Here is a 72,089-nt window from a genome sequence, read left to right as displayed (position 1 = left end):
GGAAATTTTGCTAGACTAGTTATAATAGGTATGCTGCTGCTGGATGGGATCCAGGGTTACGTAAGGAGTTGAAAACTGAATTAAAATTAGGATTGAGTTGTAACTGAACTTGGTGGCGTTGGACGTGGTACTGGGGATTGAACCTGAGTTCGTAATGTGGAAGATAGTTTTGACATAGATGAGGTATATTACGTTAATGAGTTCCGTGGCTGTCTACTTTGGGGAGTTCGCTGAGTTTTGTGGTTACAAATTATTCTCCGCTCGCAAAAAACTAGTTTAAGTATCCGCTCACGTATTTGGATATAAAAAATTTCACTGCTAGTGGTATTGTCAACGTGTAATCTGTTTACGACATTTCCCTCGCTCGAATTTCCAGCAATGCTTTTTTACGCGACTGTAAGTACGCTTTTTATGATGCATTTTTATATTCTGCGAACAATATTTCACAAAATAGAGATGCAGAGATATATTGTATAATAAGATTATTTCTATACTTCACCTGTGATTTTGATTCCGTCTATGCGAAGTGTTTCAGTGACAAAATAGTAAGAGCAGAAAATAGGGTACACATAAAATTGGTACTCGCCTGTCTGGAGGTAAGAGTAAAAATGCTATACATCTACAAGCTGCAGATAAAATCAATAAAGTCTAAAATAAGCAAAGTAGAGTGTCAAAGAATGTTCGATTCCACAAGACAGTCGACTCTGATTCGCTTCTAGACGCGGAAGGCAGCCAGCTCAAGACTGAAACGAATGCTTTCCTTGGGTCGCGGTGAATAATTCATGGGGAAGGTCTGCTCGAGAGTAGCCTTCGATAAATGAATCGATGACCTCCATTTTCTGTCGTGCATTATTGCTCGACGAATCATTCGGATGAATTATTAATGGACGCAAATTCCACAATTACGTCGCCTCTAATGAACAACCCGAGAAACATTCTCCAGAGGAGGCTTCTTTGCCGAAGACTACAAGACCCATTCCACAGTAGTAAAAACTCCATCCCTGTTTCTCTGTTTCTTCTCCCTCGGTGGTCTTCGTTAAAGCATTTCCCTCTAGACGACGATGCCGCAAAAGACGCGGAAAATAATGTAACACCAGTCCCTCTCCTACCGTAATCCAAATGGGAAGTTAAAAGGTGGTTGTCCGCGTTTCCCAGCTATCTTGTTACGCAGTCGCGGCCACGTTTGGAAATCCTCTTACGCGGGAAGCAGAGGCGAAAGAAAGAGGCGAATCACTGCGGCGGGGAGGAGAAATGGCACTGCGCGGGAAGGTGGAGCGAAACAGGCGAATGGGAGAAAGAAGGGAGCCTAATAAGAATGCCAATCGCAATAAAGAAGGCTTTGCATTTGATAAGCATCGTAAAAAAACGCTGCGTAAGGTCATTACGTATATACGTATCCGCGAGCTGCAACAGCCTACGCGAACCCTGGAGCCTCTCGAAATGCCTCGTTTCCGCCGTAGATCATCCCGACCACGGTGATCCAGGCTACGATCACAGCAGCTGGGCTGCTTGCTTTGAAAGATGACTTCGGCTCGCCTGTATATCGCTGACTATATGCGTTCGATTATCGGGGCGTGGAGGTGGTGTATCGACCCAATGAGAGAGCGCTGCCGTAAAAACCCAGTGGCGATAAGCTGTCTCTTTAGGAGGGGCTGTTAGGGTCGAGAACGAGGAAGCACGCTGTTGAGTCAACGTTTAATCCACTGGTTTATTGTGCGGATTTAAGTTTGAGAAATTGAGCAAAATGTCGCCGTGATTAGGGTGCTCGAGAGTGGTGGCGATGCGTGAAGGAGGATTCTGGTTCTTCTAGTTCTACGACCAGATACGTCATGGTATCTGTTGTAAATTAATGCTCTGGAGATATATTAAAATGTAAGGCAGAAGTCGTAACGGGACTCTATCGGGTTCCGATATGGGGATCTGTGGGATTAGAATTCTGATGAGCTGAGATGGTTGGTATCATTGTACAGTATTTCCTCGTTCTACACTCGTTACTATGTTTGTTGCAGCTTGGAATCATTTTAAGTGATGGATTCCATTTCTGTTGCCTGTATCTCATACCTCATCGAGCTACGATCGCATGACCTGACTTTAGAACCGTGTCCATATAAACTCAGGACACCTTTTTCATCTCTTTAAAACGAAAAGGTGGGGAGCTTTCACCGAACCATCACCTCCGTTTTCCCAGGCCTATCAGAACATGCAAGGGAACATATTGGTTGTCACCTATCAAAGGGCACAGAGCGCGATCTTTCTTCCTGGCTGTCAAAACGTCCAAGCTATTTGCTAACGATGAAGACTCACCCCAGATTAGCGCACCTTCCCTCTCGCTAGCCCAGGGAACGATTTCATCGGCAAAGTATAAAGTCAATGATACCAAATGGAAGCGTCCCGGGGAAGAGGGTCGAGGCTAGAAAAACAGTCCACTAAAATGATGAAGGATCGGTCGGTGAAGATGTCACGGCGAGCAACAATCGGCCGACGCAAAACTGGAAAACAGACACAATGGAAGAGTCGGAGGACGATTCATTCGCGCAACCATAGTCCAGACAGACAGCTGGACGCCCCGCAGGGATGAAACAGGAAGCCATTGTCGCCCTCGATCCTCGAAACGTGGCAGCCGCGTGCGTTTTTTTTAACCCTCCTCTCTTCTCTTCTCTTTTTTTTTTTTTTTCGCTTTCCCCCGTCCCAACCTCTGTCCATACTTTCCCAGCAGAGACGTGTATATGTGCGTGCGTGCGTTGCGTTTGCACGTCGGTTCCACGTCGCGTGCAAATGTTGCCTTTTGAGCGATGCCGGCGCGCACCGAAAAGTAATTACTCCGCACGCGACCGCGCATAGAATCGTTGCTGATATATGGCCACGCGGCCGGCTGGAATAACATTGTCCCTGAATATATTCAGCGAGGTCTGCCCGCGAAACTGCCACTCCGTACGTCGCTATTAAAACCGGACGCGCGGGGACATTACGCGACGCGTTAACAGCCCGAAACACGGCCAACCCTCTATTCCCCGATTCCGGTAATTAACTGCGGGTGACAGTCCCTGTCGATTGGTCAACTTGGAGTGAAAGAATTTCTGAGCTGTGGCTACCTTGGAACGACCTTGCATGGGGGTTAATTGCATTTTTATAAGAGGAGTAGGTTAAGGGTTGCTTTTTCTGCGTGGGATAGAGATATTTTTTAGCGTCTATATTGAAGTGTTCTTCAGAGAATTTTCAAGTCTTATTACGTTTTGTGATTAAAAAGTGTAGAACTTATAAGAAATAAGAAGTCTTTAAAAAATTATAAAATCTGAAAATTTAGCGATTTGACTGTTTGAAAAATTAGAAATTTAAGAATTTAATGTTTGAACGTTTGAGAGTTGAAAAATTTAAATGCATTCAAATTTTTAAATTCGGATATTTGAAAATTAAAAAATTTGAATATTTGAAAATTTCAAAGTTTGAATGTCTAATATCTATTAATTTAACTTATAATCCTTTCACTATTACGAAACTGTCAGTAAAATATTCAAGTCTAGAAATCCTTATCTAAATTCGAACACGTATAAGGAGATAGCAGTCCTCTAGTCCCCAAATTAAGCCATATCAAGCGAAGCTAGACCCAAGACAAGTTCATCCTATACCTCTAACATATCCAATTCAGAAATCACCAAAGATTGTCTAGCTCCCGACCAACAGAAGCACACTGGTAAACGTTGCTTAACACGAAGGAGGAGACAGGGGACAAGTTCTACAGGCTGGGGTGGCGGCGTTAACGCGAACACGTCCGACGCTTAGCGTTAATTAGCGGCCTAATGAAGGCAGTCGAAATAAAACCGGAGCCATTTCTCGGGAGGTGAGAGAGCGTTAGAACCGGAAACCGGCTGGCTCGAGTGTATTCTCGCCTTTCACGGCCATCGGGCTGAGCCAGAAGGAAGAAGGTCGCGAAGGAAAGAAGGGGACAGTTGTTTCACCGCGTGGACCGATAGCGTGTTCGGGACACTCCTTTTTGCTAATAGCATGCACGCGACCATCCGGACCACACGTGCGCAATAATGGTCGAGGCGTGGGTGTGTGTGTGTCGTCGGAGCCGCAGCTCGACCGAGCGTGGCCAAGGGGTCTGCTACCCAACTTTCTGCCGTTCCATCTGCTCCTTGTTACCCGCGGTTATTAATTAGCTCTGCATGATGCATCCACGTCCGTGCGTTACGCGACACCGCGTCCCTGCAACGCGATATCCATCTACCGTGCTGCACCGAGTCCCAGCGGAAGGCACACGAAGTCCAGGAAGAAACAGCCCTAAGGAAAAGGTGCCTCGCGAGCCACCAAGGCACAATTAACTCTGGATCTCGAGGAGCCTTCCTGTGCCTTCAAGTCGCGGCGCAAATGCTCCCTCGTCGCGTGCCTTTGCGTGCGTCCTCCCGATGCTAGATAAAACGCAAGCCAACTGCCGCTCCGGGGCAGTTCGAGGGTGATTGTTATTAGGCCTGGCGTTCCAGCTTCAAAGGGAATGCTCTCTCGCGTGAGCCTTTATGGAGGCTGTTTGCGGTATGATTGTTGACGTTTGAGGTAGAGATAGACTGTTCGCGGTTTGGTGGAAACGAGAGAGCCTGGGGATGAAACTAGATTTTGGTATATATAGGTACTCTTCTCTATGTTGATTAAGAGGATTTAGAAAGAGGGAGTATAGTAGAAAAAAGGGGATACAGAAGCTGAGATACGATGTGTTGATTCTTCTGACAGTGGGGAGGTTCAAGTCCATTTAAGTTTACAATATATTCTTCTCTAATCCTGTGTGTATCCAAACTTCTTTCTCAAAATTTTGTGTCAAGAAGAACTTTCAGAACGTATAGAAATCTAAGTTCAGCACTATTAAAATGTGTGACTACTTCTCCAGACTCTCAAAAATTGTGAAGCTCAACTGTCGCCATTTTTCGTGTACTTTCTCAGAACCTTTGCCCGTGAAATAAATTCAATGAACGATCTCCTCGTGAGACAGTATGTTCCTACCCTTCAGAGGTATAGTAGACACGTCTGTTTAGTGTTACGATGTGCATCGTCACGAGAGATACCGGCAAAGTTTTCCCTCAGAGAGTTCCCTGTAGGAACTTCCTGTCCCGCGATCCTACGGGCGAAGTTCCTGCGTCCAACTTTCCCGGAATGGCCAAAACCAACAACTTCTTTGGTCGATCATAAACCGCGAAATCTGGAAAGCGTAGGGTGGCGGCCGCGCGGAATGAAATTGCCAAGCGAAACAGCACGAAGATTTTGAAGAAAGTTAGGGGGCTTAACCGTGAATCGATCGTCGTTGTCAAAGCGTTTGCTCGGGGCAGGTTGCCCGCCCGGATGCAGCGACTTTCCAGCCAGTTTCGACGGACTCCAGCCACGTATTCTCGTTCGAATCTCCTGGCGATGCTGGAGGCAGCTAGCTGCGGCGGGGTTGCCTGCAGAAATGTAAATACCGGTCGGCCAATCAGCCTGATTGGTCCCATTCGCTCGAATGCTCGTCATTCAGCAGCGCATATAGCGCGCCGTAAGGCATAGTGCTGTTATATGTTCCTGGATCGGGCCATTGTTCCTCGCGGATACGCGTGCATTCGTATGCGGGTGCATACCCACGTGCGTGTATCTTAATGCTGCGTACTGGGCAAGTACGTGCTGTTTGCAATGTCTATGGACTTGTTGGGGATATCGAACTAAATGAGATAAAAGGCCTAATTGATAATTCTGAGTTAAAGATATGGATTCTGTCTCCTCATTCACTCACACAAAATACTCCAAATGATCCAAGGATGCAGTAAACTCAATTTCGAATTTTTCTCTAGTTACTGCTTGCCTCCACACTTTAACAGCCTTATTCAAATGTAAGAGTCGAAAACTTATCTTGCTTACTACATTCTAGTCAGCAATGCATTAACAAAGCGCAACAGGAATCGATTGCCCCGTCCCGAAGGCTCATTCCGTAGTCAAGCGTTTTCTGCGTGCTCAGGAAGTTCGCAAAGCCGAGTGCGCGGCTACGTCCGTTCAATTTGTACGATCGTTAGACAGTATGGACGGAGGATCGGGTACGTGGAAACGCGCCGACGCGACGATTCCTCGCGCTGATCCCCCGTGACGGGAATCGTTGCGTGCCTGCGGCTCATTGTTATGGCAATGAGCGTTCCCGCCGGTATCTTCCAATTTTAGACGAACCCCAGCAAATTGTCTTCCCTAATCGCGAGCCACGTTTTATTCGCTCCGATTACCTGGAAACGTTATTTACGAAATCGTCCGCGTATCATCGCGATGAACCTTCCAGCGAACCACCTTGCGCGACGCCCGAGCAAAATCGAATTAAAATGAGCTCGAGCCTCGTTTACGAATACGCGAGCCTCGATGGTGGCCTCGGCTAGGAAAAACCGCGAAACGACGGAAGCCAGGCCGCAGTGACGGAGGAAAAAGCGAGGTAAAGGATCGCGGACAGGCGACAGCGTCGCCCGTTCTCGGAGATAACGCATTCTTTCGCGAGCTTGTTTACAAGAAAGTCCAAATCCGGTGGAAATTCGAGGAAGAGGAAAGAAACCGAGAGCTCCACTCGAGAAGATGAAGCGCCGTGTCCCCTTTCCTTAAGTACCCGCTGCTCTTCTCCCTTTCCTTCCTTCTTTCGTTCGCCACCCTGCCATTCAACGACCCCTTCCCTCTGCCAAGAGCTAGAGCGACCGTGTGTGCCGCTGAGAGCTCTCAGTGGGAAAGAGAGCATCGATTACTGGCTGCGCGCCTCTAATCTGGCTTAACTTGTTTACCGGTCCTCGATAAAGGAGCAACGCGATTCGCAGCCGACTCTCGCCACGACCGTCTCAAATCTGACTCGAAATTTATCGTGCCGGTAAATATAACCGAGAGGACCGCGGCGGAGAGTTCCGAAGAAGGTGTGAAGCAAAGGAAATGAGAAACCGCAACGCGAGCGTTGGAGTTCGTAACTCGTGGCACCGTTTTTCGAAGAGAGCCTGTGGAAGGCTCGCTGCTCCAAAGCAGCTGGTGTTTTTACGACTGCGCCGCGGTATCGGTTATAAACCGGCGTTGTCCTAAAACCGTTTGTCCCGCGGCGTTATGACGGTCGTTTCGAAAAATTTCAGAGATATCGGGAATCGTATATTTCCTGTCAGACTATCGGAGTTTTCGTAAGCTCTGGGATTTTATGCACTAGCTGTGCCCGCGCATACTCTTCGAGTTGCGTCAAGTGAATCATATGATCTGATTACCTTCATTATTTACAGTTACAAGTGTTTCAAGAATTTTTGATGCGCTGTTAAATTTCTTTATTAACTTCAATTTTATTTCGACTTGGATTCCAGGTTTTCAAGACTAATCCTGAAAAGAATCAATTCAATTCTGCATTATAACGTCATCACCCTCTCCACAGATCTTTAGAATTATTTTCAATACTCACTCTAAAAGAAGCAAACGTCTGCTCGATCTTCGTCCACCTGCAGCAAAATTCAATTAGTATAAATGAGTATAATCGACACTTGAACGAAATAATACTCGTGTGCCGAAGAGAGGAAGGAACGAGCATTCGCTTATTTCAAACGCACCATAATAGCCATAAATCAAACGTATATCAATTACCAACTAAAGAACTCGGAGCCCAGGAAGTTAGCCCATTCATTCCCCATTTTGAGCGACACAAACAAGCCTCCCGACTTGAAGCCTTATCGATAAGCATCGGCATCTCCAGTAGCACCTGTGCTACTGGTAACGAGTCCGCAATTCGATCGGGGAGGAAACGTAATGGGAACGGCGACATGGGTTAGCCAGATGAAAAAAGGAGGGCGAGCGATTCCCGAAGCTCATTGCGATGCAGATATTCGAACCGTTCCGAGGGAGACGAGGCTCGGCGGGCGCGCGCGTAGAACCGGCTGCACAAGGCGAGACGTTTTTATCGCGGATTTCGAGCGACTCTCCGAGCCCCGACATCGTCCTCCTCGTCCCCGTCGTCGTCGGTAGGTGGGTAGGTAGTCGGTACGTGCGTGCATCCTCAATGAGAGACGTGCGCCCGTTGAATAATGCCAAGAATTCGGGGAAGAAGAAAATAAAGGTTAGGCGATGGTAACGGCAACGCGACGAGAGAACGACCGGCGCAGAAAGGAGTAAGAGGCGAATAATAAAACGAACAAGAGGAAAATGAACGGGCGGATGGAGCACAAGGGAGGAGGATAAGTCACATGGTTACCAAACCAGCCAGCGTCTCAATGAACCCCCTCGAGCAACCTCGTTAAAGCGGATCCGCGACGCGGCGACGATGCTAAAACCGCCCAGCGTCGTCTGTTCGCCGTCGACGTCGTCCTCTTGCTCTGCGGAACCTTGGATAGGGTCACGGTGCTCTGTGACGGAAAATAGTGCATTTGCTTGACGAGTGGATGATCGTGTTCACTGATTTCTCTTCCCTTCTTTGAGGACAGAGGATTTGCTTCTTCACTAAAGTAAACGAGAGGAATGAAATAGAATATTAAAGTAAGAAACATTCTTGTTTCTAGAGGTTATTATTAGATATACTATTAGAGGGATAAGTCAGTTCGGTGGAATAATAAAAATGTATGAGAATTTGGGAGTGTCTGACAATTCGAGAAACGCTAGTATATTCCACTGATAATCATTAGTGAAACCTCTGAAGCGAATGCTCATTTCGCTGAAATAAATCTGCGGGTCCCTGGCGAGGTCACGTTCACGAAAAATGTTAATTACGTGGTGGCGTGCTACGCGTAAGTAAATAAATTCATATCTTCTGGTCGTAACATCGCGTAGCCAAATTCGTTAAAAAACAGCCCTGCAGCGGCCTGTTATTATAAATTTTGTAGAGACGGTGCGCAACGTTCCGCGATACACTCGTCGACGCTAAATCCCGATTACACGACCGGCGTTACTAATTGCACGTATCACATTATAAACTTTAATCGCGTTTAATTACTTATTGCATGTAATTAAGCGTTTATTGCTGTTGTTGCATCTCGCGTCGGCCAGTCGTTCGATGATTCTGGTTCAGTGATGCGCTCAACTCCCTCTCGTCCTCGACGCTGACCCCTCTAATGAAAGTTTGAATCGCAATTTTACCAAATTAAAGCCAGACTAATTGTCAACGTTATTTCGCGGGACCAGGCGGTCGCGATTTTAATTATTCTTGCGCCGCGATACGTTTCCGCCCCCCAATCTAAACATTCATTAGTCAATTCGATTGGGGATCGTTTCCCTTTTTTTTTCATATTTTTTTGCTAAACGTGTATAAGTTTACATACATAAATAGTCATAGTTTAAGAAAAAAAAATCTAAACTAATTCATAACAAAATCAGAAATGTAGATTAAGAAATTAAGTCTACAAAAATGTCCAGCTTACAGGTGTCCTCAATTCTGGCCATTTCCTAACTAGTACTTTAAAATTCACACGCTTCCTGATCGAGGCGCTTTGCAATTCTGATACGCTCGTGTCAGAATTACTCTTCATTTCCGTCATTAAGGGTAATTTCCGTCACGAAGCGATCAGATGCCGCGAACACGTCAACGTGAAACGTGCTTGCAACCTAGAAATAAAGTCACGCGCGAAACCACGCGTTTCGTACGCTTAACGATCGAGCCGAACTCGCGCCACGCGCCTCCTCATTCCTCACCACCCCTTGACTGTTCTTTATGGGGTGGCACGGTGTAATGAGCTCCCGAGCTCCGTCGTCCTTTTCTCATTAAAACGCCAGGGGACGTCTTATTGTACGTCACATTATCGTCATTATCGTCGGGCGCATCGAGAAGCTGCAACTGGATGGCGAATGCAAGACGTAACCTGCCACGATTGCATTAGTAATGATCGCTCCTGGAATGTCGTTCCATCCATTTCCGCGGAACATGGAACAGCGTCGTGGAGAAATTCGACTAGATTAAATCTATTTGATTTTATATTCTCTCTAAATTGATTTCAATTCTATTTCTATTTATACAGATTTTTAACACCTGTGAAACAACTCCCACGCTAATTATAGTTTCTTTTCTTCTCTGTTACAGGTAAGCAGAGATAAGTTTCACGGATCCAGCGGTACGCGAAGCGACCTGGACGCGTGAGTTCACATATCGCAGTTACTAAATCCTGTTAGCATCAGTTCCCAGACGATCCGAGCCGCCTTTCTCCAGCTATTTCGCGAAATAATACCTGAGTCTGCAGCGGGGGGTATGCAGACCGAGATCAAATAAAACGGAGCTTAACGCACTTAGCTGGGCAACAAAGGCTCGAGTGTAATTTCGAAATGAAGCTTGTCCCGTGTTTGTGGCTTTATCTTCTTCCCATTTTCCCCCTTCTTTTTTTCACTGGCGTTTCTCTCCTCGACGTGCACGATTACAGCGTGTTTGATCGCGGAACGAGGACGGATTCTAGTAGAAAACGGCTTGGATCTCTCTCGGCGGCACTCGCCCCCGGAGGGATCCCTCTTTTTCTACGAAGTAAACTGTTTTCTTAGGCACTCGGAGCTCTTCAAAAATTCCTAAATATTTACTCGAGCGAAGGACCCCCAGACGGACGACACTTAAACGGTATTCCACGGGCACGGTACACGAAGATGGGCTTAAGCTTGCTGGAGGACGGATTAGAGCCACTCGTGCACATTCTCTCTTTCTCTCTGTCTCTGCCTCCATCGTTCGTCTTCCCCGCCCTCGCATGGTCCTTTTTTTTCCTCAAACTTCCGCTTCTGCGACTCACGTGCACGCGGTATTTGCACTAAGGGAAGAGAGAATCGTCCTTTGAATCGCGAGTCCCGACTACTTTCCTGATTTTACATCGGGAAACGATAGAGCGCGGCAAATCGTCCGTAAGAATTGGAAACTTTTCGTCCGTGAGCGTCGCGCAAACAGAACGCAGGATGCTCGTACAAATAATTACGCGAAAATGGTGTATCGATTTCTTTGTGAGATTTAAAGAGCAACGATTTTTTGGAAGCATCTTAAGTAATGCAGTTATTGCAATCTGCATGTGTAGAGTACTGCACATAACAGATGCAGTTTATTCTAAGCTTGTATTAAAGTTTCTGGAGCACATTTTTCAAATACTCCTTGTATTTAATTTTCTAAATATTTCTGTTAGTACTTTTCTCTTATCTGATACACGGCCCAGTGCACTGTAAAACATGTCAGAAATGTAAATCAGAGCTAGCAGGCCTTGTCCTCCTTCACGAAACCACTATCGCCAACCCCATTTCACCGAGGTCAAAGTAATTACTATTCCGCGTCCTTTTTCCCGTGGATCACGAAAGTAAAATATATTTCATGCTCCGCCACGTTCCATCGCAACACGAAATTACCCTGTAATCCTAGGATCGCCTTATCATCGTCCCTGAATATCGAACAGCGGTAGCATTGTTGGTATTTCGTGACGGGGGAATTCACGAAAGCTTCTCATTCATCAAGCGAAAATGGAGCAGGCGCTCCCACGCAATTTTTCTGAGACTGCCTACCCTCGGCACATCCAGCTGCTTTTTTTCCTATACTTTAGTTGAAACACCGCCGTTTCACGCTGCCCTTCCGCGAAAGAAGGGATCGACCGATAGTCGAACAACGGCGGTTCTCCTCCCCACACAGGGATTCGACTCCACAGTTTCTGGCGACTTTTTTCAGCCAGTTTCAGGCCTCGAACCGATGCAAAAGCATTCCCTTGTTCGAAGTTCCCGCGTCTCCATCCACTATTCTATCCCATCGGAGCCGCGATTTCCGTCTGAGAGCTTCGAAAACTTTCGGCGGGCGGCGGTTGGAACGCTGGACTGCATTAAACATGAATAAACGATTTATGAGGAGGGAATGGCCGCGGGGGTTTCAGGGGGGGACGAGGAGCCGAGGCATCCTAATAAAACGAGGTCAACCGGATAGCGTACAGGGTTTTTCTCGATCCTCCTTTTAGGATCACGTGCACGCGATCGGGATCTGAACTTGGTCGTTCCTCGATAATTAATCGCCTTCGAGGGGCACACGCACGGACGAGTTCGGGGCTATCTTCTTTGTCATCGCGGCGAGCAATAATTCTTAGATAATCGATAGGTACTTGTCGATCCAGAGGATAGGGTACTTGTTAGGGTGGTGTAAATAACGATTTAAACCCCTGTGGTTGCTTAAATATGTGGAGATGATTGATCACCGTCTAGATTTGGGTGGTACGAATAATTGGTCTCTTTAGGAGAACAGAATTATGGTGGACTCAGTTTTTTATGAAGTGAAATATTTTACTCACCATAAAAGTTGCAGCATGTGGTTTACTGTAGTGTGAAGTATTTTTCAGAGTTGTACGTTAATTACAGCATCACATAAATATAAAAGCAATACAGATAATAGTTGGTGTTTAAAACTTTATGTAAATGGCGTTTCTGAAAATAGATGGGATGCACTTTTTTACGAACTTTTTGCATTAGTTTTAATTGTCCTCCTATTCATCTCTGAAGCTATATCGAATATAATACATATCGTGTCTCATGCATTTATTCGTGGAGAGTCTTAAAAAAAATAAAAACATCGAAGTTTTTATAATTTAAATGAAAGACAAGAATTCACTACAGTAGATCTCATAATTAATTATCGACCTGGATACATATAAATATACACAGAGTTTAAATATATACCACAATGTAAAGGTTATAATAAAAAGAGAGTTAAAAGCTTTAGAATTTCTCATCCAACGATTTTCGCGAATAATACCTCGTTACCCCCTTCCATCAAGATACTCAAGTCGATTCATTCTCGAAACGCAAGTTTTCGATCAGATCCCCGCTCAGTTATCAATGGGAAAACAGATAACGAGCGAATAATTTCTCTTTACGACGTCTCTATCACGAGTCGAGACTTAACGCGGCATCGCTCCGCGAGTTCAGAAAGTTTGCGTTCCAGCGGTTCGCCGCGAGCTAATTTGCGAGCGTCAGCTGCGTATTTCTGCGACTGTTCCGAGTTTCTTGCCGCGATCAGCTCCCAGCGACAGTGGCTACAAGCGAACAGCGTGAAACAATATTTCTCTTTCCCCGTGGTTCTTTTTTACAGCCCCTAAAGCGACGAGTCGCGTTAAAAAAGTGCGCCGACCGAAGGAAACGCATTCCAGGCGTCATCGCGGCGTCCACGTTTATTGTTCCACGCAAAGCTGGTAGTACGCGTCGTGTAATCTAATTATTGCACTCTTGACGCGCGGTAACGGCCGCTCGTAAATCCTAGAATGAAATGAAGACAGGCGAAGGATCGGCCGTCTATGACATGGCCGCGTTTCCCGCGCAGAAGCGAAGGTAGATCGTAACCAGAGGGCCAGGTCATTAATTCCTCTCTTCGAAGATCTTTTATTATGCTGTAACTCTCCGTGGCAAGATAAACGCGAATGCGCGAACTCGACCCACTCCTTTTTGCTCGGTTGATACACGCACGTCCGTCGCGGCGCAGGGAAGAGTCGCCGTTAGGCAACGTTAATTGCATCGCGGATTTAATTACCCTGTGAAAGAGCAATCGAGCCTTCGGAGGCCGTTGATTAATTGAGCACAGAGCGGGAAGCTGTTAATCGATAATTAATTTGCGTCGAAGGCTAAAGCGACTAGCGTCGTACGTCCCCCGAGGAACGGCGAAATAAAACGGCAGCCTAGGCAGGAATATCACTTGGTCGCCGCCTTGTCAGCAATACGCATTGTTCTCGATACCCATTCCCAATGGAGTGTCGAGCTCCATCCAATTCCTGAGGCTGCTCTCCATTTCGTCCGGGCCACTCGCAGCCCCGTCACTGCTGCAGATTCCTCGGCCAATCGAGCTCTCGTTAATGCACCGCCTCTGGAGCGGCCCGCCGCTGAAATCTGCATGGAAATACGGCAAAGGGAAGTGCTTTCGAGAAGGTTCGTTGCTCGTGTCTTGGACGATGGAGGTAATTGCGAAAGGAGAAAAAAGGAATAGATGGAGGAGCAATTAAAATATCCACTGTCTTCTGAATTTATGGTAAAATTCAGGAGCTAGCAGCGAAGTGAATCGGTTTTTAAAGGTTTGAGCTTGATATAATCGGAGTACTGACTTTTCCAGATTTGCAGGACACAGATGTTCCCTTTGTAGGAATCAGAATACAGTGAACAATTACATACGTAAGGAAGTGCAATACCTAGACCTATACAATACCTTGATCCTACCATATAAAAATAGTTCACTTTTAGGGTTAATTTTTATAAATATCTTGAAGAAAACGATTTGCAGACGTTAAAAGTTGAATATTTAAAAATTTGAAAATTTAAGAATTTGAATATTTAAAAAATCGAAAATTTAAAAGCGGAAAGATTTAAATCCCTCCCCTCGAAACCTCAGAACAAATGTCAAGCACCCACTCCACTCAAGGCAGAAACAAAGTCCTCCAAAACGTAGCACTCGTCAGACAGACCACAGCTGACCAATAATTCTTCCCAGCGTTCCCGTCACGATACAAACAACGAGCCACGGATCTGTCGCGTTCCTCTCAGTCGTCTGTCGGTCGACCAGCGACAGCCTAAAATACAATTCGAAGGCGCACAATGGCGAATAAAAAGTGACAGGGCAGCGTGTTACAATAGCCCGCGTGTCGAGCCATCCCCTATCCATGGAAGCTCGGCTGGGCCGTCCCGAGAGCGTTCTCGTAAAAATCTATTACCCCGGCGTTCGAATCTTGTTCGCTGTCAGGGAAGGTATTCCAGGACGATCGAGGGCGGTCAAAGCGCCCGTGGCGTTCCTCTCGTTAGGTCGGCCGCTGCCTCGACGGGGGGTGGCCGTTCATAACTCAGCCGAAATATTCGCCTACATTCTGCGCGTGGAGGCAACTTTATCCGCGCATACCGACTCGCTAACCAGCGACCTCGCGCGCCTACCTCGGCTGGCGAGCTGTGACGTACAATAACGCGGCCGAGCAAGGTTGACCCTGGTAAGCCAGGTGGATGGAGAGGAGGTCGAGGCGGCGAAGGTGGCGCAGGCAGGAGAAGGGTTGGCTGGCGTCGGCCCTCCAGAAGAGGGTCCGCGAGGGAGGCGGTCGGTGTGCAGCAGGGCCATGAATTATGCAGTTCGCCCGGGGGCTAGGGCCTCGCGCGATAGAAGAGGAGAATGGCAAGGGGAGATGGTGGAACGGCGTTATTCGAGGTGGTAACGAGCGCGAGAGGAACGAAGACGGGTGCACACCTATATACGCGGTCCAGAGCCACTTTACCCTTACTCGTACCCTCTGCCTCTCGCTTCGCCGCCACCTGAATTTCTCAGTCACTGCCAGCCGCCTCCTCGACAGTCCCTACGCCGACACTTTAGCCCTGCCGATTGAAATTTTCATACCGACACGTCTGCCGTTCCAGTTTACGTTCCGAACAAGAGAACCGAGCCAGTCCCTGCCTTTCGTCTTGCACCACCTTTCCTCCTCTTCCTTTTCTCTGCTCTTTCAGCCTGTCGGCCAGTATTCGTGCCTTCTATCCTAGCATCCTTTCGTCGGTTTCTCATCGCTTTTATGGGTAGATCGATGATTTCGCGTTTCTCTTCGTTTACTTTTGCGACGGTGCCCGTCCCGTTTCAATGGGAGAGATAACCGTTACGCGTCGATATTCTTTGGAAATGCTTCGATTGCCTACCCTCTCTTTGCTGATTGCACTGCAATGATTCCTGCCAGAGGATACGAACGGGATTGTGATTGATGCTGAGGTAGCTCGAAAGGTTTGATGCAGCGGATGTGTACTTTAGCGGTGAAGTTGGAGATCTGTGGATCTGGAGCTGCTGCCGATGACATTCAGAGTGGAGAAACTCAATAAATGTGGCTTGGAGTTCTTAAGCGTATTCCTACGAATAATTTTGTATTTATTGCTAAACAAGAATGTCCCGTTATTCTTTACCAATACTATTCCTAAACACTTTTGAGAGTCATTCCTTCTTTTCATCAATAAATCACCTTCGCACAAATTACCTCTACAATACGATCAACCAAAAAAGAACTGCAAGTCCGTCTACCAGCTGACTCACAATCAGACACTGAAAAGAATCCACACCTGGAGCGCTGAACGCACTCAACCAAAACAGCTCCCCTAACTCATAATTCCTTATCTCGCAATGTCAAGTACCGAGGAAATCGCTTGGAGCTGGAAGTCGCGAAAAACTCGAATCATCCGAGAATAGTCGATGCTAAATGAACGACTTGGATATCGCGCGGCCACCTCGACCATGGATCTGATTTAGATACCAGCAGGATGTCGTCGTTAAGTCCGCGCGCTCGTCTCCGCCAGCAGCTAAATCACGCTGAGGGTGCGAGGCGCTTTGCCTCCGCGACTACGCGGCCACCGATGGAAGACAAAGTGGCCACCTGAAGCTACGAGACTGACTCGAAATTAATACGAAACCGGCTCCGTTCGCGACGGACGCGGTCACGAGTCCTCTCGCGACTGGAACAAGATGCAGATACCCGCAGGCTCGACCCACAACTCGCTCGTTTTCTCTCGTTCCAAAGGCAGAAGCGTACCGGTTCTCGCGCTGAATAAATGGGAGATGCTCTGCCATCTTGGGCTCCCATCGCTCGCGCGTCCGAAGATAAACATCAGCGCCAAGAGCGTCGTCCACGCTAACAGCACACGGTAGTCAAAGGGAGCCCTCGTAATTAGCCATGCTCGCAGCCGTCCTCTTTTTCTCTCGCGCTGGAAACGCCGATGCACCGCTTGATCGCCGCTATTTGTGAACTGTTCACGGACCGATCAAAGCGTTGTGCCGCACCGTGTTGAGGGAAACCGTGAGATTTTGTTCCACTGAGGTGCCTGAAGCATTCAGTGAGAGGCTAATGCTAAAGACAGTCTTTTCTATCGGTCCTGTACTAAATATATAGCAGTGACCTCTTGAGTTATCGTGGAAGGGATGTTTATTGGGAGACGAAGGGTGAGTAGAGGGGGTTGTGATTAGGCAGTGGTTGTTGAATACTTCAAAGTTGTATCTTGATTAAAGTACTTGCAAGGTAGTCTTTTCATGATTGATTTTTCATTTGACTAAACTATGACTAAGATTGAACTAGGTTTAGCGAGAAGAAGATGATTAGGATCTTCGGATGACTCAATGAGTTAGGCTGATACTGTACGAATTTGCACTTTGACGTGAAAGAAAGAGTGACTTGTTGTTTCATGCGTTTGTTTCATATCTAGCTGCCTTTAAACGCCAAGCTTAGTGATTCAGCAGGTTACGCGGCCAACAATAGAGACAATAAGAAGAGTTACTAATGTACCATTTTAGATGTTAAGATATTGAATAGAAGCAAAGCTACATCCTGTAGAATGGTCCATTGGGAATAGATCACCTCTAGGCGTGAAAGAATCGGCCAGCTATAAATGCATTATCAATCTCAGTAATTGCGTGGAATTGGCAGCCTTTAGGAGTGGCTCCGCGCGCTTCCGACTGCACGCGATTAGTGATACATTTGATGCACTTATGGTAATACATCAATACAGCATGTCTTAGTGCTCTAACCAATTCATTACATACTAGCAATCCTCGTTCATATATATGCTCTGGGCCACATACATCACTAAAATTAATTAATAAAATTCAATAGCTCTGCTGATTCACTTTCAAAAGTTCCATTTGATATAATCAATTTAGTATTTCTAATAACAATTCTCAATAAATCAAATTCAACTTTTCTACTCTCGTCCTACAGCTACATTCCCTCTACTCTTCACGACTGATACATCTCAGCAGGTCGTTAATGATCGCGCGTCAATTCGACGACATTCCCCTCCTCCTTCACATCGTGGCAAAGATCGTCATACGACCGAATGCTGAACAGTACACGAGCTCCTTGTAAATTTTATAGATCCTGTTCCAAGCAACTGGCATACGTCCTGGACGCACGATGTCGCTTCTGATTTCGCGGAAAGGCAGGCCGTAAAACCTGTTTGTATGTCTCTCAGAGGCGACATCCTCCGACGTAGTGGGTACGCGAACGTAGACGAGGGACAGAGCACGTTGCATTTCCGGCAAGATATACTGTAAAGCGTAAGTGACTCGGTTGACCGCCGTCGGTGCTCCGCGGAAATGCTATTTGCGTCCGTAGGAAAATCCGAGCGAGATGCGTCCCGTCCACTTTGTGCTCTCGCTTCGTGCAATCTGAATTTTGACGACGCCGTCAAAGGCGCTCCCTTTAAGAGGCTCGCATTCGAATGCTCCACGGGAATGAAATTAACAAATTGAATCCTGACAAGGGAGGGAACTGGACGAGTGCCTTTTGAACGGGGCCTGGATCAAATTGGTGAGGGGCGATGGGTAAACAAATTGTAGCGCATTAAATTATATTTAGACCGGTACTTTCGTGGAAGATGGAGTTAAATATTAAAATTGCAGTGTTATTGAGTCGCCTTTGGTCCCACGGTGAACGTGATTCTAGTTACACGTCCAAATCTCGTTTCTTCAAATACGATATGCTGACTTTTGATATCCAGACTGCATTAAGGCTACTGTATAACAATTATAAGACTGCAGTAGTTTTAATCAGTGCAACATAGATGCTGTAACAATAATACATATAACGGATCTCGTAATTTTCGTGATATATATTCTTGTTTCAATCCCTTCTTAAATCTCATCTCTCTGAAATAAGGTTTACCTTCAGCTCTTGCAGAAGCCTCAGAAGGCCTCAAAAGGCGTCTATCTTGAAAGCGTTTCATCTTCAATATTCTAAGTGGAATCAAAGTTTCCCAACAGAAAGAAAATTCACGGCAGAACCGTAAGATTCTAGAAACGCCTCTATCGAGAAGCTCTGAATTACTTAAAGGGTTTACTACTCGACTGGATGGCCGAGGGGAAAGAAGAGAGGCTTGGAGGTAGGTGCACACGTGTTTCCACCTTCCCTGGCGTTCAACTATTAAAGCAGTGGCGCGCAGACCCACCCGCGTCGCGAGTTCCCTCTCTCTCTAGTTTCCTAGTTGTCGGCGTCGGTGTCGGCGTCGGCGTCGCCACGAGAGGGTCTACGAAAATAAGTCGCGGCGCGCCCCGGCAATTACGCGAGGACGACTTCGTCGAGTTTTAATTTGCCTGGGCGCTCGAGAGAGCTCGGCCCGTGCAGGAGCAGCAGGCGCGCGCGAGTCCCGTCTTTCCGCGAATTCGCGCGCAAAATTTATGCAGCCACACGATGGAAACGCTCGGTCAAAGAGCGCCACGCGCGACTACTTCTCTTTCCAGCGGCGTCGTAAATCCCTCCAGCTGGAAACCGCGCGATTTCCCGCCGCGCGGGAAACGGGGGAAACGTTGCCGCCCGCCGCGTGTTTTCTCGACCGAATTCGAGGATTCCGTTCCACCAGCCGGGATTAACGATCTGCCAGCCATTAGTCGCGCGAAAATCTTCACTCCTGGATAACGCGCTAAATTCTACGAGTTTTTGAGGATATTTCATTTCGCCGCTGATTTCCTGGGAAATAGGAAAATTTCGTGGCACTCCAGAGCACATTTAATTTATAAAAAATTTGTATTCCTAATTTTGAAGAATTTCTCGAAGATCTAAAAAACAGAATATAGAATTTTTATTCATTTCCTTCTTCTCGGCAATGTGATATGTATATGAGCTATCTACCAGCGTAACTAAATCTTTTTAATTTTCAAGAGGACAGTTTCCATCATATGAACGAGTAAACGAACTGATAACTTGAACGAAGAGAAAAGATAAAGATTACAATGTCATGAATTTTGAAGCATAATTCTCACATCGACAATTTTCACAGAGAAAAAGATATGAATTAATTTGTGTTTCCACAAAGTTCCATCGAAATTACAATTTTCAAGCTGGAAAATATTCTCCGTTATATTTTCGTTAATAATCCCAGCGTTCAACGGGATTTTTCCTCTCCCTCGAAATTATGAAAAAAAGAGAGACGGAAGCTTGCGGCTTCTGATCCGACGTTCCACGATTTATCGATGGAAGCGTGCGTTATATTTTTCACGGGCGAAGCGGGAAGCTAGGGTGAAACCTATTCGAGGGTGGAGGGAAACTAGTTTGGATACAAATTTTTCGCCCGTGCTCGAGAGTTTCTCGACGAGCTCCGGTTAACGATCCAGAAACGTGGGTGGTTTGGGGGATGCAACGGTACGCTCGTTTATATGCCTCTACGCAAGTACTGTACTTTTTCTTCCCCGCCTTGTAGTCTCCATTAGGGGTGGGTGTCCTTTCAAGAAAACCGTGGCTGCTCCGTAAAACGGTGTGCTAACGTTCTCGAGCAGAACTTGTTTAATTTTAATTGCATTCGAATTAGTGAAACTAAATTTGCGCAAGTGCATTCAATCCACTTGGTTGGAAAATCGCGACGAACTGCGTTTCATAATATATTTGTACGAGTATTTAATAGATGATTTTCCATTCTGTATAAGTATACAATATACAGGGTGATCAGTTTATCTGGAAACCTTCCGAGTGTTGGCAGCACTTATTCTAAATGCTGCTACCTGTTAGCATTATAAGTGCTGCTAACACCTATTAGAGGGTTTCCAGTCAAACTGATCACCCTGTAGAAAACATGATAATTCAATAATAAAAACCATAACTTTTGAAATTAGCCATGCTAAAATTGTAGAATGATCAAATTTTGATTTTACTTATTTTCTGAAAGCACTGAAAATACCTAGTTGCAACCAGAACCAAAAATAATCTCCCACTCTCAAGGATAGTCCCAATTAAGTCCTCGAGAAGAACGTCGAACCCGTCAAAGCGGAGTCAGCGGCACGATGAGTTATTTAAAGGAAAGTAAAGGGCTCGTGGCGCGGAAATCGAGCGTCCAGAGTCCGGTACAAGGGCACTTTATGTACCGAGGCCGCGGTAAAAGTCGACGGGCAGGGGTGGTGTTTCAGCGAATGAAAGATGGCCAGTGTGCGTATCGTAGGAGCCTCGGAACAAACGGGCCACTAAATCCACGTGATTTCTTCGTTCCCAGGCCGTATCGCTGGGAGATTTACAGGAGACGTTACGTCGGCGCCAATGCTGGAAATAGCGCGAACCTTCGTGCCCGTTTCGACTAGCAACTATAAACCCACCCCCAGCGGCCTCCGATCGGTCTGGGTATAGATATCCACCGTCGAAATTTATATAGAACAGAACTTGGACTTCGAGGAATTCCCAGAGTCGCGTTATTTTCCCGTTAAATTACGAGACTCAAAGGAGTACCGTAACGTCTTGCAAGAGATGGTGGGAGGTAAAAAGTTTCCACCCAAATTGAACGTTTCTCCCTAATGACTTCCAACTTCGGCCAGCCGTTCGTTAGTCGGCGGAAATATCAGGCACAATCGATATTACGCGGCAGGATCTAACGGTACGTTAACCAGGACGCGTTCTAATCGTTCCACTATCCGTGGCCAATGATTAATCGCCCGCCAGGATGGATTCGAGCAGTCCGAGGAACGAGTACCGCGTCTCCTTCGACACGGTCCGCCGCCTCGAGTCGAGTAACTCGAGCTTGGATGCACCCTATGACCTTAATTACTGTGTCGACTAATCGATCCTCCGCATTGTGATCGTGCTATCCCTCCGACACCGGTACCGACGACGTAACCGCTTCATACTGAATGGTATCTTAATTGCCGGTCGGATAATCCGATTCAGCCACTTAATCGATTATGCGGCTCTATGGAGCTGTCGCAGTCGCATTCACCGAATCTTGATGGGGAATTTCCCATTTGCCGTTTAAGGAGAATGCTGCGCCCCGAACGACCGCTATCGTTCGATCTCTCGAGTTCTCGAAACATCCGACGAGAACGATCGCGTCTCCTCGATCTCTGATAACTTCCTTCGATTCGCTAGCTCGCCTACTATCCTCCTGTCGTTAACGATACTTGACGAACGACTGGGATGCTGGAATTCGTGTCTATTGGGAGTCTGGTGGTGTTTGTGCGATATTCGATGGGAGTCTGATATAGTCACTAGTAATATTCCTCCTCGAGAGTGTGATGAAGTATACGAGCGAGCCGAAGCCTGTCGTGGGTTGTTTTATGGTGACTGCACGGATGAATCGTCTAGGCTGTTTTATTCGTAGGTTTCATATGCTTGCCAGTTTCTGTCGTGTATGCTATAATCATTTAAGTGTTACGGCGTTTATAAGACAGTTGTAGTGCGGACGATTCGCGAATGGAAATAAAATAGGAAAACTGTTTTGATATATAGTGCTGTTAGGAAGAGATGAAGTTTAAGCTGAAGATGCTCTGCTGTAAGTTGAATACTCCTCAGGTTTGTCAGGACAGACACTTCTAAGGATACATACTAGGTAAATAATTTAAGCTGATCCCTGTTCAGTATCACAGAAATCCTTTTACTATCTATAAGACGTCAGTAAATTAATTCTCGCAGTTATCTTAACTGCGAAACACCCCGTATATTCAGGAGCCCCGACAAGAACCGCGTCATCGAGCCAGGATTTTTTTCCCCCGGCGGTTGAATAACGAGCTACGCACGAGGGGGCCCCTAAACTTGCCAGATAAGCATCGCAAAGTAGAAGTCGGTAGTCCAAGGAGCTCCCCGTTAATTAGCCAAAAAGTGAAGGCTCGCCTATGGCCTCTCCAGCTATAGGAGGTTCCCTCCTTGCTTTTTTCCCCGGTACCGCGCCACGACGGCACCACCGTGAATAAAGTACAGCCCTTCTCTTTCCCTTGGTCCCCGCGCGTGTGGGGCCACCCTCCTATGCGCCATCAGCATCCGCTGCACACCAGCTCGCCCCCTCGTTCAAGAGAAGAACAACCGGCCGAAGGTCCCCGCGGCGTTCTCCGCGCCTTTCTCCGCTTCTATCTCTTCTACGCTCGTACTCGCCCCGTCTCTCTTCCTCAGCCGAACTCCCGATCCTAATCTCGATAATGACGCGTAATGGCTGCTGGCGTGAATGTAGCTCTTTGTCCGTGGCTGCTGTGCCGGCCGTATATCTGTCCAGTACGAGAGCCGCGCCATTTCACCCTGGCGAAAAGCGCGGGGAGACCGAAACGACCGCTTCCAGCTTGTTTTTCTACGTTCATCCTAGCCCTCGTTCGTTCACTCACTCCCCATGTCCTCTCCACCAGACGCTTTCCTGGAAACTTACGTTTAATTGCTATGCGACTAACTTGTGTGAACGTTTGCGCTAATTTAGAGTCTTTTTTTGGCTGATTGTGAGCGCCCTGAGAGGGTGACTGAATTGTTGAGAGGAGAGCTAAGGAGGATAGATGGATGAAGACTTCGTTTTAGAGTTAAGAGGGATTTTAAGAGCACTTCGCTTTAGGAGCTTCTAGGTTATTTGATGTAAGTTGGTAATGGTTTCAATGTTGCTTCGATGGAGATTCATTGGTCATTGGTGAATTTATGGTGTGGGACAGGTTTTCAGGATCAACTCGTGCTCTGAACAATTTCCAACTATAGAGCATGTAGCAATTAGACTGTAACGAGAGAATAGGTACATGTTTCATATTGTCAGGATAGGTGCACGTGCAAGATTGATTTAGCGCGGTCATGCTTAAGTAATAAAATTGTATTATGTTTAATTTTCATCAGAAATTGTCTGTGTTTCCGTGATGGAGCATGATAGTTTTGATCAAGATGTTCAAACACCTTAATAATATTTATACTGTATCTAAGAATTCTTTTCCACCATATCTAACTTAAGACTACACAATTAAGGCTCACAAACACAATAAAATTCTTCTATATCATCCTCGCGTCTAACGATTGCCCATCTTTGTTGTTACAGAAGCGGTTATGAGAGTTCGATGACCACTGGCTAGCGGACCATCCATCGCCACACCATGGACTACCTGCAGACGTGCCTCATCTTCTACCTATTGATCCTCTGTTTCTCTGGAGGACGATCTATAGACATATGTGAGTACCCACACTCGACTTCGTGCCGCCGACGCTGTTCAAATATTCACCGATGCTTCTTCAGCCGTCTTTCCGCGACGCGATTCCCAATTAAACGTAATCGACAAGGAGAGACACCGAGACAGGAGAGAAACGAATGAAGACTGGCAACCTGTCGATCGCTAACGGCGAGCTGTCGACTCTCCAAACTTTCGCGAATCACGCGCCGAGAGATAAAGTTCACTTGAACTTGTCATCGTCGGCTGGCGTTAGTCGCTCCTGGCAGAAAATCGATCCCTCGAGCAGAAGGTTCTCGTTGACCCCGCTGGTAGCCGTGCAAGGTGGAAATACGTGTTTACGCAGCCGAGGCCATAATTCTCGCGCCTGTAACAGGGCTCCGTTCGGGTCGGCCGATAAAAACAGAGAGGAATCCCCTCGGTGCCCTTCGTTCTTGCAGCCGCGTTGCCACGCATTAAACCTCGGCCTCGGTTTCTGCTCCGCTTGCTTTCCATCCCATTGACTGCGGATACACCTCGAGTCACCCTCCCCGTGTCAGGTAAACAGGCCGAGAAACTTGCAAAGTATCCGCCAAGAGTTCTGCGGAGAAAGGCTTTCAGGTACTCGTTCGTGAAATCGAGCTCGAACCCGCGTCTGTGAAACGTATTTTGCGGCTCCCTTCGCACGAACTCTGCCCCGCGAGGTCGAACCTTGAAAGATGGATGGTCGGGGGGGGCTTGTTTCATTGCTCCCGTTACGTGCTTCCAGGGTCTATGTACCGCGATATACATAACAGTTTTCGAAAGAAATGGATCCGAGACGGAGGAATGTTTAATGGACTGGGCGGGGAACCTGGAAGCGTTTTTGCTCGAGCGGGCATCGCGGAGGGTGTGAAGTGTTCTTTCGAGACTGGATTGAAATTTATCGGGATGGGTGGGGTAATGCTGATGATTAGTGTGGGATTATAGTGAGCTAGTAAGAATTACTAAGGTGAGTCATGAGTTCTCGCCTAGTTACTGTATGGAGTCATCTTGAAAAAATTCGGAGAATACCATTGTATTTGTAGTAGTGATTCAATGGCTCTTGACTTACAGTGGTGTCTCGGTTTAAGTTCGGTGGTACTCTCACATTTTCTTGAATTATTCTTCTCTCTACTTATCTCTTGCCCTAAAAAAGCAATTTCGAGTTCCTATATGATAAGCAAGCACCCAGCTCGTTCAAAATCGTAAATTTATATCGACCCAATTGAAGTAGCTCCATGGAGACATAATTGTCCCAGTGATCCTACGTCGAGACAAAACTGTATTCAGCAGAGGACCAGAAACTTCTGACCTAAAACCATAACACAAGTAGTACAAAACCATATAATCACTACGAACCTAGAAAACACAAATGCACAAGCGATAAATCAAACCACTCTCAAAGTCTCGAACCCCCTTTCACAAATCGCTCACCCCACACCCAACGTACCGCCAACCTTCCACTTAACAGTATTATTTAACCCACACAGACCCACCCATCAGATGCCCCAGCCCCCAGAATACTCAAAAAAGGGCTGCTGAACCACTGAACACTAGCGAAACCGATGTTCCGCTAATCGGGCACGGTCGAAATTGAATAAGCCAGCAGGTCGTAAATCAGCGATCGAAAACAATAAGTAAGATTGGGTGAAATATAAATAGCTTCGACGAAAGCTAGAACGAGGAGGGTGAGGGCGGGGACAGGGGACGTCGGGGAGAGATATCGGCCCTCCTGCGGTGAGTGAACTTGTGCGTCGAACCGCGTTGGTAAATTCGCGGTCGTGTTAAGCGGGCCAGCCGCCGGTGGAGAGGACAAGGGCCGACTGGAAGGGCTGCGGGGCAGTTAAAGCGCGCATAAATTGCAATGTTAATGTTGCCTGCGATACATAAACATGTTGTACGTCGGTTGGATTGCGGTCTGCCCGCTCTGCACCGGTCTAGCACTCTGCACGCGTAGCGCCAGCTTGCGCACACAGAGGCGCGTGCACGCACTTCGTCGAGAGGGGACTCTCCGGTAGTTCCCGTTTCATGTATCGCTGTCTGGCCGACCGTCGAGTACGTATGCACACAGGTTTCCCCAGTCTCTGGGCCTGCTGCATCGCCACGCGACGACGGGCGCCGCGACACGCCTGGTGCCCGCCTCGCGTGCAAGCCCGAACATGCTCGCCTCGCGAGATTGCTGGGAAAAGGAGCGAACCGCGACGTGGCCCGAATACTCGCTCGGGATTGGTAGTTACTACTGTACGTGAGGAAATTGAAATATTTTCGGTTTCAAATATGGATGGCGTTGCCCGACGAGTTCTTGGGTTCGTCAGAATGCACGTGCTGGAATTTAGTGTTGGAGTGTGATTCTTTGATTTTCGGGAAATTTAATATTCACTTTTAGAGAATTGGAGGGAGTTTAAGTTCGTTTACAGGTGTTTAGAAAGGAGGATTATATAATGGTGGGATGTGTGGATATAAGTTATCAGTGAGAACGTTGGAAACTGTGGTATAGTTTATGAATACACTTGAGTCAAGAAAGGAGTGGCACAAGAAGAGTTGGCCCACCACACAGAGTTCTTCCTCTTTTTTCTAGCTTCTCTCAGAGCAGAGCTGTGACCCGTTCTAATTACATGAATCATCTAGTACAGCTCGTTCGTGGGAACGAGGGTAAAACGCTGTGACTCTTTCGCCATAGTACTGGATTCAAAAATTTAACATCACTGAACAATAGAATCCCAGCACAGTAAGCCTTTAATTGTTCACGAGATATGCAGTTGTAGGCTCACCTAACTTCATCCCCAAAACTACAATCCCTATATACATATTCGAACCATTTCGGCGTACAATAGGAGCAAACAACAGAACCTCACAGTACACTTCAAAGCTCGATTCGCATTCAGAGCACCAGAGAATACTATTCGCGGTGAAAAAGAATTGACTGCTGAATCTGAAAGGTGCATTACAGCTTACAAACCACTGCGTCAACACGAGTAACAATATTACAGTAATTTCGCGCAAACACGACCACGTGAACCGAATCGAACCTTGATAACAATAACATCCAGGCCGTGGCACGTTCGCGCACGTATGCGTTGAGCGATAAACCGGATACGCGTGTACGCTCGCGTGCATATTGTCGACGACACGTTCAGGACGAACGGTAGAGCGTGTCCAGGGTGGAGAATCGTTACGCGAAAGCCCTCTCGCGCTATGGCATTGTCACCAGTTCGCTGGCTCCCTCGAGCATCCGCGAGACACTCCTCCTTTCCAATTATCCGCAGAATCCATTAGATCCGCGCATGCCACCGATTAAATTGTCGACGTATTAATATAACCCAGCGACAATTAAAGGGTCATGGGGCGGCGCGCGACTGCTGTGACCCCCTGATTTCTGTCTGGCTCGGTGGAATTTCACGGAGGACGGCATCTTAGGTGTCCCCAGAATTCGGGGTACTTTTTAAATTGCAATGAGTCACTGGCATTGGGGGTCGAAGACGGAGATGCCTGTAAAATTCAATATTTGAGTGTGAGCTTTTTTATAAATATTTGTATTTGTAAGTGGGTAAGTGAAGAATTTGTGATAGAACAGAAGACTTGATGTAAATATCTACAGAGATGTGTAAATTAATTTGATCCTTTGAAACTTAGATACCCATTTGATCAATATTTTATTATTAGGTACCTAATTCAGTCAAAGTCAACGAACTAATCTATCCACTTAATGCATGGAAACACGATACCAGGTATGATTACGATAAATGTCCAACACAAGGGTAACAAGACTCAAGTCCTCCAATACCGCACACCACCCCATCTCTCCAATAAATAAACCTCCCCAGTCCAGAAATTAGTACCACCTATTTCAATCGCGAGCGCGGCTGGAGTGTCTCAGTTTTTGCACGTTTTTCGAAAATTCCGTTCCAGAGACGGTCCGCGTACGGACACGCCTATCACAACACGTCGCGGTGATCGTTGCGATTTGTCATTCCTTTGTACAGACTGGCGGCGTCATTAACACAGCGTCCGTACTTTCGCGGAGTTTGTTTAAACTCGACGAATCGCTGGCAACGACAAAGGGGCCGCGGTGCACGTGTGCATCGTATGTCTCTCGGATATAAAATCTCTCCCGGCGTAAACATTCCCAAGCGGGTGCCCCGACATCTGTTTCTTACCCCGTTTCGCGCCTCGGCCCTCGTCAGGCTTGATCACGTGCCAGAACCGACGGTTTACATACGCTCGACGAGGCAGTTTCAGACACGGTCTTTGTAATGATTCCGGGGTGAATCGTCGTCAAGTGGCGTACAATCGACTCGACAGAGGAATCGACGTACAGAGCATGGTGTATCGCAGGGAGGGGATGGGGATTCCGAGAGAAGCGTCGCGAGGCTGACGCGCCGAAAGCACGTCAACTGTCAGGCCGTCAGATGTCGACGTCGAGTGTAATAATCCGTCGACTTTCGGGTTCGAAGGGCTCCTGTCAATCCCGTGGGTCTGTATTTTCATAAGTCTCGCCAGCGAAAGCAAACACTATATCCAGGGAGCGCCGCCAGCGAAGGGGTGAAACCCTTCGGAGTGCTGGCCTCTCGATCGCGATTGTGGAGAGGTGATAGAACTCTTTCTTCGAATAGTAATCGCGAGGTGGGTTTGAGGAAGAAAGTAATATCGATGTGGTTAGCTCCAGGCAATTCAGACTTTATATTTTTCAACTGTTTCGATTCCGTTTTGAAATAGATATGTCTGCTATTATGGAAGTCTCAAATCATCTGCCAGTTTTTATTAACTCTTTATCATACATTGATGAGCCTGACTCGTGCACGTTTTATGGTATATTCGCTGTCGATTACGTGGTAACGCATGGTGAGGATTTCTTGCAAGTAAGCAATCACGCACCATCGCTTGAGGGATCTATGTTCGTTCAACAGCAGCTCCGTTGTTGGCAGTTTGGGATAGTGACAGATTTCAGGTCGGCAGCGAAGGTGATAGCATTACGAAAGAAAATTGTACGGGAAGGGGTTAAAATTAGAATTAGTAGAATTCTGCTACTTGCAGCGAGAGAGTCTTCTACTGCAATCTAGTAAAAGAACAAAATTCCTCATTCCTCGATTCACAAAGCGACTCCAAACTTCCAGTTAGTTACGTACCCTCGCTTTGTTACAAACAAGTTCCTCAAAGCTCGAGATTCTCAAGCATCTCCTAACATGTGTCAGTCCACAGTTAACTTAGGAGTAAAAAACGGTTCTTCAAAGACACTGAGTGACGAGAAGACATTCTAACAACCTTCTGCATATTGTAGACGCAGGAATGCGACTCAGGAAATATACATTCAAAAGGGTTTATAAATACCAAAACCAAAGGAGGGCTAATTACTCAGGTATCTCAAAGATGATCAGTAAGATTCAGGGTCAAGCAGAGAGCAAACATTTACAGAAAAACTCTTATCTCATCTGAGCTTGGTAAAGCACCCCCTGAGGGTATATCCACGTTTCACGGGATGCCCTGGAAATGACGGTGACATCAAAGTGATGCGATGGCACGATTAACGAGCTCCGCGCAGCGACGCGATATTCTAAGTCAGCCGAGGTCAGAAACATAACTCTCGCCCCTGAGGCGACGTGGCGAACTCGCTTTTGATAAATCCAGGCCACGAAGGCGACCGTAACACATGCTCGCCACGAGGCACGTACTCACAAAAGGGGTTGCAGCTTCGACCCCCGTTCGTGGGGGTTGGAGTGTGCGCTGCACGCAACTCGAGACGGTGATTTCAAGACTGCCTGGGATGGGTCGCGCCCGAGGGGAGGTTAGAGGAGAAAAGGGTCGCTTATAGGGCGGAGGAGGGTGCAAAAAGACTGGTGAACGGGGGCGAGGGGTTGCCAGGGGGACGAAAGGGCCGTGTAAAAGTAGTACTTCCGTTTCTGCAGCCGTCCCGGCGCCAGAACGTCGAGCATGCGCCCTCGCGCAATATGCTAGCGTTATCTTCTGCCTACGACTGTTTGTTTTCCCTGAAAGGGACGAAACTGGCTCCCTGGTTCTAACAATACTCGAGAAAATCGTGTTTCGTCGGTGATGGAGGAAAGTCATTGGGGCTGACGCTCTTTTAAACATTCATTCTAATTTCGCTTAGTCTACAGGAAATACGGAACACGAGCAATAGGGAAAACGCGGCAGGTGTCCACCTGTTAATTCCCTTGAGTAAATAAACCGTGTGCTGCGTGGTATTATTATATGACAATTAAGGGAGAGCATGTTGTGGTTGCGTTCTGGGATGCACTTTAGTTCCTCTTTTTCTTAGCTTTGTCTATTCAGAGCAGCGGGAAACAGGAGTGCAGGTGCTGGAGCTGGAGAGAATAGAATCTGCATGTTATTTCTGTGGTCATGGGACGAAACCATAATTTACTATATGTTAAATTAAAGTTTTATTTTAGCATAACTCTGTTGTGTTCAAAACATAGGTAAATACTGTTTTGCAGACTCTACTTAACCCTACCACTTAACATTTTTTCAATATGTGAGTTGAGCAATCTGATGTAAAAACTACATAACTGTGCATAATCTTAATTAAAGAAAGCGATTTTAATTACTATTCATAACAGATATAGAAAATTCCCTTGTTTCGAAGTAATTAGCAGATTATTAAGGTATTAAACGTGGATTTAGCTGCATTTCGGAATTTCGTTCGGTATGAGGTCCGCCTGCTGCTGTGAAAAATAGTAATCCATAAGTGAGTCATGATTTATACCGTAATATCGTGCAGTAATAAGGTGAGGCGCTTAATATGTTTTTCGCGAAAGACCCGACGAGTAATTAATTTACATTCACGCCCGTGCAGGAGGAAAACAAGGCGAGGGAGCCGACAGCGGCTAGGTCAGACCACCGACCCTCGTACATCGTCATTAATAATAATTGTCGAGTTAACAAAGGCACGGCCGAGGTGGAATTATTAAATCCGGCGAGATATAAAATCTCATTGCCGAGCTTTAAGCTGATCTCGCCTTTTTCCGTTTCTTTCGCCGGTTGAAGCTGTCGTCCCTTCTACTTAATTCGCTTAATGTTCCGCTTCGTGCCGCCTGGGGCAGAGAAATCGAGGACAATCTTAAATGTATAGAAATATCCTGAAGTAAAAGGTGTTTTCGATAAGTTACTTTAAGCAGAGGTATCGATATGTTCAAAGAACATAGAGCAAGTGGAGCAAAATATGTTTGGTGATTTGTCTGACAACGACTGTCCTTATCTACTTGGATCTAATTCCAATCGTCAAAATTACAAAATTTTAATTCTCTTTCTACGTTATTCCTGCCTGATATATTTTTAAAATACACAAGGCATCATTGAGTCCTCAAAAATTTTAACTCTTTGTCACAAGATCTCTTTACATACCCATCGCTAACATTCCACCAAATCCATTCAGTTCTTATAATTCTCAATCGTTCCTGTTTTCCTTTCCCTCCTCGCGGTCTCGTATAAGTTCTTCAAATCGTGAAAATCAACTTGTCCCACGACGATAATGGCCGGAGGAGGGTTCTCCAGTCGACGAGCATTCCGCGGCTTCCCTGGAAGCTGGAGGATCGAGGAGAGAAGTCGTCCCGAGAGAAAGGACTGGTTATCAATTTGACAGTGACGCGTTTAAGAGAGGAAGAAGGAGGACCAGATGACTCAGGGAGGAGGGAAAGAAGGACGCGGAGGGGTTGCAAAGGCATTCAATTTCCCTCTTCTCGCGGATGGAGGGCGGCGCACACCCTTCCGTTCGGAGCTGTCACTCCGTGAGAGTTATGGTCGCCGAATGAGTGGCTGGGGCGGGCCAAACGTCGCATAACTTACTTCTTCTTTTCTCGTTCCTCTGCTCTTTTCCAGGATGTCTATAAATACGAGGATCGAACCTGCCTACCGACCTACACAAGTTCCTCGGTTGTTCCTGCGGGATCGTACGCGGTGGGGTGAATCAGACAGGGGACGCTGCTAACGATTGTCCATTGGCCGTCTATCGTGTCCTTAAGAGGTCGATAGGGCAAGTAGAATGTATGGAATACGCTTCGGACAGCCTAATGATTTTTTTATTATTTTGTGTGACTCACGCCATTTGTTTCTCCTAATTTACAAGTGGATTTTCTGGGACTGAGAGAGAAGTTTTGAAACACGTAATTATTATAATAACAATAACTATTTGTTTTCTGAATATATAGTTTACATTGATTTTTAGTTTTGGAAATAGGTGAAGATTTTCATCTTGGTTCAAGTTTCCACTTTCGAGCACTCGTTCTACTTCGAGATCAAACTTTGTTTCTCATAATTCATATTGGGTCGCTGTCCGTGAGTAGTCTTTTTCCACTCGAAGAATAGTACTTATTGTTAGTAGAGTCTGTATTATGATTACACCCGAGAGTTACGACTCCGAAGCAGTGTGTTCTATCTTCGACTGTATTTTCCCTAACAGCACTTACATTGCTAAGGCTGAGGTGTTTGCTCCAATGTATCTTGTAATCTCGCCTTCGTGTTTTCTTTTCTCCTGTTGCTCCTTCACAACAGTGCTTCGCTCTAATCGTTTTCTTAAACGTCTCTCTACTTACTCGAGCTTCCTCTCTCTCCTCTTCATCGTTGTTTAAACAATCACTATTCCTCTCTCCATCAAACGCAAAGTGGAATAATTACTTTAACAGGAAGGTGCTCAGAAAGTCGTTTCTGTCCTAACAATGTTTGTTATCAATTTGAGAAAATATTTTTAATTCTCAATAATTTTGAAATTAAAAGTAAAAAGCGGCAAAAATATGAAAATTCAAAAATTACTATCTTAATCTTTTTTAATCGCTTGGTTACTAAATTCGCTTCTAATCCACTCTAAAACCAATTGAATTTTGCACTAAAACGAATTCAGTCCCGCGTTAAAGAGATTCTTGTTGTAATCTGTACAATTCTGCCGCTCAATGGACGGTTTCAGAGGGAAGAACGAAAAACCAACACGGAGAAATTTCATCCAGCAAAAACGGTGTTATACACGCGTCGGTTCAACTCTCGGGAACAAGCGGCCCCGTGTAGAGGAGTTAATTACCAGAAATAAGCAGCCGTCTAGTCGTGGAACTTGTACGAGGCAGATACTTGGTCCCAGAGCCATGTGTGTACCTCATTAAAAATTTATTTACGAGAAAAGTTCGCACCGATTAGGATTTTCGACTAACGAAAAAACACCTTGCGAAACCGTACACAAAACAAGTTCGTTTCTCTTTTTACGCGAATCTCAGATAAAAATCTAGAGATGATATCAGCGTTGACATTAAACGGTAAATTTTCAATGTAATATGGAAGGTTTTACCTCTGATTCACACTTTGAAAGAGCATTTGATAGATCACTTATACGAAATATCCTATAAAAGAATCTTGGTATTACTTCTACAATAAAATAAAAACCTCTCCTATAGATTACTACCCTAGTAAGTCTCTTTAAGATGATGTTTCACAAATATTAAATTTCTTTTCTAATTTAACATTTCATAAATGTGTGAAAGACGAATTATTGGGAACAATTGCTATAAAAATAAAATGAGGGAACCTGGCGGCGCGATACCACTGAACAAGTAAACGAGCTCAATAATCGGCAGTTTCGGAGTAGGTTCAGGAAGTAGCTGTCATTCACTGCCATTTCGACCAGCCGAATTTATATCGAGCACGTCGAGCCACAGACGACTTCGCTCGCGATACGGTTTCCCGCTAAACGACCGTATATTATTTTCCTAGTCCCGGGAAGTACGATTCCACGTGGTTCGGGTAAACAGATTCAGCTTTGATGGTTTCCTCGAGTATGGTCGTTTTTATTCGCGCCAACGACGGCTCGATCCGGTCGCGTGTTTCGCCGTCGTACGAAACCACGCTTCAGACGTGTAATTTCGGATCGTCGAAAATGTTTCTCTCGCCTCGGCGGGTCGTGATTGAAAAACGTTTCTCAGTATCGCAATTATCGTGGACGTCGACGAAAAATACGAACAGGGGTATCGTTTACTGGCTGTGATCGCGGGTCGAGCTGCGTGTTGCGAGAACCTGTGTTCCATGGGTATAATCAAAATTTGATACAGGGAAGAAGTTGTGGAATTTTTATATCGGCTGCTTGTGTTTTTTATTGATTCAATTCTTACTTAATTTAAAATTTTTAGGAGCACTTATCCTCGTTTTAAAATGAGACAAGCTGATATTTCTTGTGAGTTTGTAATGCCTTTAGTGACAAGTTACACAGTCAAATAATACCCAAATGAATGCTATATTGAGTGTACAAAATATAAATTAAGTTCCTATTATTAAATATATCATTATTTTGTCACATTTCGTGCATAATTGTCCGATCGAACATTTCTTAATACAATTCGCAGTGTACTGTTCATATTATTGTGTTTTACTTCCTTGAAAATGTAGTACACATGATGTAGCTGTAATAATTGGCGATATTATCATTCCGAGCAGATAAAACGTGATGCAGTCAGCGATCGGGATCTATGCGCGGCAAAAGAGCGCGCTGAACGAATATACTGGCACGTATGTATAATCGAAGCAATTTCCTTTGTTTGCAGCACAATGCATCGCACCCCTGGGGATGGAATCTGGTGTGATTCCCGATGCAGACATCACAGCGAGCTCGAGTTTCGATAGCGGAAACGTCGGGCCACATCATGGACGGTGAGTGAATTACCGTGTATTACCGTCACGTTTATAGAGCGCATTATGCAGATGCGATGCAATACGCAATCGGAAATATGATAAAATTAACCCCCCCTTTGTGAGCGGAGCGCGGAACAGAGATGCAATTTCCCTGAAATCAGTGCGCTTCGTTAAGCAGACCTATTCGGAGATAAATTGAACCGTTCTCTGGGAAAACACTTCGCAGACACTGTGCAAGATCTTGAAAATTCTCTGGTGGAATAGTGGAAATGTTGAAAAATAGAAATATTATAGTTTACTAGTTTTATTGGTTTTTCTTCTGTTCTCCTTTGCTGAAGTTCGAAAAAAGTGGGACTACGAGAATACAAGTAGTAAAGATAAATATATGTTGCTACTAAAAAATATCGACTCGTCTTCTACGTTAATGAAAATAAAGAATGTTTTATTAAAGACGTAATTTGAGTAACAAGATAAAATTGATATAAATATCTAAGGTACAATTTTAATGAGAATTAGCCCGCGGACAGTGGGCTGTTTTACCTTCATCTGCAGAGTCAGCGAACTCAGGGTCACTTTTGACCCAGTGTTCCCTGACCGATGGTTAAGAAGTGATTCTTAATTTCTGATCAGTAGTATAAGAATACACAGTATCTACAAGACTTCTAAAATAAAACTATATAAAAGCTTCGAACCTGAAGCTTATTTCGCTCTACTCATCAAGTGACTTTATCGAGCCACGGAAGATATTGGCAAATTGAATCACACGACCACATTTCAAGTGTATAAATAAACCAGTATATTTAAAGCCAAGCTAGAGCAGCTTTAGTGAAGCATTACTAACTTTCAGCCACTCAGTTCCCTCAAGTATCGACATCACCGATACTACTAAATAATATCTGCACGTTCCATTCTCGTCAAGATGGATTTGTCAGAATATCGATAGCTCGAGGAGATTTTAAAACGCGCTCGATGCGGGTGCAATTGAGCGCCGACGAGATCGACAGGGGAGAAAAAGAAGAAGAGGTGATCCCTGGTTAGAGCGCGATAACATTCATGACTCCGAACGCTTTCTACAGCTTAAACGGATGATCCTCTTTCTGTCCTTCATTCTGTCCACAGAGGAGATAGCCCGCGATCGGGACTCGAGCGGTCACCGTATTAATCACCGACTACTAAACTGCACGTCTAATTCGGCCTTCAAGCCTCAATGAGGATTAATGACGGCGGGACATCCCGCATACAGAGCCATTTGTATCGAACGCTCTGAAGGCTCTTAGGCGTCGTTAACTCGTGGCCTCTTCGTGTATTCCTTCGATTATACGCGCCAACTAATTACTATTCCGCCGAAGAGGAACAGAGAACTAAGCAAATATAGAGAGGACGATCGAATCCACGAGGCTCGAACAGGACCACCCACGTCGTTAATGAACGAATCGTGAATCGTTTAACTCCAGAAACGATTATAAAATGTCAAGTGGATTTTAACATTCCTCGATAATGACGTGTGAAGCGATTTCATTATTATCGAGGGGAACGGTTCGATTTAGTCTCGTATTTTAGAACGAGAGAAGTGGGAACTGTTTCAGTAATTTATGAAATTTTGTTATCGACAGGTGGTGAAGTTTTTTAATGATTCAGGTGAAGAATTATATTAGCGGTTTTTAAATTCTAGAATCTTAAACCGCAATAAAAACATCATAGAATATACAGCGATTGAGTCTCATAAAATTATACTTGATAAGGAGGAGCTACATAAATATTCATAGCGAGTGTGCAAAAATACTGATCTCATCTTCATCTACATACGGCTATCAAAATCGCATAAAATTTGAATGCCTCGGTCCCACATCGTGAATACAAATTTACGAACTTCTTTGACAGTGATGGGTGGTTATTGTATGTCAGGTGATGGGATTCAAGGAATTTCTTTTATAGGGTGTACTAATGCATGAAAGATAATTGAAAGTTTCACATGTGTAAGAAGCTATCGCGATATTTTTCTTCTGGCCGAGCGATATAAAGCAAGGAAAGCCTTTTCGATGCAATGCCGATATCGTCGTACGCGAACACTCTTTACCAGGTAGACCGTCTAGACCTTCTTCAACGGCATTTCCATGGCTTCCTGATACTGCGGGCTTCCCGGTGAATACCCTATTTACCCCATACGACTCCACGTTTACCCTAAAATACGCGCATTACGTATACTTCGCTCCTTTCGGAATACCATGTCCTTCATGCAGAAGATGCTCTCGAAGATGAAATATTCTGTCAGAAGCGATCTGTGTGTAGAAATCTTCTTTTTAATCTAAAGACAGGTTCTGCCATCTTTTGGCTTTGTCAATGCTCAAAGAGTAGATGGAATGGAAAATATTGAATTGGATAGGACAGTTGAAAGCAGAGGAGTTTCGACCCTGATTCTGTCGGTCGGAATACAAATATGAGGAATACTAAATTGAAAACTTCAGTATTCTGAGAATTTTCATTTTTTAAGAACTTTATAGGTTAGCAGTGGATTTTAAGATAAAGTAGATATTGTGTAGAAAGCACACTTTACGAGTTAATGTGCGTTTCTCTATTTTCCTATCCATCTGGAAAACTGCATAAAAATTTAATCCTCTTTTATGCTCCATAAAATTGTCAATGGGGTTGTTAAAAATTCGTAAAGGGAGCAAAGAAAAACAATTGCCTGATACTTCTCTTAAGCTCTGCTACCAACTGATATGAGTATCAGGGTAATTAAAACTCTGATTCCAGACTAAATGCCTATAAATCCTCTAAAATTCAGTTCCTCAAATATCGAATAAATCCCCAAACAGAATAACACCCACACAAACACTGTCAGGAATCTCTATTCCCCAGAAAAAAGAGAACCGTGGCCACCAAACTCCTCAACCGTAAAGAATGCTACATAACACTTGCAGCCAAAGTTAGAGCATCCTCTAAAAGAATTCCCATTACCGTAGCACCTTCTTGAATCAATCGAAAGGGGACATTTCGTGCTTCCAGCAGATCCCAGCGGACTATTCTTCACATTAACGTGAGTCCAAAAACACGTAAAGAAAAAAGAGAAGCACGCCGTCCATCAAACTAAATTCTACCCTTGTAACCGTGCGAGCAGACCCTCCCAAGGCCCAGCAACTGCGTCGTTTGTCTTCGCGCTCGTCCACCTCTCGCGTGCTGGCCAAACTTCGCTCCCAAGCTTTCCGTGAGCCAAACTCACGAAAAGAGAGACATTTTCATCGTGGAACGTCGCGGTGCAACGAGTCGCGAAGAGGGAGAGGATTCTCGTCCCCTTCCCAACAGCAACAAATCATCTCCACCAGCAGGAACCCAGAGTCTGAGGCGAAGACTCGACCCAGTCTCTCCTTGGCCCGCGTTCGACAAACCATTGCTCTCGATAATCGGCCACTTGGTCGTCGCGGGGTGCCGCGATTTCGACGATTCCGCCGACGTGGCAGCTCGCAGCTAAAGTCTGCGCAATCACCCGTTCTGAGATTTATCGCGGAGCTGGGTGGCACGCGGTCGCTCGCCTGCGCGGAATGCCTTTGATGCTTTGGACTGTATCAAAGTGGCAGCGAAGGCAGTTCGAGCTCTCTTAATGGGCTATGAGTTATGGTCTTTCGCTGCGCTGTATATCCTTCCTCCTTCTCGCCCTCGCTCCTCGCGTACCTATTTACCATCGCTGATCCTCTCTCTCCTCTTTCTCTACTCCCTCGCTGGCCCCCACTTTTATTCTCTTTTTCTGGGGTCTTTCGTCCTATCAGACGATCCTCCTCGGACGAAACTCGCCCAGGGACAGGGTGAGCCGTTTTTACTACCCCCAGACGTCAAAGCAACACTTAAAATTCTGACACTTCAGAGAGAGCAGCTCAGCTCTTTATTGCGCGGGAACGTGCTGCAAAGTCGTGGACCTGGCGGATTCGTTCGGCCCAGCCTCCACTGCTCGCGTTATCTCTTCCTCACGCGTTCGTCTCGCGGCCGATCTCGAAGGCGCCAGTTTCTTTGCGTTCTCCTGGGCGGCGATGTTCGAAAAGTAATCTCGCACTGGGCGGTGCTCGGTCGTATTATTTTTTTCTTCCTTAAAGTTGAAATTGAGTTGGGAAGTGACGAGGCGGAGAGGGAGTTCGATTTGACCTTTTGGCGCGTCAAGAGAAATTCATGGCAATCACAGCGATAGTGAAATGAAGATAAGGGGGACCTATGTTGGGGGGAATCGAGGAAATTATTTGCTAGTTTTTTTCTAACAACGAAAGTTGAGGATGAGATGATTAGTATGGTCTTGAGGGATGAAGATACTGGGATTCCTTGGTGTCTTCTTACCAGGAAGAATCTAGACAGTAGGGCCACCATTTATTACAGTGACACTTTTAGAAGGAAACTTGGTTCTTGTCCAGGCAATCGTCTTAATAGGTACCACAGAAACCTGCAATCTTTCTGAAAGCGTTTCCATTTTTATGGCGTCACTTTTGGGTCTCCTCTACGTTGTCAGAAATCATTTTACAATTATAGAAATATTTTATACATATAGTTCTCCTGATTCAATCGACTGTGTATATAGAAAAGTACTCTTTTTTCTCACAATTTCATGCTGCATATATTTTACAGAAAACAAACTAAATATATCACTCATGAAAACGTTTACTACCAGACACACGCGCAAAAACCGTACGGCGTACGCTAATTAAATAGATTTCACCTGTAGAACAAGTTCCAAGCGATATACGAGATTTAATCATAATCAGAAATCGAATGAATTTCATTTACGACTTGATATCTCGGTCCGTATCAGTTCGTTAATTATTCATCGTTAAAGGGGAGATACTAAGGAATCATGAATCACGATTCCGTCCTCCCAAGAGCCGCGCAGGGTGGGAGTCGCAGTAAAACATTTATGGAACAAGATAGCGGTTAATGAGAAACTAAAATGGTAATAAGCACGTCGAGTGAGACGTCAAGCTGGTGGGGAATGAAGCGATTAGATTCGTGGCGACTTGCTCCTCGTCGGTTTTCCTCGGAGGAATGTTGGCACGGATTCCTCCGAGGGCAACGCGCGTTTTTCGCTGCAATCGCGGCAGAAGGTGGAAAGGGAGAGAAGGAGGGCCTTTTAATGCCGCAGACGAGACCGCGAAAGGCATGTGCGAATACAATTATTAGCCGACTCCTCGAGTGGCTTCCCCGTGCGCGGCTCCCGCGGCCGATGCCTGCCTCATCTTTAATTCATGCCATCCGGTGGCTCGGCTCGATCGATAAATTATAATTTCACCCCGTATCGCCCCGACGAGGTGACGGTTATCCGTCAGCCGCCACGGGGATCACGTATTTATACGATTTCCTTTCTGCGACGATGTAACATTTCCGATTATACCTCCCTCATCCTCTTTCGCCTTCGTCTTATCGGCGGATCGTTATCGGCACGTCAATCGCCGCGTCCGTATGCACCATTGAACGTCACTGGCGAACAATACCGTGGAAACTGCCTGGCGAGTCATAAGTCCTGAACGTTGTCAGGATTTACTGTAATTGCGCGATTTGCTGGTGATTCGAGGGAGAGGAACTCGCTGCTGGTATGAAAGTGGTTAGAGTACACGTGCGTACGGTTGGAGGGGAGCGAGTTTATAATAACGTGGTGAACGTGGAGAGTTAGGGAATATAGGGAGGGAACGCTGTTGGCTTTAAGAGTTGATAGAATCTAGGAAGAATGTTCAGTATTTGATAAGTAATAAATAGAGCAAATTAGTAGGCTGTTATTGGTCGTGAGGAACCCCCTTGGTATGTTAAAGAACCTGGGACCATGAGGGATCCCACGTTGGCAAATGAAAGGTTAACACTTACAGCAACCTGTCACTTTTCAATTTTGATTCCATTTCACTTTGGACACAACGTGTTAAACCTGTAGCACACAAGAAGCTTGCACTTGTCACAGAGTTTGCGGAGATTGAACTCCCAGGAAATGATTCAGCAGTCCCACTCCCACGAAGGGGGAAAAAAAGAGATGTTCGTGTCGGGAGAGAGGGGGTGGCAGAAATAGAGGTAAAAAGTAAAGGCCCGTAATCCCAGAGTAAATGTTTACTGTTGCAGGCTGAGGCAGGAGAGCCACGGAGGAGCCTGGTGCCCGAAGCAGCAGATCACTACGGAACCACGCGAGTGGCTGGAAATCGATCTTCACACGGTCCACATGATCACCGCCACCGGCACTCAGGGCCGCTTTGGCAACGGCCAAGGTGTCGAATACTCGGAGGCTTATATGCTTGAGTATTGGAGGCCGAAGTTGGGCAAATGGGTGCGCTACAGGGACGTCAGGGGCGAGGAGGTGAGTCCGTATCAAAGGCGATAATTGAGCAGCTTTCGCCTTGAGAGGTATCAATTGCGCTTTTTATCAGTGGCGCTAAGTAGATCCTCGATGCCGCCCAACGATACGGCGCAGAGGAGCGTAATTAAAGTACTGATTCTTCGTTGAGAAAAAAAGAGTGGTAATCCCTTTGAGACCGAGTGTAATAAACTCTTGTCGGAAGTTGAAAATTATACACTTAGCAAGCTTTTAGAGTAAGCTCCTTTGGTCGGTCTCGTAATGAATAAATTAATGTTAGGCGAAGTTTATGAGGGGAACGGCTAATGTCGGGAAAGAAACACGGAGCACGGAACAACGGAAGCTGTACGTCACTCGAAAAGAAACACTGTTGGATAGGCTTGTTGTTTCAGAAAATATAGACTTCTTTAACTTGGTGCTGCCAAGTTTGTTTACGTAGTCATATGGGTGCAACGTATTGATTAGAATAATTAAACCATTTTAGGAAGCACTCTTCAAATTTTTAAATTTTCAAACATTAGAATTTTTAAATACCCTCCTTGAATATTTTAGTCTTCGGTTTTTTCAAAATTTCTATGTTAAATTCAGCATTCGCTATTTAATAACGTCATAAAAATGGCATTGGCTATCAGATTATTCTATAGCAGCCGTAAATTGAATCCGCCATTGTGAAGTTAACACATATCTAGTTGAGATAATTTCCCTTCTGTGCTTATTTGCATACATATGTAGTCAGAATTAAATGAACCATTTATCCCCTATAATACTGAACGTTAATAAACAGGAACGCTATTAAATTTCTAACAGGCATAAACCTCTGCCTCAAAATTTAATGTCACTAATATATTATGAAACTCATTCATATAATATTAGAAGAACGTTCCCAGAACATTTGCCAAAAATACAAATTCCAATTTCCATAACAGATCTCAATGAACTCATAAACTCAATTTGTGTCAGAAACCTCCTATCGTTTGGAATTGTCTTCAAAGCAACAGTCACCCAACAAAATTCGCGTTTATCCTCGGCACTTCGTAAAATCCTCCTCCTTTCCCATCGTCCTCGTTCGGCGACTGACCACGGCAGCGACCGAGGCGCATAATTCAATTCAATTAACCGGTCACGACAATTCACCAGTTCGCGAAAGATCCGCGAGGTTACGCGGTGAGCGGAATCAACGAGGTTAAATTTAGTCACGGTACGATACGCATAAAACGAGCGAGCGTAGATTATTGAGAATGATTTGTAGCGGTGTCCACGAGGCCGCGAGAACGTGCCAGGGCCAGCAACTAAACTGTGACGTTAACAAGACGTAAATCTTGACGGTTAATATGCTACGCTCAAAAGTGGTACGCATTGCTTGGTGCAGTTTACTAGAATAGACGGGTAACCGTGAACCTACGACTTTAATTAGCGACACCTAACAATAGAAGCCCCAGGCTCGTTCATTTATTTCTACCGTGAAATATATCTCTCTCCTACCGTGTTACACCATCGCTCCTTCTCCCTCAAGAATCCCGCGAATTAAGTGTCCAAGAGCAGCGGGGACCACGCTGACGTCGATGAATGAACTGTCCTTCGTAGTACGCACGAGCCAGCGCGACTTTCCCTCTAGCGCTAAACCCTGGTCACAGGGAGAACGATTTTATTTCCTCGCTCATAAATAAGACGCGTCGTCTCCAAGAGAGGACTCGTAACGACTCGCGAAAGAAAATGGTAAGAGGGTGTGTACTCATTGTCAGACAGAGCGTATTTTCGCTCAATTCTTCCACCTCTGTGATACATACTCCTGAGAAAAGTAGCATGGGAAATGAATATGAAGCGCTCCGACTTGGCGTTGTTCTCAGGTTTGTTTTGCTCGAGCGACTTCCTCTGGAAGAGAGACTAAGGAAAGAAGCTTCAAGGAGCCTCCACTTGGGGATATTTGCTCCGACGAGCGACACCGGGAACCAATACGAGTAATTTCGGTCCGTCGGCGATAACATTATTTTCGGGCCGCGTATTTTTGCTTTATTTCCTGCGAAAGCGACGGGAACGTTTATTCCGAGGGAGCGATCGTGATTCTTGGCCGAGCAGAATGGGAAGCGAGCGGAAGACGGGGGGAAAAAGGGAGAAAGAATGAAAGGAAGAAAGAGGTGAACGTCCAGTCGACGAGGTGGATTTCCTTGGAAAGTTAGTACGTAGAGAGGGTGCTTCGAGCTTATTTGTATAGGAGGGTGGATCAATAAAACGAGGGAAGGGAAAGTCGTCGCGTGCACGCGGGTCAGGCGATTTCGACTCACCTACATAGGCGTGTACCTGGCTGAATAACCGAGGCCGTTCGAACCTGCTACGCGCGTCCCATCGGAGATCGAGTTCTGCGAAATTCAAACCTCGCTTCTTCTGCCGCGGATCCATTTACCTGCAGTTATGGAATAACCTTCGACTCGCGATTATTTCCTCCGTGGAATGGCCACTTTCAGACATTTTCTGCCTGTATTCGAAGCGAATGCTCCTTTGATGGCATAAAATTGGATAACAAATGTATAGCTGCGGTTTATGCGGTATTTTACTGCGAGGAATTCGCATAAATGTTTTCGTGTGTGTTTGATGACGTTAGGAAGGGTTTCAGATGGAATATTGTACAATGATGGCGAGTTAGGGGTGCCACGGTTGAGCTCTACTCACCTGGAAAATTGTCGAATTTATGAGTCATTTTCTCTCAAACCATTGAACTTTGTGGGTCACGAGTTCTCTTAAAATGATTGAAAGGTTAGAAAAGTGTATAATATTATTTCTTTTTCTGGGAAGCTGTTTCCTGGAAGCTTGAAGATTCCTCTGATGTTTGTAGAAAGTAATAATCAGCACAGCAGTGATTAAATACACCAGGTTTACTTATTTGCAAGTAAAACAGCCTTCGGGGACATTATTTACGAGATAACTTAATTACACGTTTGTAGTAAAATATTCTCTTGGAAACTTGTCATTTGACTAAAAATATCATTCCGTATTACTAATAATTAAGACTTTGTCTCAACAGGATACCTTGTACGAGAATCCCCATTTGCATGAAAAACACATTAATACTTTTTCAAACCTCCAGCTGCTTTATTTGGAGCAAAGATTAATGAACACAGATTTGCCCGTTCCATTTCAAAATTCCCCTCGTTCTCCAACGCAAGCTCCTTTTGCTCCGATCCACGAGGATCCAGCGATTAGTTACGTAAATCACAGTGTCCTAAATCGTCATATTCGCCGAGCGTTCATTCTTCATTTTAATTTCGCCCATAAACCAAACTAATTAAGTACACGAGTGGGGACGACGTAATCGAGGGACCGGTCGAAAAAAGTGAAAGGAAATCGGGATTCTGGATAACCGATGGCGGTCATTATTCGTGGAAGCGTGCCAGTTGGAAAAACAAGTCGTTCACTCGGCCGACAGTCGTTCACCAACCAATGGCTCCCCCGGAAACAGGTACCAGAGGTTCGAACGAGACGGGCCACCCAAAAAACTTCGCCGAGAGACGTAGGCCTCGGTGGGGGATAAATCTGCAGAAACTCGTGTCCCTTTCCTCCCGCTGCGCGAGCCACCACGCTGTTCCTCGCTTAATTACGCTACGACACTCGGCTTATCCGACGAATAATCTCTCCTAACAGCTCGTCCAGGTCCAAACGACGTCGGTGGTACCCGTGCCTTGTGCTTGTCAACGAGTCTGCGTTTATAGTCCACCCAATGGAACTTGAAAAAAGAAAAGGAATGTTCCACAGAGAGTCTAACATTTTTAAAGAGCTGCATTCGCTATGACAGAGAGATAGTCGCGTGGACGTAAATTATACTGATGTCCCCTCGTGCTGACCTCATGGTCTAGCCGAGGTAATCGTTTCTATGAAATGTGATTCGCTGGTTCTCTGTCAGGATGAAATTTAGTTAGTGTTTGTGATGGGAATATATTATGTTTGATAAAGAAGTGGGTTTGGAATGAGGATTGCGATATTGAGGAAAGAATTATCTTTTTGGAATAAGATCAGTTTTGTAGATTTCGAAAGCAGCCTAGGATCAAAGTTCTGATCTAAGCCTAACCTTTTCAGCATTTTAGGTTTTCAAAAATTCTAAAAGAATTCTGAGATCCTCGGAAAAGTCCCAATAAAATTTCAAGACACACATACTTCCATTTGCGACTCAGCGACCCAGATTGCTTACAGCTAGTTACAAATACCTCCAGCCTTCAATTAAAAAATCCAAGGGAGATTCTCAGATATAATTTACATCCAAATCACTCAATAACGCGAACGAAAGTAGTTCCAGCTCCCGTGCACAAAATAAATTAGTTACTCGTTATCAATCAGATTTCCCAGTAAAAGGGTTTCACGCCTCGTCGACCGCACCAGTGGTAACAACGTGTGATTATCGTGTTTAATTAAATTTAACACTCAAAGCGGGAGTGACGGGGGCCTGAATCATCGCGCGTAACAAAATATCATAATTTCGGGGGTCATCGACCCCCTCGAGCAGACGACTCACAGGGAAATACGTGTAGCTACACCGCGGACCACCCGTCGCGCGCATCCGTCTAATTAAACCGTCAGACGGCTTATCCGTCACGATCTTCCTCGACGACACGGGGCCATCAACGCGGCTTCTGTTCAGTAGCAGGCCACTGCACACGTTTCGGGATCAAGACGGGAAACATTAACATAAAATGGGCGTTGGAGGCGCGCCACGCCCTTTTCACTTCTTCGAGGCCCGTGGCTGGAATTTGTCCGCGGACGAAGGTGTCAGCGAGAGGGGAGGGTGGGAGCAGGGGGTGATTCTTAAAGGACACGATCGTTTCGTTCAGTCGACGAGCACTATGGAAAAGTCTTTGACTCCAGGGGACCGCGCGCGCGCCGTTTCGCGGCGGAACGCGTGGGCGTAAGGAGATAAATATCGAGATTACTTATTTTTCTTGGCGGACGAGTCGACGGCTCGTAAATGCCGTCGTATTTTCGCCCCCTCGCGCGACCGCCTTTCGGGACCGCCTCGACTTTTCTTGGAATCACTTCGAAATTTGTGGAATCCTCTCGCGACTCGTCAGGAATGATTAGATGGTGTTGAGGAATTCTTCAATTGCGGATGAAAGTGGAGGATTCGCGACGTGGGCGGATCAAACCCGTCTCATTTCCTTCTTTTAAGTTTAGTAAAAAGTATGTACAGTGACTCGGAAATTTATTCATGAGGGACTGTTAATTGTTTGAAATATACGTGCTCGTATTCTAGAAATATGTTTGTGTTCAAATTAGGAAAACTATATATAAATTAGGAGAATATAAAAGCTGAATATAAGTCTTATTATTCTCTATTTACTCTTTTTCTGTTATTAAATCTTGACGAAGGTTAACATTCATTCTTAATCCACCCAAAATCATCCACTTTCATCAAGCACAGACTGATATCGCAAACTACGCACGTCAGTTTGCACACAATGACCAATTTACCGCGATTTTCGGTAACTGCATTCCACGAAACTGCAGCGTCACCCAGAATGCAAAATCAGGCGGCCAGAATTCTCTCTTTTCTCTCCCTCGATATTCAACTGCATCATCCTCTCAAGATCGTCCCGTTTGCGGGCATATTTCAGCCTCTTAACGAGCGTTTCGCGCGCGGGCCAAAACGGATCGTCGCGCGCTCATTAAACTCTTGTAACGAAGTAGAAACGGAGCGTGGCCGGTACGGCGCGCGATAGTCGACGATTCAGCCAGCGAAAATTTCACACGTGTCGGCTCATTGTATTTCACTGTTCGCCGCGCCGCCAACTGGTCTCCTCCCCTCGCGTGTTCGTTTGCGATGTGCTAAACATCAGGTAGCTACGTCGCGGCGGGAATAACGAGCGCAAATAAAACGGTGTCAGCTACTGGTCCCAATTACTGGACCAGGCGGCCGCAGAACGTGCTGCTTCCCTTCGCGACGATCATCTTTTAATCGTGTTTCCTCGACGCCGACGTGCTGCCGACTTCCAATTGGAAAGTATATTTGCTATAAAAAGGAGTGGAGAGAAAGAGAGAATCGAGGGTGGTTTGAGAAGGGATTAAATACCATTTTAGATGCAGAGGAATTCTTCGAAAAGCCTGAAATATTTAATTTTAGAGTGAACTGGGAAATATTGGATTGACAGCTTTAAAATTGAGTATTGAGGTCATTGGTTATTTAAGGGACTCGAGAATCAATAGCGCGAGGACAAATGGAAGTGGGGTAATACTGGAATTAGTGATCATTAGCCTGCATCTTTTTCTGACTTTTTAACGTAACTAAATCTCGAGAGAAAAGGAGGAAGATGACAAAATTTCAAGACTATTGCAATCTTTTTCTGTTTTAGTAATCCTAGTACTTATATTTTTTCTAGTCAAGCTGCACTGGAAACAGTAATAATATTCGATTTTGTCTTATTTCTGAACTACTTTGTATCGCACCTATGCATTTTAGTGATCGCTTAATTTCACTAATTAATTCAATGTGGGTTTTACAAGTTGCATTTCTGGGTGCCACAATTTCTCATATCACGCGTTCTCAGATGTAACAACGCGCGTTCTATGCCACTGCCGGTGCGCCGAAGGTCAAAACGTATGTCGTGCAGGAGAATCGAGAATTTCTCGGACGTCGTCGTCGAGGGTCGTCCCTTTGAAACAAAGGACCTCTTATTTTCCACTTACCAGCTTGACAGCGCCTCTCGACTCTCTAGCACGAGATTCTCACGTATGGTCGCTTACGTGACTTGTGAGCCCGACAGGTGTACGCGTTTACTCTTTGCACATTTATTATTAATACGTTCAGCAATGGTTTATGGCTTTTTCATGTTACATCTCTGCAAGGTATATTACTCTCCCTCCGTCTTTTCTACACGAACTTCAGATTATTATACTTCAAAGAAACTATGCAATTATAATAAATCGAACACGTTTGAAACTCAGAAAGATTAATATTAGAAACGAAAGTTACTTCGTTCGTTGACCTATTGCTATCGCAGATACTAATAGATAATTCATATAACTTGTCTTCTAGAAATAACTCTTACCTTCCTTCTTCATAATTCTAATACCTACGCAGCACAGAATATTGTTATTAATCTATAAATAATATTTCGCTAGTAGATTGATCATTACTTTCTGCAGCTATGTATACAAGGTGTTCGACCCTTAGAATACACATGAAATGTGTCTGACTAGAGAATTCTTTCTTTAATGTATGCTGCCAGTAGAATAAGTCTCAAGTCAGACATATTCCTCGCGCATGTTAGGTATATTTTTTTCAATTAATAGCCTCAAACGAAATTCTATCATTCTTAATTTTTGTCTTATTTTAGTATGTAGACTCACTGCTAAAAATTTCTAACAGGTCTTATCAAGCACCTTAAATATCTCCTACTCTTTAACTCATTTTCGACTCCTCGAAAAGCCTCATATTCCATTATACCCCAAAACAGGTCCTGCTACGAAGTACATAATAAATTCTCTGTCGCAGGTGATCAAGGGAAACACGAACACCTATCTGGAATCAAAGCACGAACTGGAGCCGCCGATGTGGGCAAGCAAAGTCCGCTTTCTGCCATACAGTTATCATCGACGCACAGTTTGCATGCGTGTGGAACTGTACGGTTGTCCATGGAACGACGGCGTTGTGTCATACTCGATGCCACAAGGAGACAAACGCGGCAATTGGGAATTCTTCGATGCAACTTACGATGGATACTGGGACGGACAGCTTCTACGTGGTCTTGGACAGCTGACGGATGGCAAGATCGGCCCAGATAACTTCAAGATGGGTTATTACGATTATGATAGGGGTCAGGGATGGGTCGGGTGGAGGAACGATACCAGGTCTGGTCATCCTCTCGAGATCAAGTTCGAGTTCGACCAAGTCAGAGAGTTCTCCGCTGTGCACATCTACTGCAATAATCAGTTCATCAAGGATGTACAGGTGAGCTTCGTTCATTATTATTTATTTTGGGGATGGGATTTAAGATAATGAAAATTGAAGAAAGTAGAGGAAGGAAGAATGGATATTATATATTCAGTGTTGATAAGAAATTTAATGGAAGACTTAAGAGGACCTAGAAATCTTAAATAATAAAACTGCAAGTAGAAGAATTAATGCTAATTGAAGATCTTAAATATTCAAGCATCTTATTAAGAAGCGTTATTATTTCAATCACTGTTACCAGTTAGTAAAAAGTCCCCACGTTGTATTTTCCACATTCACGCTGAAACAAGCTAGTACCCATATTTTCGTCTCGATTCGGTGATTATCGTCAAGTCGAAGAGTTTGGCGAGCAACCAACATCGAGATCAATTTCGCGTCGTGATTTCGAAGATAGAGCAAAAGGACGAGGCAGGAATGGGGAAACCAGAGCCTTCCCCAACGTTTGCGGGTCATGATCTTCCTATCCCAATGAACAGACCCTGAGGCGGATTTTTGGCTCGGAGAATAGTCACGTACATAGAATCTACGACACGCAGAACCGAAGTCACGCTCCTCGTCAGATACCACCTCCAGTAGCATTCTCATCCCATAATATTCCCTCCTACAGCACGCTTCATTACTAGCATAAATTCATCTGCATTCCTCACATTAACCCAACCCCCAGCTCCCCCTCCAAGCCTCGAACCTTGATCTAATATCTCCGACTCGTTATCGATACACCCAGTCAACGACAGCATTTTCATAGTAATCCTCTTATCAGCGATCCCTTTGAATGCGACCCCGCCAACGTTATCTTCAAATTTCCTCCCTCGATCGTTGGCCGAATATCCGCGAGAAAAAATGTAGATAGACGTGACAGGGAGGAAATTGGAAGAGCCTGGGGCGTCGCGTGGCCAACGTGGGCAGAGCTGCGATACTGCTGTTGGGGAAAAAAGAGAAAATGAGGAGAAAGGAAGGAAAAAGGGGAAAAAGGACGAAGCGCGGATAAAGTGAAAAAGCGCGAGACAGATCTGGCAAAATGCGCGCGAGGATCTCGCGTCCAGCCTTTAATCCGCACCTAAAGAAGAAGAAAGGGAGGGAGAGGGTGTCGGGAGGGTGCCTCGCTATGAAATCCAGTTTCCACGGCGGAGTCAAGGTCGGGCGTAGGATGGGTAACGAGGCGCAACAACGGTTAGCCCCTGGCTTCGGCTGGGACGGATGAAAAGAGAAAGAGGAAACGACCCCGCGGCTTGGTGGTGCGATTTTACAGGCTGACGACGGTGGTGGTCGCCCCCTGGGCTCGTCACGACGACGACGATACCCGTCGACGCTGGGTGTTGCCTGGCCCGTGGAAATTTTCCGGCCCCCGCGCGCTTCCGGCCACGAATTTCTATATAATGGCCTCGTCCTCGGTATCAAGATTTATTTCAATGGAGCCGCCCATTACCCTGGCCAGACCTCTGTTCCATAATCGAGCAGCCAAAGGGGCGAGGCACAACAAACAGTCGCGGGGAAAGAAATGGTTTTTCAGGAATGAGATCTTGCCTCTTGTTTCGCGGGAGCTGGGAAACTTGACGAGTTACGCTTAAACGTCTCATTTATTCGTTGCGAGGAAAGTTTTTTAAATTTTCCTGGGAAAATATTTAATTTCTTATGTGGGTAGAGCATCTAGGATAGTGGATCGTGAAGAGTTCTTATGGTGATATGGCTTAGTGCTAGAATTATAGTCCAATCTTTGGTAGGATGCAAAATACGGTTTGCCTACTTTTTTCTCTGTTTCATTCTCATCTGGTTCGTTTAATTTTCGTTCACTTTTTTCAATCTTAATACAAGAAGCTATCTAAAGTCTCAAATATCTTTTATTCATCAATATATTGATCTACATACTGAAATATTCTTTTATTTAATCAACCAAAGGCAAGTAATCTTTTATAAAAAAAAATTCATGAGTCCCTGTATTTAATTTCCATAGAAAACTATGAGACAGAGCTTTCATTTCATCACAGTAAGCGTCCCAATTACTCCCACAATCAGCCACAGAGCAATCATTTCCCCTAAAGCAGCCGCCCAGTTAGCGAGTCCAAAGCGATCTAATAATGAGTACCCCTAAGAAAGCTCCAGCTGAGGAACGAAAAAGCAAGGAATCGTCGCGCTCCATTCTTCCCCAGGCTTCCGCGCTCGCGTCAGAATGATCATCGTCTGCGAGTCGACAGTCGAACGGCAGAAAATGGGAGTTTCCCGGTTCGACGTCGCTTCATGCGCGAATCCCTCCGCATAATGGGCCTCGAAACACTCTCTCCTCGCCGGTATCAAGATTTATTTGAATGGAGCGCCTCATTACCCAGCTCCGAGGCTCGATTGTATGCTCGCGAGCGGGCAAGACGCTGGGTGGAGGGTCGTGGAGAGGTGGAAAACGAGAGGTGGCGAAGGCGAGGGCATCAGAAACAGCTCGGAGCGGGGGAGGCGAAGGAAGGAAGGAAGGTTCGTGGAAGACAGGAAGGGAAGAACGTGGGGGAGCAAGAGGCACAGGAGGGATCGGCTTCTTTCTCTCTCGCGTACGCACAGTGCTGGCAAGCAACCAGCCGAGGAGCAGATACGCCACGTATTCAAATACAATACCGACAGTCTGGCAAGTCGGCAGTCTACGGGCGAGGCATGAGGGCAAGCAAAGGGGTGAGATGGTAGCAACCACCCCTAAACGTCCCCTTCTATTAACAAGCGCCCGCTCGCGCGGATAGGACACGTCTTCTGAAAGACAGCACTTCAAAGCATCGCCAGCTTCGCTCCTCGTCTCTCGTGTACTGTTCCTTCCTCCACGGTAGCGCTTCGTGGCCGCCACTTCGTCTTCTTCGGCTTCCTCATACCCCTGCCCCGTCGTCGACGAGCTTCAGCAGGCTTCGACGGTGCTCCCTTGAAAATCCATACGCGTCGTCGTTGCGTTCGTCTTCGGGGCTAAGGGAGTTAGATAATCTCAGCTTTGTAATCTCCGTTTCCCAAGCCCTCCGCGCTATTCTGACGTTCTCCCTTTCTTCTCCCCAACTCTCCATCTCGCACGTACTATTCGGCGCCGTCAACCTCCTCGGCCTTCTTACTCTAAGTTTCCGCCTGGCATTCTCCTCGCGCAACTATCTTACGCTTTCCTCCGAGAGGAATTAGCATTCCACGCGCCTTCGTCTGCTGGAAACGCAGCCGCGGGAGGCTGGCAATTATCGAAGTCGTCGATGTCAACCCACTGGTTGCCTCTAGAAAGTTCCTCGTTATGCACTGTAATAAATAGCCACGCGGCTGTATTTGCGCAAAAGGAATTGCGGAACATATTAATATCCAGCCTGTTTCGCGGCGGTCCAGCTTGCTGCTCCCACGAGCCTCTCCTCCCAATAAGATGTTGATTTATACATATAATTAATGTTGAATATTAGCCGCTGTGTCATGTTTAGTGTACACAATGAGTTGGTTCATTTTACTGTCTGATATATCCCTCGATGCATCGCGGCTCGCGTGTTCTCCGTGTAACGTGGACATGTTTTACTTGTACACTTGTGAATCGGGTTTGGAATGGGACTGCAGGGAGTGTCGAGTCAGTTTTGCTGGTATTCAATTGTGGAGTTGTGAAATCTCTTGTAGGTACACGATTCCCATAGATTTGCGAGCCATGTTATAGTATTCGTCAGTTTCGTCTGGGAATTGAAGTAAAGTGCTCAGAAATGGCCACAAATTGCGACTTCCATCTTGGGGTATACTTTGCGTAATATAAAAATCCTTTTTACAAGCATTAAAATTTTCAAATATTCAAGTCAAGTATCCAAATTTTCTCTAATTTAAAATTAAACATTCTTCAATGAATATCCATTAACAAGAATAAAATAAAACAGTATCTGTGATACCTAGAATCCAACATTATCTCCAAGAACTTCCTTCTCTATAAAATTACCATGTACCCTCTGATGTCTTTTGGAACCAAATAACGAAGAAAGAACCTTCTTCTTCCACAGGTGTTCTCCGAGGCGAGCATAATGTTCAGCGTTGGTGGTCGCTACTACACTGGCGACCCGATCGTCTACTCCTACATGGAAGACAGGATCTTCGAGCACTCGCGAAACGTCTCGATCAAGCTGCACCATCGGATCGGCAAGTTCGTCAAACTAAGGTTCAGTTTCGCCTCTAGGTGGATCATGATCAGCGAGATCACCTTTGACTCCGGTGAGTAACGAAGCCAGGTCCAGGCAGTGGCCGAGACCTCTTCGATCCTAGCTCAGGATCACGAAGGAAACGTGGCTTCTCTGTTCCAGACATCGCTCACGGCAACTTCACTCCGGAAGCACCGCCAACAACCGAGGCGCCCAGGCTGAGGGATCGAATCTCAGCGCGTGACAATCCTCTGCAGGCGGAAGTGCCGGTCGTCAAGCAGGACGATCCAACCTACATGGCGGTGATTATCGGTGTCCTGACCGCGGTGATCCTGATGCTGGCCGTGGCGATCTTCCTGATCGTCTCGAGGCACAGGCAAAGGAAGAACTTCGCCAGCCCCCTGGGCACCAAGACAGCGATCCCCTCGGGCAATCATCAACACCTGTCGCCAGAGTCTGCGTACGGCACCACGGAGAAGGATCCCTCGCTGATGACCTACAGAGTCGAGGAACTCGACGATCGTTTCGCTGGGACCAAGCTGACGACGTTGCCCCGCGATCTGAACGATCGTCTGCTGGGCGACGTCAGGCTCGACGAGTACCAGGAACCCTTCCACGAAAACAAGTACCGAGAACCGCCTCACGCCGCTTATTACGGGTACAGCACCGTTGTCATAGACAACAAGGATCTTCACGACAACGTCGAGCAGTCTGGTGAGTGTGATCGATGACTGGTCGCTGGTTTGCTTGTGTCAGATAGGTCTATTTGCCACGTGAACTACTGCATGTGCGCTTGGGCAGGCGCGTGGGCTGTAGGCTTGATCGATTTTCAGGTTTTTGACTTTTGCAAAGGGGTCGTTGAATATTTATGGAAGCAAGTGGCGCGTGACACTGGGAAGTTTTCTTCTTTGATTTGGTGGTGTTGAAGTTTCTGCGAGTTTTAGTTTGAAATTTGTTGAGAGTTGGGATAGTTATAGAGCTCGAGGAAGTTATACTTCAGGTAGAGGTAGACGAATCGATGAAATGTGGGAACTGTTGTTTTTCAGACGCGACCTATGATTACGCAGTACCGATGCCTGTGCCTAGTGTAAGCAGTGACCAGGACAGCGTTTTCTCGAAGTCTTCTTCAAGGGGTAGCGCGAAGGTGAGTGTATGACAATGTTTCTCTTTCATTATTATATAATTATTATTACAAATTGTTTAAAAAATTAGCCCATGTTGCTTCTATATGCTTCCTTTGAATTCGAGTCGTTTAGATCTAGTAAAATCTTGTATATACTTGAAACAGTATTTATTTATACAATATTGTCCATAAAAAATGGTCATCTTCATAGAATTTTACGTGAATATTTTATAAATATTCCAACCAGAATATTTTGTAATCATTCATGGCCACAGTAAAACTTTAAAACATTGAAGTAAATAAAACTTACAAAAACTCCCCAGAACAATATTTATTTAAAAAATTGTTTTCATTAAACTACTAATTTTTATGTAATAATATATAAATATTTAAGAAAGTGTTGTAAACTGAACATTTACAGCTTGTCCTCAACTCTATTAGAACTTCGAAACTACTTAATATCTATAAATCTCAAAATAACTTCTAAAAAACATACTTATTCATAAAATATTTTGCATAAAAACGCTATTTGTATATACTAGTACATATTACTAATCATTCATTAAAAATATTACTAACCATCATTAAGAATAAGCCTTCCATAAAGTCAGAAAACTAGTATTAAAATATCCAATTTTTTATTTACAAATAGCTCATTATTTAAACAAATTATCGCATTAAGACTGACACGATAGGAAGCGGGGAAGCTTCCACTTTAAAATGCTTTTTGATTCACGTCGATACGACTTCCGGTTCCGGAGATATCATCGTTTAAAGCAATGCATAATTTTTAATGTTTCACTATTGCTCTCTCTCTCACAACTATCGGACCTCTCACTCGCACGTGTGACTGACCTACCTCAAGCCCGAGACACGTGCGCTGGTCAGTGACAGACGCAAAGTCAGCACTTTTGGTCGCGCGTACGCACTTCCTAGAAAAAAGTAGGTCACAGCGTCTGCTGGCGGAAAGTAGGTCACGGCGCTTCCGGGTTCCGCGCATTTTGAACGTCCCACTTTGAAGCCTCATATCTCGGGAACCAATTGAGATATCGACGTGATTCAAAAAGTGTTGTAAACGTCAGGCTTCCGCCTATCTTCTGCATGTACTTTCGTTCAAAATTTCTTAGTTCTTCTAGTCGTATTTTTCAGTCAAAGTTGAAGTTACATTATAGAACATTAAAAAAACTTTTTTTCACTTTTAACGATTGGATATGATTCTTTAACAAATTCTAAAGACATCCGTAAGGTGTTGCTGTAGAAAGTCAGGGTTCTACTGTATTTAATGATAATTAGAAACATCTGAAGATTTTTCTTTTGAAGAGTTTCGTCTTATTCACTTCTGTTGTTGCATCAGGCGTGCTTGCAGAGCTTTTTCCCCCCGCCCCCGCCGCCGATGAGCGCACCACCCCCACGGGGATCCAGCAATCTGACGTACTCGAACCCCCCCAGCCCGGAGCCAGTTTGCGAGCGCGAGCGCAGAGGAAGCAAACGCCGCGAGCATTCCTTGCACAGATACGCGTAAGGATGCCTGGCGCCCTGTGGAATGAACGCGCTGGATCAAAGGTACGACAGAACTTTGTACTTGAAGTACAGAGATCACGCGGTTGGTTCAACCCTTCAGCATCCGTGGGCCCTCTGAAACCATAGGCCCTGAGATCACTTGCCTACTCGTTCTGTTAAACACCGAAGACTTAATATCCCTCTTCGAAACATAATTTCAGTTTGTAAATACTTGCGATCATGTTTATATTATAATTAAAAGCGCTCCATAGAATCGATACTAGGTCTGGAGTACTTATGTGCTTTAGTTTTGAGCGAAAAAAATATGGTAGTAGCAATGGATGCTGGAGGGCCAGCGAAAGGTCACGCGCAATTAGCGCCAACGCGAGGAAACAGAAGAGAGAGAAGAGGAAAAGAGGATGACACGAGAGATCGAGTCAACTGCGGCAAGTTGACGCTCGAAACGGGACGCGGTTTCATCTCGAAATTTCGACGTTCGAGGAAACGATCGAGCGGTGCCGCGGCACAGTCGATTTCATCGAAATCTTTCTCGACGAGCACTGCCATCGGCGCACTTTCCGAGCATATTATACCCACAATAGGTGTACCTCGAGTATTGTGCTTAGGACTTAACCTACTTCCCAGTAGGTAGGCGAACGCGCAACCGGAGTTGTAACTACAATTGGCATATCAGTTTAACGACAGCTGTTCGCACGCTGTCGCGCTCTTCTGGAGATCCACCTCGAGAGGGTCGCATATGAAGCCTGATAGATCCTTGAAATCGACGCTCCACCCCTGAATAGAACCTCTCTACGAGCCTCTATTTTCTGCCAGTTTTGCCGAGTACAGGGTGTGCACGAACCAAGAATTTACCGATATTCGCGATTTCTCATGGCGCGAACGATTCAGCGGGACTTTTATAGATTAGTCAAGAGTGAATGGGTTGGAACTTCGATTTCTGAGGCCCGATATCCACGGTGTCGACCAGAAATGTCTAGTGACCATAATTGACAGTCATGAAATTCTCTTGTTTCAATTTTTAGGTTATTTTTTTTTATACTATAGTATGTGGGGTGATATTCTATTCTATAAAATTAAAATAAAATCATCTTCTCTGAAACTCACTATAACTATCCAATATTAATTCCATCTATAATATTTCACATAAAAAGAAAGAGAAAAATATTCTCCTGCCACATGTATTTATAAGACACTCTTACAAGAAGAATAGCCTCATAGATACTACGTATGTATAACAAGAAGTTTCCGTTTTAAAAATCTTTTTCCACCAGCGCCACGGAAAAGTGACTTTTCTCTTAAATTCCACAAGAACTACATAGCCACACGGGAAAAACATTAAGCTAAAGTTGTTGGAGTCTCTTGTAAAATCAACGAAAGCACCTTCACAGGCCTGAGCTTACATAATAGAATCAGTCAGAGTCGACTTTGTAGATTTAAGAAACCTGCTTTCACTGTGGTCAAGCCAGCCTTGTTAATTTTACAAAGGTCTGTAACAGATCCTGCAAAAGTCTACCCTGCTTAAATCTACTTAGGAGTCTTCTCCAAGATCTGTATGGCCACTTTTGTCTGTGTACACAGCCGTCAGTTCTGGTCAAGGGAAAAAGTGCAGCCACATTTTTCGTCGATACCGCGGCACACGGTACTCTCGCGTGCCCAGCGTTTTTCCCCGCTAGCACTGCCACATTTCTTCCACAGCCTGCAAAAACGCTGGCGAAGGTTCGTTAGCGCGCGATGCCTTCGCGGAGCCGCTGTGGGCGCGCTAACGCCGCGACTATTTAGCCGCAACGCGTGGAAAAACGTGCGCCACGATAAGGAAGCTGGACGAGGCGCGATCGAGCGGATTTCCAGAAGGAGTTTCACGCGAGTTCAATCGTTTCACCTGTACGGCGCGCATGTGCAACCGGATCGAGCTCGCTATCGATCCGTGGCGAGCACGCGAACGAGAGACGCGGAGCAGAGAGGGGTCGAGCGGATTTTTTAATTAATAAGATATCTGCTGCGGTTCAGTAGCATGGCGGGCGATCGCGTTAATTAATCGCAGTTTATCGTTGGGTCGAGAACAATCTGTAGACGCGTGTTCAGTGGGACAGGCGGAGCGAGGGTGGCGAAGAAGGGACGCGAGGTGATCGACGCGACGGTATCGAGCGTTGGGAAAAAGCGGAGGGACAGTGGGAAAAAACGAGACCGTTAGCGAGCTTCGATCCAGCCTCACACAAGACTGACGTGAAGTAAATAATTGAGTATCTTTACTAGCACGCGCGCGCACGCGCACGTTGTTCGTCGTATTATTTATTATTGGAGCAGCGTATATAGGCGTCCCTAAACGGATCTTTAATTTATATACATTATATACTTGACACACTTTCACACATGCTCGCGTATGTATATGCGGCATATACGAAGAAAAGGAGTATAAATAAATCTATATATATATATATAAAAAATGAATAAAATAGTTATATATATATATACACACGAGAAAAAATAACGCGTATTATCGGCGGATTTTAAGCGTATCGATAACGATATTATATTGTAATAAGCCCGACTTTATTTCTCTATCACTACCGACATCGCCTTCATGCAACGAGGAGAAATCGAGAGAGATTAACCGACGTAAAGAATCGACAATACAGGGATGAGACAACAATAATTAAATACATGTGTACGTAAAGAGTGGGGAGACGAGGGGAAGCGAGACGGCGCGTGGTAAATAGGTAAATCGTGTATTGGGAGATGGAGGACCGACCACATTGTGATATATTAAGGAAAACTAATAATTATAAAATTGCGGGGGGGAGTGCAGCGTGAACGCGCAGGGGCTCCACCTCGAACTTCTTTTGTCACGGATCCTTCGCCTCTTTTTACCCAAACATAGTTCGATCGTGCTCAGAATTTGTCGCCTGGGAATCTCGCTTGAGAGAACGTCGACACGATTCAATTTTTCCCCGTCGAGCCAGCAGGAAAGCTTAAAGATGTTCGACGAAGAGCCCTTCTCACGCGGGACACGTTCGCGTTCCTCGACGAAACGGAGGAGAACACGCGTAGCATCTACAACGATCGGAACCTTACCTATGTATATTTAGTGTTTAATCGTCGATATCGTCGCCACGTAGAAATTGTTCAAGTAAACCATAAGAGTGACAGCTTCGAGTGCTTCGAGTGTAAATATAACCGTTAGGGACCTCGTGACACGTACACACATTCTCTCTCACACACACGTACACGTCACTTTCAAGCGCCTTAAGTTTGAGGGGGGAGGGCAAATAACTTGGACGCAATAACGAACGTTTTTCCTATCTTTCGTTTTTTTCTAGGGAGAAAAAATGGTGGGAGAGTAGTATATTTGTGATCGTAAGGGAAAACAACCTAAGCCACACATTTTTACTTGAGAGATATTGACTTTAAAGTCATTATTTTTAAGTAAAAACATTCCTCTAATGTACTTTCTATTTCCTAAAAATATAAACTCCATATTCTAGATCTCAATTACACTCTCAACTCGACTTTTTCAAAAATATGATATAAGTTGTTTCATCTTACAACCACAGATATATCGCGTACGAACAATTCTCATTGAAAGAATCAGTGGCGGGCCGACGAAAGGGAACAGTCGCTTCGAGACTATTTTCTGGTCCCTCTGGGACCGAGGTTCGAGCGCGACCGTGTTCGCCATTCTTCGTCGTCCCTCACTCGAGTCGTTCGAGGTATCACGCTTCCGGTGACAGCCTTAACTAAAAAGGGAAAGCGTGAACGTGGAGACGCGAGGCGAGATCCTTATCGCGCCGCAATTTTTCACCGAACTTCTGCAATAATCTCTGCACCGAGCGTCAAGTACCCTGAACTTCCTGCACTTCCACGGTACCTAGGCAGCCCGCTCCTGGCAATAATCGTCAATTTATCTGTAAGCGCGGCAGGAAGCAGCGCGACGTTCACGCGCGTGAACTATATGTTAAGAAAGAATTAGATCGATAACCAGGCAGGGGTGTGAGAGAATCGAGGGGGGTTAGATTGTAATAGAGAGAGAAAGAGGGTGGGAGGTAAAAAAAAAAAAAACGAAGAGGAGGATCGTTAAGACGACGGTGGCTCCTCTTCGAACGGTAGAGGCAGATAAAGATGACGAAGGAAGGCACTTTCGTGTTTGCTCACGGCGCGCTTCTTAGGATACTTTATGGTTCCTTTGTGCAGCGTGGCTGCACGCTGTCGACATGTCGATGACAACGGCGCCGAGTGTGCATCGAGATCCTAGCGATATCGCACGGCTCGTTCTAAATCGTCGCTGCGACGCGACTGCGAGAGCTTGTTCCCTGTGTCCCCTTCAATTTTGCTCCTCTGACCCCTTTTCACGATTTCAACCGTGGATGGCAAATATTTCTACCGGTTTTACAGTTTGGAGAAAGAGAAAGGAGGAACTGGTTACGACAGTATCACGTTATCAGATTTTACGGCAGTGTTCATTCAGGATTTATCTACTTCGAATTTTATATCTTGAATTTCCTATTTCCTGACTTTTTATTAGTAGGTGTATACGTATTCTCTAAACCCTAAAATTTATAATAGGACTTCTCCATAACCCCAGATAAATCACATAAGTTTGTTTAATATCTCATTAGAGCCGGAACTTGAACTGTCATTCCTTAAGATTATCAATATTATAAAACTTTATAGAGACCATACTTCGCAGTTTAGTATAGTATAACAACAAAACTCCATCAATTTCCCCGTCCACGATCCACTTCCTCGAGTTCACTCACCATGAACAGACTTCCCTCAGGGTGCACGATTTTACATAAAACTCGAGCAAGAAGCATCAGCCACGATGCACGAATTTTTCTATTTCTATTTCGGCTAGACGGTCGATACATATTCAGCGCGACCGATTACCATTCCCCGTCGACTTCTGTTTCCTGGCGCGCCCTTTATGAGCGTCCCTATAATTTTTATCCCCGTCGCGGCGACGTCGTGGCAGATACGCGTACACGGTCCCGCCGATATCGGCGAGATACGACACGATCGGTTCTGCATCGGTACGCACGGATACAGAAAACACGGGGGCCTAGAGCGAGGCGACCGAGGGAACTCCCGCTTATAAATCACCCGTTACAACCCTTTTTCAATCCGACATGAGAAATGCTGGAAGAAGCTTGCCGATAGCGGGGGAAGGGACAAGGGGGGGAGAAAGGAAAACTGGCCCATCCTTTATTTGACGACGTACGAGTGCGTGCGCGTACGGGGGACGTCGAAGGGAGCGTCGAGAGGAAAAGCAAGGGGATGAGAAGTGCCGTTTGATGGACCAGGCCTTCGAAGCTACATTATGCACGCGTGTGCATGCGATCTTGCGAGTTCGCTGCGTCGGGTCGTGGGGAAGGGTTCCGAGTTGAGCTTTGAGTTGGTTGCTATTGTGGCTGGACTTAGGACGAGTTGAAACTCACGGGGCAAGGAGGCTGCAGTAATATTAAGTCTGATCGATTATAGTACCTACTTGATCTGATTTTGAAAATTCGTGGATAATTAGAATTTGTGAAACACGAGTATGAGGAATTCTATTTTTTGTACGTGAATGGTAAATAATAATTATGCTTGGCGGAAATGAACACTGACGAGGACATTATCTTGAGTGCTTAAACATCTTTTGATTATTTGAAGCATTTATCTTACAATGAGTTCCTTTATAATTCTCATACACATAACTTTCCTAGTTCCACTGTCTTATAAGTGAACATTCCATCTGTTCAGCCCACCTACGGGCCAAGAAAACTAGGTCGATAATTTGATCTAGAATTCAAGAATGTAACACCAAAAGTATTCGTAGAGAAACCTCGATGCCATCCTCAGCAATTTTGTTTGGCCAACACACAGGGGCTCGTCAAACAGTACTCGTATAAAAGATGCAAGAACGCCGTGGCGTGTTGTTGCGTTGACCTGTGCCACTCGACATCGATCGCGCAAATGTGACCGATGCTTACTTGCGGTTTCGCGTGCACGCGAAAATGGAGGTGGAACGGCTGTGAGCAGGCACGGGGACAGAAGACAACGACAACGGTTTATATCATAGGTTTAAATAGGATCTCGACGGTTAGAAACGTTCTCGCCACCCCCCGATGCTAGTAATGCGCCGCATTATCTCTCAATGTATATAGCGAATTTGTAATTTATACATGTATGTGTAAACGTATTATAAATACGCCCGCCGACGAGCGGGAGCGACCATTTTGTATATAATTGTACCATATCGCGTAACAAAATACGAGCGAGGGTGAATGAGAAACATAGGGCGAATGGGTGATGATGGAGCGAACGAACGCGAAGAATTGTAAAAGAGTAAAAAAAAAAAAAGATACCACTGTGAGTGTAATTATATTGATTAATAGCATAAACGAGTACCGGATGCATATTTGATATTTGTGTGCCTGTATCCTTTTGTATGCTACCGAGATAGACGAAAAATAAAACTATACATATATTATATTGTACTAACTGCGACGTAGGTGAACTACGAGTAACGAGGTGTAACGTGCACACACAATACACATACACACGCGACACGGTGGACACAAAGAGAACACTCTTCCATGCGTAACACGGTTCGACACAGACCAGACTATCTGTCCTGGATGGACGAAATAAAACTTTTAGCGAAGCGATAAATGATTGTTTTCATTCCTGACCCCACTGCTCCCTTCTGTTCATCTGTTTTTAAATCAGTGCATTCATTCTTGTGTAATTGAGTTTAGAATTAGTTTGAAATATCGAATCGTATTTATTAGTAATAAACAGCCGCATTTTTGGATAATAAAAATAGTGCTTGGAATTTAAGTGCAAAGGCGATTGAGCCAGATTACCTTCATTATGGAAATTTAATTTAATCGATGCAAATTGAGAAAGAAACGAGGCGAGAGAGTTCGGCTCTATAACGATAGTCTGAGTACCAGTTTAATTCAGAACTGATAGAGCTTCCGTAAATTCTGCTTAACCTCAATGAATGAGTGAATCCGAGTTGGAGGCAGCCAACCCCTGCCACTGTTTACCTCGCGTACTCGATCAAACATCAACTGCCCCAAGAAAAAGGTAAGTAATTGCACTCTTAAAAAATAAAAAAGTTTCTCAATCACTTAATTTCCAATTTTCCAATTTCTACTTTGAGTACTTTATACTCTTTTAATCCAGAGCGTGTCTACTCACAGAATAAACTGGCACAAAAATGTATTTTCCTCAAGTGTTCAATTTCATTCAACTTCTTAATGGCAGGGATTCCTCTGCCACCGAAAATTAAAGTTTTAGCCGAAAGACGGTAATAAAGACGAGACAAGAATTGCGAATGGCCGATGTTCAGCTCGCGTGAAGCCATTCGCGAGAGGATTCTCCCCCTTCCTTTTGGCAGAGATTTTACAAGCAAAGAACGATGTAGCCGCGTACAGCTCCCGTCAAGGCGAGCTTTCGCGGTGGCTGTCGTCCTTTCATCGCGCTAATTTGGCACCGTCAACCATGTCATTTGTCATTCTAATGGCCAGAACGACGGCCTGCGTTTTTAACGACCGCGTCGCGCGACTCCCCATATCCTCTATTCCCACTCCCCCTTTATCCTTTCTCACAAGCTCCAATTTAATTTGCCCTCGACACACTGCTTTACCACTCTATCGTCTGTTTCCTCGCATTTTTTCCTTTCCTCTGCGCCTCATTCAAGTGTTCTCTCTTTCACGAGGCCATGGCCTAAAGAAGACCAGAGACCGATGCTCTCCTTTTTCGGTTTTCCTGCCTTTTATTCTCTCAACAGCCTCGCTTTTCAAACGGCCTCGCGTTCCGAACTGTGGGCCTTGCAGTCTTAAATCCTAGACGCGCAAGATGCGCCGTGTTTAAAGTGTTCCACCCCGCGATGAATGTACATTCGGCTCGCAACTATGCTCGCTTCTTTGCCTCGCCCGCTGTTAATTAGTTCCCGCGGTTATTAGTGCTCGTTACTTTTTCTTAAGCCGCAGTGTAACCGGTGCTCCGCTCTGTTCCTTCTTTGTTCAACCGCCCCTCAGACCCGTTTCTTTTATTTCCCTGTTATCCGAGATGGATGTGGATCTCGGCGGAGAGCATAAGGATAATTATGCTCTTCTAGAGTTTTGGACGCGCTGCGTACGAAATGCAGAAAATGACTGCGGGCGAGTCTCGTGCTTCTGTTTGCCTGCAAGTAGTAGTTCCTCCTTTCTGGGTAGTTGGGAGGAAGTTGGTTCATTTAGGATCATGCCATTCTGAGATTCCCTCTGTTCAAGGATATGAGGAAAAGTACTGAATTTTGATAAAGAAAAGTGCTGGTAGGTTGAAAAGATGTCATTTAAATTTAATGAAAGGATGAGAAGTTAAGGAACGGTTAAATCTTGTGTATGATTTAATAAAATAAATCTACCTACCCTTAATCATATATCTAGTTTAAATCTGGAATACTACTTATTTATAATAGAATTGAAAAATTTGTTACAAAAGAGACGATTCTCCTCCCTCACAGAAATAAATAATCCATCAGCAGAAAAGGTGTCCTCTATCCTATGGGGAAAGTAAAATTGATGTCACTACCAGCGATCACGCTAATGTAGTCACATTTGCCAGAAATACCCCTCGTAGACTGTTTCTTGGGGTTGTTAGACGATCGTTCGCGAATAGCCAGTAGCCACAATCGGCTCCTTCACCTGGGAATGACGAAAACGTGAGCCCTGTTAATGTGCTTCCTGCGCAACCCTCTAACGGGTGCCATTATTGTTTCCTATCCATCACGTGGCTCTAGCGAGCAACCGTTGCGATGGCAAATATTCTCGCCCCGAAAATGTTGCTGCATCACGTCCGAAATTACGGTTGAGCTTCGAGGGAGGGCAGAAACGACGCAGAGCGCCTTTGTGTCGCGATAGAGTTCCGCTTTGACGGCACCGTTATCACGCGTCCTAATTTGCCCTCCCGATTAGACGTTCGTCTCTGACGCTTATCAAGTTTCCAGATTGCGTGGATTCAGTCGCTGCAAGAGCCGGCTCAACCCTCGAGTAATTGTTAACGAACGAGTGCTCTGCTGGGTGGAAGTGAAAAAGTATTCTGGTGGTTGAAGATAAAAGGGAGAAGTGTTTTTGCATAGTGTTATAAATTCAGGGAAGTTTTACAATAAAGATATTCAAGAGAGGATAAAGAATTGAGGAGAGAAATTTAAGGAGGAAGGAGAGAGGGGACTGAATAAAGACAGAAGTCTTGTGAGAGATGGGTCAGGGATCAGGGATATGTGACCCCTCTCGTGAGAATGGAAAGAGGCAGGGTGCAAGAAGCACCCTTGGGGTACTCACCCAAGGAACCTCAGGAGAATTCCAACCATGATGAAGGCAGAGAGGGATCTGAAGTATTGATGATCCTGGGATTGTATTTATACCTTGCCGAGAGAATAAGATAATGACGTCGATTCGAGCGATTGGTTGATTGAACTTGCTGAATCAAGGCACTGAGAAATAGTATCAACGAATTTCTGTGGTGTAGTAATAGTTTTGTCTATATGTTCTACTATTTATGTAATACAATTTTTTACTACAAATAAATTTAGTATCGTTTTTAGCAATTTATCAATCACCATATGATACACATACCTATGCATCTTTAGATAATATTTATAAGTTTTAATATGCTACAAATTGCATAACTGAATATAATAACTTACGTGTCTAAATTAATGCTAAAGTGAAACGTTTTTTTAAATAATATAGAATGAAAAGGAAGGAAAAATAATTTTGACAGATCAGAGTATCATCTGTTTGGCTTTCACATACAATTTGAATAACGAGAACGCGTTGGATTACAACGCTGGAGCTTTTAAGAGATTAATCTTACAGCTGAGCCCCTCGATCCCTTAATCTCCTTTTCATTAAGTGGCGTTTTAGTACTCGGCATTAGAAACAAAGTCCAGCGTATCCAGTAGAAAGAGGCCACCAGTACGTTCGCGATATAATAATTACACCAAACAGCCACTTAATTAAAAGTCCGACCAGTATAAACTCGCATGACAAACAGAAGTATGTACATCCTCTTTAACCGAAATCAAAGAGAAACCAGAGCACCTGTCTGAACATTAAAATAATTTATACCACATAAAACTTGCTCATTAAATTATATATTTAGCAAACTACCAAAAGAGAAATAAAGTTTATTAAAAAAAAACTGAAAGGACTTTCATTCCCGCTTTTTCAAAGACTATAAATATCGACCAAGGATTACCATCCCCAATCACAAATTTTCTACTCTTATTTCGACTAATTAAGTGAAACTAAGTTTAGTGAACCTAAACATTTGAAATTCACAGAATACAAAATTCGCTATTGTGTCTCTAGATTGCTAAGTGTTTCCAATAGTCGAACAGATCCACTCGAAACATTGAAGCCTTCGAATCTCCTTCAATATTCCAAGCCCTTCCTCGAAAGCCCTCCAGGCTCGGCTCCAGGAACCGCGCACCTGGGCCCGAGTGTCCTCATTGCAACAACAAATTAATCCAAGTAACAAAAGTAAAACAGAAGTTCCGACTGATCGTCGTCTGGCTCTGTACTCGCGCTGTTGTTCGCCACACAAAAGCGGTTGCTGCCCTGATGTCCCAGTAAGCTCTGCCTTCCCGTTTGCACACCCACCCTTAACCTCCAAAGTTCCGTTTCTGGTCGAGGGGCGAGTAACGAGCGCAAAGAAACCACGGAGCGTTTGACCACCAGCGTGCACCAATATTTCACGCAATTAGCGAGTGCATCGCGTCGACGCGTTTCGTGGAACTGTGACGAGAGAAACCGAGGACGTTTCGAAGGAGACAGTCGAAGGAGGGCTCCAGTGGTATCCCAACGCGTCCAGGGACCGCAAAGGAGTATCAGATGTCAAATGGCCAGGGTCGAAGACAAATATTCTCGCTGCCTCGAGGATAGATACCAGCAGTTTCGTCGTTGCCCCTCTCAACGGGTCGTTAGAAGTTGGAGCACGTTCGCGCGGCATTTTACGGCATTATTTTTGCCCCTGTTTCCCTCCCTAATTGCCAACAGGAAGTCACTACTCAACGCGTTGCCGGCGCTTCGATGCACCGTCGTATCGCGAATGCAGCGCCGTCTTCGCTCGAAAGGAGCGAAAATTGCTCGGTAAATTCGTAACGGCTCTTGTAATTGGGCCGACGCGGCTCGGTCGCTTCGACGACGCTTTATTTTTAGACGAGATGAGGAGACGCTCTTCGGAGAGCACTCGATATTGCGGATATGATAGCCTGGCGAGGGAAAAATGGCCGTTTCGCGGTGAAGATGTGAGCATAAGTGGAAAAAAGGAAGAAGTAAATATCTGGTGACTCAGCTTGGCTGATTTTTCACGCTGAAGTTGAAATACATATTGTGATTCTAAAATTATGGGACATTTTTTAAGGGGATTATTTATGGACACTACTTTTATAAAATAGTTGATATTTCTATGTAGACAAAGTTAAGAAAATTAGTTTAGAAAATTAACTGTGCCTTGTTTCTAAACTTTATGGTTCATTCTTGAACGATTCCCTCAATTTTATTACAGGAAATAGAATATCTTCATAAATTCAAAATGAGAAGATCCAAAATATTATTCCCAAAGGACGCCACAAGCAATAAGTGGAGTTCTAAGAGGAGCTGAAGATCTTTCCCAGCGATTATACGTTTAGACGAGGAACATCGTCGCAAAAGGGGTTGACGACGTCCTCCAAGCACCCCTGTCACTGACATCTAGAGCAACAGCACGAGTGGCTTCGATGAAATTGATCCGATCGAACCAGTCCCCTCGAGGCCACTTCGCGACCAGTGCTCGAGTTGTTCGCCAGCGAGATGCTCGAAAATGACGCGACCCGCTGTCGAATTGGCCAACTAAATTATACTGAAGCGTCACGATGCGGGGGACGATGTTTTTAATCGATCCGATCGAACAGGACGACTCGCGTGGGACCCCATACACGCTTCATTGTCCGCCACGAACGGATAGGGGACCCTGAAGAGGCTGGCATTCAAATGTGCAACCAAGTTTCGCATTTACTCCGCGACGCTCACTCTCTGTCCGTGCGACCGATTATCTAATTGATCAATTGTCTCCCTGCTGTGATAATAAGCACTCATTTGATTAAGGCCACTCGTCGGCGTCGAGCGTTTCCTTCTATTGCTCGGTTCCTGTTTTGCCTCCTTGCGAGAACGGTGATGCAACTGTTCGTTTTGTAAACTGCAGTGAATTGAAGGGTACGTACTGCCAGTTGCAACGGGAAATCTTAATTAAAGAGTTCCAAGTTGCACTCTAAACGTAGGCAAATTTTAGTAGAAAGATTCTCAGTGATGCACATTCGATACCTTTTTCCAAGAAGGATTCACGGAGGATTCTTATAGTCGATTCTTCAAATGGGAATAAAATTGATATGATGAGGGGATCTCGATGATTGCAAAAGACAGACCTAAACTCTTGTGGAAGTATCGAGGAAATGGATCAAGTGCCTTCAAGTTGAAACCTAGGTTCATCAGGAGTTATCGAAAGTCTAAGTATCAAGCTGTCTTCTACAATCCCTAAGTCCCTGTAAATATATTCTACTTTCAGAATTCTAATTATTTTATTAGAATAACAGGTATTTACTTATAGTATTTAAGTAATAGTATAAGCTACTTCGAATACTACGTTAAAAATAGGCAATTGCATTTGTTTTTCGACTCTCCTGAAAAATAACAAGAAAGGATTTGGTTTAGTCTGGCTCTCAAATACAGATATGTCTCCTCACACAGTCTAAAACACAGTAAGCTGTTTTTCAGCACAATAAAAATTGTTGAAGCATCAATTTATTCCCAATCGACTTAAAATAAACTCTCAATATGAATCCGCTCCCCACGACAGATGCTTCTTAATCGAAACGACGCGACGCACCGAGTGCTCGATCGTCGAGTGAATTTAATTGGAGGACCCGCACCAATCGAAATGGCAAACGCACGAACCATACTTGAAATTGAGATTTCACGGGAGGAAAGGGGGTTCCGGTGAAAGGAACGAGATAAAGAATTATCGTTTGATTGTATGGTTAATTCTTGCTGGGGCTTTTGCGCCATAACCGCAAAGCGACCAACCGCTGTGCGCCCAGCTGTGGGGAACATCGAAACCCACTGGTCATACTCTCAGTAGCTAACTGGTAATCATGTCCCTACCAGCACCGAGATAATGGTAGCCTGGCTCGATTAAAAGTACTCGTCGATATTAAGGCTTTCCTGTCGCTTGCTTCTACCAGCGTTTACACACGCCGTTACATGTTACTCGATCGTCATTCGAACGATCGTACTTCTACCCCAAAGACCAATTAAACATTGTCTCCTGAGATACACGGTAATACTGTTAGATATCATTCTTATGGACTCAAAATTACATGAGTAATCGAAAGATTGCTGAGTAGGTAAATTATTGAGACAGAGTTTGATGGGAACAGGATGGATTCAGTTAGGCTAGTCTTGTGATAGGTTCGAAAAGTGTGAAATATTTTCGAATAAAAATATAGGAATACCTATCAGGTCCTATTTCTGCATAAAAACTAAGTTCATATTAATTTCATAAATATCTAAGTCTCTATTATGATCAAAATCTCCATCATCAAAAATTGAGCATCACTAGTTAAGGATTAAATAGCTCAAGTAAACTACTACAGTAGTTCATCGCTCAAATTCATATGAAAAAATCTTCCAACAAGGAGTTATGCAAAAATAGCAGAGGTAAGGGTAAGAGTAGACCGCATCGCGGTTAAAAATGGTATATCAAAAAGATATTTCCGTCAACGTGCACGAAGGGGGCCTCGAGTTCCATCGGAATAACTCATCTCAAAGTATTCCCGAAACATTCAGGAAATATTTTTAATTTCCACTCAAGGGGGCGGCATCCTCGACGGCGAAGCGAAACAGATCGCAATCCTAAAATACTCGACCGACTGAAAATGAAGAGAAACGCTGGTACGCGTTTTACGATTGTTTACCGCGAAAGGGATGCCTCCGCGAATCTTATGAATTCTTCAGATGCCGATGGGAACGGAAGGGCGAAAGCAATCTCGTGGCGGCGGCAAAGGGTGGCGGGGCCGCGGAGTTTATTCGACTTTACGTCGGTGCGCCGCTGTAAAATTCACCGTCGCCCCCACAGGTATCGAATTTAATCCCGTGTTTCGGTTAACTCGAGAAGTCGCGTCACGTACAGAGCAGCGTAAACTAACAAAGATGTACGGAGACACGAATTGCACGAGAAGCGACGCGCTTTGTGAGTACGCTTCTGCATGAAACCAACGAGCGACGTTTAACGAGAAGTCAACGAAGAAGATTTTTGCAAACATTACATTTCAACAGTGCCTCCCATGTTAGACTGTCGCGCATACGTGACAGGAATAATTTCATATCTCTCTTTACAGAATACAGCGACATGTACGTATGTAGGTATAAATAACCAGAAATAACATAATTTCGTTTCGAGAATTACGTGTGTACTTTAGGGCAAAACGAACGTTTATAATTAGTAGGTTTCTAAATTTATAACATACCTCTGTATTATAAATACTGAAATTTTATTACCACTGTGTATTGCAGTTTAATATGCAATATAAAATCTATAAAACACTTTATGGTTTGAACATGCATAAATTTATTTAATTGCTTTGATCATTTGCGATGGATTTCATGAAGGATTAAATCACTTCATAATTTTTAATTAAAACAGGAAAATCATTGAGTACATGTAATTAGTAATTTTTAACTATCGCTTCAACATTATGCTAGAATGAAAAATTGTTCTCTAAAAGTGAGGAAAGTTTGTATTTAGTCTTCCAAGTAGATTAAACCTGCAAGAGATAAGTAGTTCTTGACAAAATTTTGTAGGTGTTGCCAAGTGCATTAAACTTATAATTTTTTTCTCTTAAGTGTGTCTTAAAACTTTCCTGCCCCTTCATTTTCGTGTACTCTTAAGGTAAAAAATTCTTATTTCCTCGAAAAATGGAATTCACATAAAGAAATAATCTCAGAATACCTACGTTCTACCCTATACAACCTCGGAAAAATAGGGAAAAATTCCCTATGTTCTACCCTGTACAACCCCGCTACCAAAACGAAATTTCCTGTGCATAAAAGAATTCTCCCACATAAATAAATAAGCAAGGATCTCCAGCTCTGAGAAAATTCCCCTAACAGCAAATCGAAGTCCAAAGGAAAATTTAACCCGTGATTTCCCCCGGTGAGGCGGGGACTCGGCCGAGCACCGCTGCAAAGGCGCTGTCGTTCGAGTCACGCGCGCGTACAACTTCTCAACGAAATCTCGTCGAATTTTCGGGGAAGTCCGCGCGTGGGCAGGGTCGGCGCCTTTGATGTCCCCCGAACACGTCGATTGGACGAAGTCGGTTTCGCGCGCGCCGCGGAGGATAGGTGGTCGCGCACACGCGTGGACACGTAGCGGGAAATCGCGTAGACTGAGGAGGGGGCGAGCGCAGCATCCGGTGGCCAGGGTGCATGCGTGCATGCGTGCATCGTGCATGCACGCGGGAGTACGCAAAACAATGCAGACGCCCGTCGCCATATATTATTCATCGAACAAAGACCGAGCTGGGACAGTGGGTAACAGCGCCGGAGGAAACAAGTTGTCACCTGGAGCCGCGAACGCACCGCTCAAGTGTGACAGCCGGATGATACCGTACCGTCTGTCTCGTTGCAGCGGGAGGAGGCTTGACCTCGGGGCAAAAATAACTTTCCTTTCGCGTATTGTCACCCGGCCCTGCGACGCTTCCCCAGATGATACCGCGGAAAAGGAGCTTCGACGCTTAACGGAAGTTACGATGGAGAACCAGACGAAGGGTGATTAAAGTTGCAGCGTCCTGGGGAGTTGCGCCTTTTCTGTCCGTAGTTTTATGGTGAGAACGTGGAGTGCTTTTCTTTCCATTTCGGTTCTGAGCTGATCTTCTTCTTATTTTATACTCAGGATTTGATACGAGGTTTCAAATATTTATTTATGTATTTATATGGCAGCCCTTTGCTCGATAAAGCAGAGATAACAATAATCAAAATACATATGCAGAGTTAAAAAGGAAGTAGATATGGAGAAAATGTGACTAAATATGAAACAAAAACAGGAAAATATCAGATAGTAACATAGAGTAGTCGGTATAGGTAAAGATATACCTAGGTATAAAATTAGACATATATTTTCTTGAGATTCGGAGGACTAAAATAGTGATTTATTATATATAAATTAGATGATGTTGATGAATGTAAGTAGAGATGTTACTATGCATTTAATTAAAATCATGGTTTCGTACGGCTCAATGAACTTAGCCAAAACACGAAGACTTAAGGGTTCACAGGCCATCGAGCTTCACGATAAGGGAAGAACGAATCGTGGGAGTACGTAAATGCGGTGGATTTGCGATATCGCTCGTGAGGAGGGTGGACGTGGAGCCCCCAAGTAATACTGAGTTTGTGTTTTGCCACAGAACGATGATTCCTACACGCAAATATAAAGCAAAGTTTGCTGGCGTCCTTTCTTGCATTTCAGAGATACATCTCCGACGAATTCGATTCCCAGAAACTTGTTGAATCAAGCACGTCTCACTTCATCGTCTAACACGTATTTTATGAAAGAAGTTGTCGAAAGTTTTCGGAAATTCTAATTGTTTGCTAGCGATAAATTTGCTCGAGCTCTTGACTTCTCGCACATCTTGT

General features: G+C 45.0%; 1 protein-coding gene across 1 annotated transcript; it reads left to right on the top strand.

Moving 5' to 3' along the window:
• The first annotated feature begins 23,652 nt into the window (after window positions 1-23,652).
• Window positions 23,653-55,405, top strand: LOC143188123 (discoidin domain-containing receptor 2). Its single transcript, XM_076392193.1, has 8 exons — window positions 23,653-23,786; window positions 34,315-34,420; window positions 40,481-40,712; window positions 48,184-48,639; window positions 52,614-52,821; window positions 52,911-53,462; window positions 53,795-53,892; window positions 55,226-55,405. The coding sequence occupies exons 1-8, from the start codon at window positions 23,711-23,713 to the stop codon at window positions 55,391-55,393; spliced, it is 1,896 nt and encodes a 631-aa protein (XP_076248308.1). The 5' UTR covers window positions 23,653-23,710; the 3' UTR covers window positions 55,394-55,405.
• Window positions 55,406-72,089: the final 16,684 nt, after the last annotated feature.

The sequence above is a fragment of the Calliopsis andreniformis genome, chromosome 2 (assembly GCF_051401765.1).
Source record: "Calliopsis andreniformis isolate RMS-2024a chromosome 2, iyCalAndr_principal, whole genome shotgun sequence".
NCBI classification, from domain to species: domain Eukaryota; kingdom Metazoa; phylum Arthropoda; class Insecta; order Hymenoptera; family Andrenidae; genus Calliopsis; species Calliopsis andreniformis.
This window is presented reverse-complemented; position numbering and strand designations above follow the sequence as displayed.

Excerpts from the sequence above, each read along its gene's own strand:
- LOC143188123 (XM_076392193.1), top strand. The coding sequence starts at position 23,711 with ATGGACTACCTGCAGACGTGCCTCATCTTCTACCTATTGATCCTCTGT. Across the intron at positions 40,713-48,183 it reads GGGACGTCAGGGGCGAGGAG|GTGATCAAGGGAAACACGAA; the intron begins GTGAGTCCGTAT and ends TCTCTGTCGCAG. Across the intron at positions 52,822-52,910 it reads CGAGATCACCTTTGACTCCG|ACATCGCTCACGGCAACTTC; the intron begins GTGAGTAACGAA and ends TCTCTGTTCCAG.